This window comes from Megascapheus bottae, chromosome 31 (genome assembly GCF_031878675.1).
Source record: "Megascapheus bottae isolate mThoBot1 chromosome 31, mThoBot2.hap1, whole genome shotgun sequence".
NCBI lineage: Eukaryota > Metazoa > Chordata > Mammalia > Rodentia > Geomyidae > Megascapheus > Megascapheus bottae.
Window position 1 is genome coordinate 1,126,321 of NC_143539.1, and position 67,470 is coordinate 1,193,790.

General features: G+C 60.0%; 4 protein-coding genes across 8 annotated transcripts; all 4 read right to left on the minus strand.

Annotated features, from left to right (window-relative positions):
- Positions 1–210: 210 nt before the first annotated feature.
- On the minus strand, positions 211–11,336 carry Cacng8 (calcium voltage-gated channel auxiliary subunit gamma 8). Its single transcript, XM_090323018.1, has 4 exons — positions 10,986–11,336; positions 3,114–3,197; positions 2,238–2,378; positions 211–977 (listed from the first exon to the last, which is right to left on the minus strand). The coding sequence occupies exons 1-4, from the start codon at positions 11,158–11,160 to the stop codon at positions 211–213; spliced, it is 1,167 nt and encodes a 388-aa protein (XP_090179144.1). The 5' UTR covers positions 11,161–11,336.
- A 12,997-nt stretch (positions 11,337–24,333) lies between these two features.
- On the minus strand, positions 24,334–36,684 carry Cacng7 (calcium voltage-gated channel auxiliary subunit gamma 7). 2 transcript variants are annotated; one of them, XM_090321979.1, is made up of 6 exons: positions 36,556–36,684; positions 33,661–33,885; positions 33,354–33,440; positions 32,733–32,873; positions 25,172–25,317; positions 24,334–24,642 (listed from the first exon to the last, which is right to left on the minus strand). In XM_090321979.1, exons 2-6 carry the CDS (start codon positions 33,854–33,856, stop codon positions 24,385–24,387), a joined length of 828 nt encoding a protein of 275 aa, XP_090178105.1. In that variant the 5' UTR covers positions 33,857–33,885; positions 36,556–36,684; the 3' UTR covers positions 24,334–24,384. The 2 variants fall into 2 exon arrangements, with proteins under 2 accessions (XP_090178105.1, XP_090178104.1); XM_090321978.1 differs by having other exon boundaries at positions 24,334–24,606; positions 36,556–36,634.
- A 1,781-nt stretch (positions 36,685–38,465) lies between these two features.
- Positions 38,466–56,500, minus strand: Prkcg (protein kinase C gamma). Its single transcript, XM_090322793.1, has 18 exons — positions 56,179–56,500; positions 54,972–55,003; positions 54,098–54,180; positions 51,162–51,273; positions 50,911–51,042; positions 50,001–50,157; positions 48,568–48,702; positions 48,143–48,230; positions 47,827–47,856; positions 46,044–46,196; positions 45,685–45,873; positions 44,724–44,815; positions 44,579–44,641; positions 44,310–44,448; positions 42,072–42,152; positions 40,327–40,434; positions 39,598–39,738; positions 38,466–39,447 (listed from the first exon to the last, which is right to left on the minus strand). Exons 1-18 carry the CDS (start codon positions 56,346–56,348, stop codon positions 39,259–39,261), a joined length of 2,094 nt encoding a protein of 697 aa, XP_090178919.1. The 5' UTR covers positions 56,349–56,500; the 3' UTR covers positions 38,466–39,258.
- Positions 56,501–59,749: 3,249 nt separating this feature from the next.
- Myadm (myeloid associated differentiation marker) lies at positions 59,750–64,659 on the minus strand. 4 transcript variants are annotated; one of them, XM_090321994.1, is made up of 3 exons: positions 64,580–64,659; positions 61,786–61,873; positions 59,750–60,646 (listed from the first exon to the last, which is right to left on the minus strand). In XM_090321994.1, exon 3 carries the CDS (start codon positions 60,639–60,641, stop codon positions 59,751–59,753), a length of 891 nt encoding a protein of 296 aa, XP_090178120.1. In that variant the 5' UTR covers positions 60,642–60,646; positions 61,786–61,873; positions 64,580–64,659; the 3' UTR covers position 59,750. The 4 variants fall into 4 exon arrangements, with proteins under 4 accessions (XP_090178120.1, XP_090178118.1, XP_090178121.1 ...); XM_090321992.1 differs by lacking the exon at positions 64,580–64,659 and adding an exon at positions 63,607–63,687; XM_090321995.1 differs by lacking the exon at positions 64,580–64,659 and adding an exon at positions 62,787–62,962.
- Between the last annotated feature and the right edge of the window lie 2,811 nt (positions 64,660–67,470).

Sequence of the window (67,470 nt, forward strand, 5' to 3'; positions counted from 1 at the left end):
GGGGGCGGGGAGGGCGGGCTCCCCAGGCCGGGACTGGGGTCGGGGCGCGCCGGAAGGCCCGCAGCTCCGCAGTCTCCGTCCGGCGCGCTCGAGGAGGGCGCGGGGGGGGGGGGGGGGGGCCCGGGCCCGGCGGCCTCGATGCACGCGCGCCCGCGCACGCGCCCCGGCCGCGCGCGCCCCCGGCCCGCGCGCTCCCGTCACACGCGCGCCCTACACCGGCGTGGTTTTCCTGTTGAGCGTGTTGGTGTTGGAGGCCGCGGCCTCCTTGGACAGGGTCCCCGGCGCGGGCGCGGCGGGCGCGGGCGGCGCGGGCGCGGGAGCGGCGGGCGGCCCGGTGACGGTGACCGTGACGCCGCCGCCCGCCTCCTTGGGGAAGGCGTTGTGCAGCGTGAGGAAGCCCGCCGTCCCCCCGCGGTCCCGCTCCGCGCCGGCCCCGCCGCCGCCGCCGCCGCCCCCGGCGCCCCCCGCCGCGCCGCCGTAGCCCCCCACGCCGCCGCCGCCGCCGCCGCCGGCCCCCGCCAGCCCCGCGGCCACGCTGCCCTTGGACGGGTCGCGGCTGAGCGTGTACATGGAGATGTCCGTGGAGGCGAAGCCCGGGCCCCCGGGGCCCCCGGGAGACGCGTCCCGCGACGGCGACGGCTCGCTGGACCGGGAGCTGGAGCGGGAGCGGCGGCGGTAGCGGAAGCGGTAACTGGGCAGACGGAGGATGGCCGAGGGGCCGCTGCCGCCACTGCCGCCCGCGCCCCCGCCGGCCTTGAGCAGGTCCGAGCGAGACTGGCAGTGCGCCTCGCGGCTGCGCTCGATGTAGATGTTGACGGCCAGCACGCCGATCACCTCGGCCAGGATGAACGACAGCCCGCCGAAGTAGAAGGACCAGCCGTACGAGTAGTGGTTCTTCTTCTCCTCGTCCCGCTTCGGGCCCGGCTCGCCCGCGTTGGCCGAGATGTACACGATCACGCCGATGATGTTGCTCAGGCCTGGGCGGGGACGGTCAGATGGGAGCCCAAGGCCGCAAGGGCCCCCGCCCGCCCCCCGCCCAAACTCCACCCCAGGGCCCGGGCCCCGACCCCAAACCGGCTGCAGTCCTGGCCCCAGCCTACGCTCCACCCCTACCTGCCGAAGGCTCCGCCCATGACTGGCTCAAGTCCGGCCCCCACCGTCTAGGCTCCACCCCGGAAGACTTAGGCCACACCTCTCTCTGGCCCAGGCCCCGCCCCAACTGGCCAATGCCACGCCCCTCGCAGTCTAGGCCTCTGCCCTGCCGGGGAAGCCCCGCCCCTCATTGTCCAGGCCCCGCCCCTAACCGGGCTTGGGTCCCCACAGGTCTAAGTTCTGCTCCTGGTGGTTTGGAACCCACCAACCCATTCGTCTGAGTTCCAGCTCCTACGGGGCTTGGCCCTGCGAAAAGCGGGCCGAAGCCTGGCTGGGGTGGCCCTGGCCACGGCTGGCCATCCCTTCCTGAGGGTCTGAACGCCTGGCCTGGCCCCACCCCAGCTGTGATGGTTCCCCAGCTCCGCCCTGCCGGGTTGCAATATAAACCCTGGCTGCCCCGAGAACTCTTCAAGAAGGACGCCGTGACGGCCCATCCCGAGTGGGCTGTGTCCCCTCGAGGAAGCGCACCCGGGCCCTCCCCTGCGAGACTAGAGCAGGTTCCCCTTCTTCCACTGGGACGCCTCCAGCTTCCCAAACTCCTCCGCCCCTCTAGGGGCTCCGCGCCCGGGGGTTTCCACCCCTACTCATTTAGGCTTAGCTGACGGTCAGACCCCGAGACATTTCTCAACGAGTGGGTCCGGGCCCGGCCCCTGAGGCTCCAGGACTGGGCCACTGCTGGCCTAAGGCGCCCGCTGTGTGCGGGGTGGGGTGTCCTAGGTCTCCAAGACGCTCCCTCCCAGGCCTGGCCAGCCCCGCCTCTCCAGCCTCCGAGATCCCATCTCTTCCCCCCCAGCGCCACCCCTCGGGGCTCCAGGTCCGCGAGCCTCGCAGGCTGGGCTCCCCACCCAGAGGCACCGGAGGGGCTAGGGCGGTGGGGCTGGGACGCGGCCGGGCCCCAGGGGGCGCTCTGGGCCGCGTCGCTCTGCGGGCGGTCGCGCGCGCACACGCCCACCCACGCGCGCAGGCGCAGGAGACACCGCAGCGCCAGCATTGCGACCCTGCGCGCGCACGCGCACGGGCGCACCGACGCCCCCGCGCGCAGTCAGACCCGTGGACGGCCCGGCCCGCCGCCCTCGCCCTCTCACCTGCTGCCACGAACAGGATCCCCGCGCCCAGAATGATGTTCCTCTTGGACTTGTAGACGCGGGAGGCCGCCACGCACACGCCCCCGAGCAGTAGCAGGATGGCGCTGAGGATGGGGAAGATGCTGGAGGCCCGGACCACTCCTGCCAGGAGGACGGAGAGGAGGAGGGGGGCCGTCAGGGGGCGGCTCTCCCCCCCCCCCCGCGCTGCGCTCTCCTCCTCCTCTTTTTCCCCTGGACCGTTTTCTCTCTGCACTTTACATTCTTCTCTCGCTGGGGAGATTCTTCGACTCTTCCTTTCCCTAAATGACTCTCCCTACCTTTTCAACTTCTGTTGGCCCACTCCCACTGCCTTCCTCCATTCCCCTTTCCTCTGCTTTGAAGGTCTCCAGATTCCCATCGAATATCTTAATACCGCCCATCTCTGCTCCCCTTTCTGCGCGTCCCGGGAACCCCAGGCGCCCAGGCTTGGTGATTTCCCAGCCCGGGCAGGACCCGCGGCCAATCATAATCCAAGCCTTGCCGCGTTCTCACGGTGGCAGCCAATCACAGCCCAGGTTTCCCCAGCCCGCCCCCCCCCCCCGTGCGTGGCCGGGCCCCGCCCCACGCCCCGCCCCCCGCGCGGCGGCCAATCACAGCCTTGGACTCTACAACCACTCACAAGGCGGAATTGCCGCCAGCGTCCAAACACAGCTAGGCGACCAATCGGCACTCAGGATCCCCCATCGGCCCGCCCTACACGCGAGGGGAGAGCCAATGGGGAGCCAGAGACCTCAGCATCTGGACTCGGGCTGGCTGCCAGGCTAATCCAGCGAGTGACCGGGCGCCGCCCCTGCGCCCTCCAGCCCCCGCCACCGGCCGCCCACCGCCCGCACGTACGGAGCAGGTACTCGGCGCTGTCATGGTCGTAGTCCGTGTCCTCCGGGAAATGGTTGATCTTCACGCAGACGCCTCTTTTCAACCCTGGAGCGGGGACGGGGCGGTGGAGGCGGGCCTTCAGAGTTGGGGGGACCCCAGCTTCAGAAGCTGCTCCCGCTCCCCCTCCTCCCCCTGAGCACAAGTCCCGGTCCCGGGCTGATGTCGGGCCGGGCAACTCCCAGCCTCTCTGGTCTGTATTCCCACCAGTCCGGAGAGGAGGAGGGGGAGAGGGCGGGGAGTCCCCTGAGGGCGAGGCGCCCTCCGGAGCCTGAGCATTTTGAGGAGTCTGAAAGCTCGTGGGGAAGGATGGGGTGGAAGCCATGTGGAGTGCTTTTGTTGTCAGAAACCCCGGGAGTTCAAGCGCAGGACTGAGCGCTCCCCCCCCCCCGCGTTTATTTCTTCCGTCTCGCCGAGGGCCCCTCCCAAGCGGGCCCTGGGGGTACCCGGCACTTCGGGGCTGCTTCGGCCCGGTATCGGCGGCTCCTGCCTGCGCCTCAGCAGAAGGCTGAGATCTGAGCATTAAAATGGGCTGGACTCCGTTTCCAAAACACACACCAAGACGCAGGACTTGGAGGTGTGACGTCGGTGGGAGAGGGCCCACCTCACTGGACCCACAAAGCCCTGATTCCAACTCCGGAACCACAGCGCGCGCGCGCGCACACACACACACACACACACACACACGCAGCTGCTGGACAGCGTCCTCTGGGGAGCTGCAGCTCCTGGAGCTGCGCCCTCTGGGGACAGCAGGTGGAATTTGTAGCATTCTTCATCCTGACAAGCAGAAAGGACTGGAAGGAATGTGTGGATGTCACTGCCAACAGCTCAACTCTTGTTAGAGCATCGGCTGTGCATTCACACAGGCAATGTGCCCTGGGAACCGGAGAGCGCTGGTGTGCCGGAGGGCTGGGGAGGGGGCGATGCCAGGACTGAAGTCTCCCGCCTCCCTAGGAAGCCAGGCTCTGCCACTTCCTGGTCCTGAGACCTCGTGGGCAGCTTGCTTCCCTCACATCCCTTATGAAAGGTTGAACAGGGGCGGGGAATGTGGCCTAGTGGTAGAGCTCTTGCCTAGCAGGCACAAAGACCCGGGTCCTCGGTACCTGTACATAGAAAAACCTGAAAGTGTTGCTGTGGCTCAAGTGGTAGAGAGCTCTAGCCTTGAGAAAGCCCAAGGACAGTGCTCAGGCCCTGAGTTCAAGCCCCAGGACAAGCATGAGGGCTTATGTGAACACTCACACTCACACACACACACACACACACTCACACACACACACACCACCATCACCAGCACCTGTCCTTTGCAGGCTGATGTGAGAGTATGAAGAGGTTCAAGGCTCCACCTGGAATAGAACCCCACACTCTGCGCTGGGGACTCAGAACTCAAACCCTGGTGAGGCAAGCGGGTGACATTCCCTGTCCTATAACAGCATCCAGAACGTTCCAGCTCAGCACACAGGCCGGGCCTAATGTTGGCACTGAAAGAATGGCGGCACCGGTGTGGCTCATGCCTGTCACCCTAGCTACTCACTGGAGCCACAGCCCCTCTTCCGGATTTGTGGTGGCTCATCGGGGAGAAGAAGAGTCTCACAGACTTTCCTGCCTGCGCTGACTTCGAAGCACCACCCTCAGCTCTGAGCCTCCTGGATACCAAGCATGAGCCGCTCAGAAAAGCACAGCTTTGACGTAGAGAGCGAATGTGTAACCTATCGCGGGGTTCCGGCCCCAGCTCCAGCCACTTCTTTGTTCTTTGCTTTAATATGGCTGTGGGCAAAGGTTGAGTTCTCTCTGCGGCAGGTTTACACTTCCACTGGGCAGGGGCAGGACGGAGGTGGGTGCTCAGGTCTTCAGGGCTTACTGACTTAAATCCCTGAAAACAACAGGGCCAGCAAGAGCTTGTGAGGGGCCAGAGCCGCCCGTGCTCCGTGCCTGGCGGCCTGCACATGGTCGGCCTGCTGGGTGCCCACACATGACCCAAGGTCCCACGCTGGCTGTCCTGCCTCCATCCCTGCACCCCACCCATCTCAGAGGCACATTGCAAACAGGGGGGTGCTGGGGCCCCCATTTCCCAAGCCGCAGCACCAAGTCTGGTTCTCACACCCTGGATCCCCCAGGAAACAGGACAGACCCCGGTCCAGGCCCGCGGCTGCTCTCAGTAAGCCTGTGACATCCACCAAGACTGTTCCTTCCCTGAGCCTTGGCTTTCTCTTCTAGGACAGGGCTGTGGCCACCTCAGCTGGGGACAGGGCTCTCGGGGCCTGCCTTGTCTGCCTGCAGCCCTGAGTTCACTCCCAGTACTACAAGAAAAGGAAGTACTGCGGGCGTGGTGGCTCACCCGTCATCCCAGCTACTCTGGAGGCCAAAATCTGAGGATCGAAGTTCAAAGCCATCCTGGGCAGGAAAGTCCAGGAGACTCTTATCTCCAGTGAACTACTCAGCAAAAGTCAAAAGAATAGCTGTGGCTCAAGTGGTAGGGTGTTAGCTTTGAGTGAAAAAGCTCAGGGGCAGTGCCCATGCCCTGAGTTCAAGTCTCAGGACAAGCATGTGCCCACTTGCATGCGTGCATACACACACACACACACACACACACACACACACACACACACACAGAAAGCACTTCCTTGCAGGGTTATGGTGAGTGATGAATGAGTGGTAGCTATAGGATCTTTCAAGTCAGCCTCCCTCTGCTCCCTTGCCATGCACCTTCTCCAGCTCACAGGATACATACTAAAAGCCTGGTTGTGGGGCTGGGAATGTGACTTTGTGGTAAAGTGCCTGCCTAGCATGCATGAAGCCCTGGGTACCCCATACACAGAGAAAGCTGGACATGGGACTGAGAGTTTGGCATGGTGCTGGAGTGCTTGCCTAGCATGCATGAAGACCTGAGTTCGATTCCTAAGTACCACATACATAGAAAAGCCAGAAGCCAGAAGAGAAGCTGAGAGTGGTGGCTCACACCTGCAATCCTAGCTACTCAGGAGGCTGAGATCTGAGGATCAAGGTTCGAAGCCAGCCTGGGCACAAAAAGTCCTGTGACCCTTATCTCCAATTAACCTCTAGAAAACAGGAAGTGGGGTTTGGCTGAAGGGTAGGGTGGTAGCCTTGAGTTGAATAACTTAGGAACAAGGCACCCAGGCCAAGTTCAAGCCCCCTGCTACAAAAGAAAAGACAGAAGAGGTGCTGTGGCTCAAGTGGTAGAGCCTTGAGGAAAGCTCAAGGACAGTACTCAGGCCCTGAGTTCAAGGCCCAGGACTGGCCAAAAACAAACAAAAAGCTGAAAATGGCTCTGTGGCTCAAGTGGTAGAGTACTAACCTTGAGCAAAAGAAGCTCAGGTACAGGGCTGGGAGTTTGGCCTAGTGGTAGAGCGCTTGCCTAGCATGCAGGAAGACCTGGGTTCAATTCCTTGGTACCACACACATAGAAAGGCCGGAAGTGGTGCTGTGGCTCAAGGACAGTGCTCAGCCCCTGTATTCAAACCTTCCTCAGCTCCCGTGTCTGGCTTCTCAGTCTCTGGAATGTGTGTGTGTGTGTGTGTGTGTGTGTGTGTGTGTGTGCGTGCATGTGCACGCACACATGGGGCCTCAGTGTGCAGGTCCTGGGCTTTGAACTCAAGGCCAGGGTGCTGTCCCTGAGCTTTATTTGCTAGCGTTCCACCACCTGAGGCGCGGTTCCCCCGCCTGGCTTTTTGGTTAGTTAACTGGGCCTTTCCTGCCGGGGCTGGCTTTAAACCGGGATCCTCAGATCTCAGCCTCCTCCGTAGCTAGGGTGACATGCGTGAACTGCGGTGCCTTTTCCTTGTCTAAGCGTCTTTATCCATGACACCCCGGGGCTGACTGCCTGGGGACGCGGGTGGGGGCTCAGAGCCCTGTGTAGAGCAGTCTGGATGAGGAGTGGCTCGCCTCTCCCCTCCCCCCACCCACGGGAACTGGCTCCCCATTGATCAACCGTGGAGGAAAGATCAAAGGGGAACACAGCTTGGTGTCGGGTGAAAAGGAAAAGGAAAAGTTGGATTGGGACACGGCCACATTCGCTCTTGGATATCACAGACATTCGTGGAGGGCCCTGGAGCTTCCCCAGTACCCAAAATACCAGACCATGTGCTCACACCCAGCCCAGCTCAGCCCCGCACTTTACAGCGAGTGACTTACGTTTACTACAACCCAGAAATGCACCTGCCATGCCGTCCTCCAGAAAGAACCAGACGAGAGCAAATAAAGGAAAGAAAATCCAGCAACACCTCTTTTCCAGCTGGCCACTAATTCAACTGGATTCAGGTGCCCTGGTCTAAGTGATTCTCACCCTGGCCGAGCCAGAGGCCATTTCCATCTCCTTCAGGGGACAGCTGGCAATGCTGGAGACGCCGGAAATCTCCGGGAAGAAGACAGCTGTCTCCCAGTGGGTAGAGGACTGGAGCAATGCTCAGTGCAACCCACGCCCCACAGACTTCTCCCCGTGCCCGGCAGCGCGCACCTGTCCTCCTAGCTGCTCTGGAGGCTGAGATCCGAGGATCATGGGTCAAAGCCAGCCCAGACAAGAAAGTCAATGAGGCTTTGATCTCCAAGGAATCACCAAAAAAGCTGGAAGTGGCACTGTGGCTCTAGTGGTAGAGTGCCAGCCATGAGCAAAAGAAGCTCAGTGCCAGGGCCCAGGCCTGGGGCTCAAGCTCTGGGACAAACATCAAGGGAAAAAAAAATATAAAGCAATACAATAAAAGAACTTCAGGGGCCGGGAGTGTGGCCTAGTGGTGGAGTGCTTGCCTGGCATGCACGAAGACCCAGGTTCGATTCCTCGGTACCACATACATAGAAAAAAGCCAGAAGTGGTGCTAAGGCTCAAGTGGTAGAGCTCTAGCCTTGAGAAAGTCCAAAGGACAGTGCTCAGGCCCTGAGCTTAAGCCCAGGACTGGCAAAGAAAAAAAAAAAGAAGAACTTCAGCTGGGCGGTGGCTCACGCCTGTAGTCATAGCAACTCAGGAAGCTGAGAACTAAGAATCATGGTTCAAAGCCAGCCTGGGCAGAATAGCCCACAAGACCCTTATACTGGAAGTAGAGCTGTGGCTCAACATGGTAGAGCACTAGCCTTGAGTAAAATAACTCAGGGACAGCACCCAGGCCCTGAGTTCAAGTCCCATAACCAACAAAAAAAAAAAAGGAAAGAAAAAAGAAAGAAGAACTTGGACGATCTGGACCCTGTTACTCTTCCAGCACATCTCCTACTACGTTTCTCCTCCCTTTCTCCCTCTTCCAGCCTCACTGGCCTTGTGCTTGTGGCCAAGAACGCACCCAGTATTCTCTGACTCCAGGGCCTTTGCAACTGCTGTTTCCAGAGTATTCCCCCCGATTTGTCCATGGCTGCCCCTCACTGTCTAGTCCAGCCCTCCAGTGTCACCTGCTCTGTGAAGCTTCGCCCGACTTCCACCCCTGCTCCCTTTCCATATAACACACTGAGCTCCATGTGTCTCTACCTTCCACCACCACCACGTGAGATATTTAGAGGCGGGAGATTCCTGTCTGTCCTCATTCCCTCTCTATTGCTTAAGAGTCCAACCATTGGGCAAAAGTGGCAGATACCCAGTTCAAATCCCAGGTCTTGGACCCAAAAAGGAAAAAGAGTGAGAGAGAATCAAGGGCAGAGCTTGGCATATGCCACCAAGTCAGTAAAACTTAGTTGATGGATGACTGGAGAATGAACGAATGAATGAATGAATGAATGAATGAATGAATGAGTGGTGGCCCTATTCTTTCTCACAGTACCCAGGGTGTCTGCCCGCCGCTCTTGGGGGGCCCTGACTCTAGGTGGGCATCTCAGGAGAAGGAAGGGAGGAGAGGGCAGGGGATGAGGCCATGGAGAAATGGACTTCTCTCTCCAAGCTGTCAAGACCACGGGGCAGAGCCCTGGCCTCTGCCATCACATCACCCAAGGCTTCAGGGTGAAATCTCCCTCTTCCACTGCTGGCCAGGGATTCAGAGTTGGGGTTCCATTAAAAATCAGACAGACAGGGGCTGGGAGTTTGGCCTAGTGGTTAAAGTGCTTGCCTAGCATGCAAGGACAGTGCTCAGGCCCTGAGCTCAAGCCCAGGACTGGCAAAAAAAAAAAAATCAGACAGACAGAGCCCATCTACCAAGCCCACCATTGCACCGTGGAGCCGCCTGAGGCAAGGTGCTTGACCTCCCAGCCTCGGCTCCCAGCCCCTGACCGAAGGATTAATGAGATCACTGCATTCTCAGCTGGTGGCAGGCGGTTGGCTTGAAGACAGAGGAGATGGCAGAGGGTGAACGAAGGGGACTGCCGTCTCTTGGCACCCGTGGGGGCAGTGGGGTTGCAACAGGAGCTCTAGGGCTCCAGTGAGCACACAGCCAACACTCGAGGCCCCTGTGAAAGCCTGAGGTGAGGGCAGGACAGGGCTGGCCAGGAAGAGGCCATGGGCCAGGCCGAGAGAGAGGCGGCAAGCACAGAAGAGCAACCATGGAGATTTAGCCAGGCACCCAGGCTCACGCCTGTTAGCTACTCAGAAAGCTGGGATCTGAGGATCGAGGTTCAAAGCCAGACTCCCTCTCCTTCTCCTTCTTCTCCCTCTCTCTTGCCAGTCTGAGAGCCTGGGCACTGTCCCTGGGCTTCTTTTGCTCAAGACTAGCACTCTACCATTTGAACCACAGAGCTACTTCTGGCTTCTTGTGTTCATGTGGTTCTAAGGAATCAACCCAGGGCTTCGTGCATGCTAGGCAAGCACTCTACCACATTCCCAGTCAAGTCCATGAGACCCTTATCTCCAGTGAACCGCCAGAAAACTGCAAGTGGAGCTGTGGCTCAAATGGTAGAACACTAGCCTTGAGTGAAAAAGCTCAGGAACAATGCACAGGCCCTGAGTTCAAGCCCCAGGACTGGTACACACATGCACACACACAGGCACACAGGCAAGAGGAAGAAAAGAGGGGCCAGGAGTTTGACCTAGTGGTAGAGTGCTTGCCTAGCATGCACAAAGACCCTGGCTCGAGTCCTCGGTACCACGAACACACACACACACACACACACACACACACACACACACACACACACACAGAGCAAGGGAGCGCCGAGATAGACGATGCGTAAAGAGGCAGCAGTGAGAAGCAAGGCTGTGGAGTGAAGGAAGAGGCTCGGCTGAAGGAAGGATGCGGGGCAGGAAGGTAGAGCCAGAGTGCCAGGAGGACCAGAATGGCTGGGAGGGGGAGGGTCCTGATGGGAGACGGGCTGAGGGGCTGCAGACTTGGGGGGTCTGGGGGGGAAGTGGAGTGAGGTCACCCGTCATCTCCTGTCATCAGAGACCTCACTGAGCCAGGCAGGAAAGTCCGGGAGGCTCTTACCTCTAATACACTACTCAGAAAAAGCCCGAGGTGGTGCTGTAGCTCCAGTGGTAGAGCTCCAGCCTTGAACAAAAAGACTCAGGGACAGTGCCCAGGCCCTGAGTTCAAGCCCCACAGCCACCATCATCACCACGGCCACTACCACTAACAAAAACTGGTGAAATACACAAAAAAAGAAGGTAAACTGAGCCAGGCGCTGGTGGCTCACACCTGTAATCCTAGCTACTCAGGAGGCTGAGATGTGAGGACGGCGACCAGAAGCCAGCAGGAACAGAAAATCCACCGTGGGATCCTCGTCTCGTTAGCCACTCAAAACCAGACGCAGTGCTAGAGCACTGGCCTTGGGCACAAAGAGCCGAGGGACAGCGGCCAGGCCCTGAGTTCAAGTCCAAGGAAGAAAGGGAGGGCACGAAAAATGGAGCAGACCCAGTGGAGCTGGAGTCCTGGGGGAGGCCGGGGAGGGGAGGCCCGGGAGGGGAGGCCCGGATCCTACCTTCCAGACAGCAGATCCGCCAGAGGCCGGAGTGCGTGAGCCCCCCAGGGTCCCTCTTCTCGGGGGCGCCGCCCGCGCGGTGGGGCTGCGCGTCCTCGCCGGCCGTCAGGTTGGTGGTGTTGCAGATGAGCGCGCGCGTGTACAGCCAGTAGTCCGTGCTGATGGCGATGGTCATGAGGCCGAAGGCGGCGAAGGCGCCCACGGCGGTCAGCACGCCCTGCGCCCCCTTCTCGCACCACAGCCCCCTCTCCTCGTTCCAGCGCTTCAGCGACTCCAGCTTGACCGTGGGCAGCCGGGGGGCCGCGGGCCACCACCGGGGCAGCGGGGGCGGGGCCGTGCCTGCGGCTGGGGGGGGTCACGGCCAGGCAGAAGAGGGGGCCCCCAGGGCCAGAAGGGTGGGGAGGGGGCGGCGAGCAGGAGGCTGCGGCTGGCGGGGCGTCAGGGGGCCGCCATGGCGCCTGGCTGGAGGAGGCAGGGGCGGGAGGAAGAATTAGATGGGGGCCCCTGATCTCCTTGGAGGGCAGCACCCCACCCTCCCCCAGCCTGCCTGGCCCCCCATCCCCGTCCCCCCAGGTTGGGGGGGCAGCTCTTCTGCCTCCTCACAGGGAGAGCCCTTCTCCTCAGAACCCCTCAAGTTTTTCCTTTTCCTTTTCTTTTGGAGGAGGCAGTCCCCCGACTTGAGCTCAGGGCCTGGGCGCTGCCCGAGCTCTTTCACTCAAGACTGGACCTCTACTACTAGAGACACAGCTCCACTTCTGGCTTCTTTGGTGATTAATGGGAAATAAGAGCCTCATGGACTTTCCTGTCCGGGCTAGCTTTGAACCAGGATCCTCAGATCTCAGCCTCTGAGCTGCTGGGATGACAGGCTTAGGCCACACCAGTGCTCACGAGCCCCTTTTGTCTTTCCAGCATGCCTGCTGCTTCTCACAGCTTCCTCTATGTAGGAAAAATAAATCTCTCAATGTCTTCTTCGCTTAGAGGAAAACCTTCCCCAGTGGCCCTCACCGCTTGCTCAGGCAGCCATGCAGCGTCCACACAGGCCTCCCTCCCCGCTTCACCCCTGTAAAACACCTCCAAGTTCCCACAGAACCCACAAATCCACATGCCGCCCGGAGCCAGTGCCACAGGCCTGCCTTTCCAACTGCTGAGGAGTCTGAGATCTGAGGATCACGGTTTAAAGCCAGTCGGGGCATTAAAGTCCGGGAGACTCTTACCTCCAATTACCTACCAAGAAGTTGGAAGTGACGCAGAGGCTCAAGTGGTAGAGTGCTGACCTTGAGCAGAAAAGCTCAGGGACAGCACCCAGGCCCTGAGTTCAAGCCCCAAGACCAGCACACACACACACACACACACACACACACACACACACATGCACACACGCACACACACACACGCACACACACAATTCACATGCTGGAGTCCTTCCTGAGAATTCTGGCATTGCTGGTCTGGCATGCAGTCAAATATCTTGGTTTTTAACTGCTTCCTAGGGGGTGCCTGTGTTCAGCCAGCTGCTTCTCCCCCTACCCCAAACCCTACTATGCATTTGACTCAGGAAAATGGCTTGGATAAAAAAGCAAACAAACAACAACAACAAAAAAAAAACCTTCCAGCCAGGGACAGTAGCTCACATTTATCATCCCAGCTATTCAGAAGGCTGAGATCTGAGGATCCAAGTTCAAAGTCAGCCTGGGCAGAAAAATCCACCAGACTCTTATTTCCAATGAACCACCTAAAAACCCCAAATGGCTCAAAGTGGTAGAGTGCAAGCCTTGAGCAAAAAAAGCTCAGGGACGGCGCCCAGGCCCAGTTCAAGCCCCACAAACCGGAGGGGGGAAGAAAAGAGCCGAGGGACAGCGCCCAAGCCTGAGTTCAAGCCCCACAAATTGAAGGGGGGAAGCAAAGTCTCCTAGCCAGGAGCCAGGGGCTCATGGTGGCCCTACCTACTCAGGAGGCTGAGGACGGACATTCAAGGCCCGCCGTGGCCAGGAGGCGCTCTGAGACTCTTATCCCCAATGAAGCACCAAAAAGGCTGGTTGTGGTGCGGTGGCTCAAATGCACAACGCCAGCCTTGGGCAAAAAAGCTCACGCACAGAGCCCAGGCCCTGAGTCCCAGCTTCAAGGAAGAAAAGAAAAGTCTTTGACACCTGGCCCCTGCTGAGCCCAACTTCCACCAACACCTCCTCCATTCAGAAAATCTCGTGCACCTGGCCCCGGGCTCTTCCAGACCAGGCGCCTGGCCCTCCTTCAGAAATACTCCCCACACGCCCGCGGGGGACCCCCGCACCCCCAATTCTGGGTCTCTCCCGCTCGCTTTGAACCCCTGATCTCTCCCGGACATTTACAGAGCGCCCCTCTTTTCCTCTCCCCCTGCATCCCTCGCTCTTGGGGCTCTGAGAACCCCAAGCCCTCACCCCCACTCCCCACGACCACCTCACCTGTGTGGGGATGGAGACGGCAGCCACCCCCATCTTGACAAACACCCCCATCACCTGCGCCCTCCAAAAACCGAGGCGAAGCGGGGAGACCACAAGTCTTCCCCGGGGAGCCGGGGACCAGGCCGGGGACCGTGCGCGCCCCGCCGCCCGCCGGCCTCCGCTCCTCCGCGGCCACCCCGGGACCCCGCGGGGTGACCTTGGCCTCCAGCTCCTCCCGGTCTCCACCGCCCCCGGCTGGCCCCCCGGGGCTGCTCCCGGGGGGGGGCTCTGGAGGAGGGCGGTGGGTGTCTCCATGGAAACCGGGCCTGCGCCCCTCCCCTCCCCGCGCTCGGCGTCCCCCTCCCGGGCGGCCGCCGCCTCCGCCGTGCCCGGGCCCCTGCGCCGCCTGCGGCCCGGCCGCCTCCCCCGGGCAGGGCTGGCTCCCCGCCGGGGGCGCCCGGGCGCGGGGAGCCCCGGCCCCGCCGTGGCCCCGTGGCCCGCTGGACCCGTGGCCCGGTGGCGGCCGGAGGAGCCGGCTGGGCGGACAGGGGCGGCAGGGTCGCCGCGCCCGGGGATGTGGCTCCAGGTTCCCCAGCCCGACCCCCCGACCTCCCTGGTGCTCCCCGGACCCCCCGACCTTCCCGGATCCCAGGACCTCCCCGGACCCCCGACCTCCCCGGTGCTCCCCGGACCCCCCGACCTTCCCGGATCCCAGGACCTCCCCGGACCCCCGACCTCCCCGGTGCTCCCCGGACCCCGACCTCCCCTGTGCTCCCCGGACCCCCCGACCTTCCCGGATCCCAGGACCTCCCCGGACCCCCGACCTCCCCAGTGCTCCCCGGACCCCCGACCTCCCCGATCCTCCCCGGACCCCCGACCTTCCCGGACCCCAGGTCCTCCCCGAACCCCGCCCTCCCCGGTCCTCCCCGGACCCCCCCCGACCTTCCCGGACCCCAGGTCCTCCCCGGATCCCGGACCCCCCGCCCTCCCCGGACCTCCCCGGACCCCGACCCCGGGCCCCCCGCGCGAAGCCCCGGCCGCTCACCTCCGCGGCCGCGCGGTCCGCTCCTCCCGAGCCCGGGACGGCGCCCCCGCCCCGGCTCGCTGCGCCCGCGGCCGGGATCCCCGCGTCCGGCCGGGCCGGGACGGAGCCGAGGGGGCGGCGGAGGAGGAGCGCGGGCGCGGGCGCGGGCGCAGCGAGGGGCGGCGGGGGAGAGAACTCGGCTCCGGTGTCGCCGGGTAAAGTGCGGAGCTGGAGGACGCGAGGGGGGAGGGGAGGCGGAGGGAGGGGGAGGGGAGGGAGGGCAGGGGGAGGGGCGGGGTCTGGGCGGCGGGGGGAGCCGTGGAAGGGGAGGGAGGCCGGGAGAGATCCGGAGGGGGGGAGGCCGAGCGCGGGGAGGGGACGCGGAGGGGGGGCGAGCGGGGCCGGAGCGCGGCCAGCGGGGAGGGGGCTGGGGCGGGGAGAGGCGGACGGACGGGCGGACGGACCGGGAGAGGGGGAGGGGGAGGGAGGGAGGGGGCCGAGCCGGGGAGAGGAGCCCGGAGGTGAGGGGGCTGGGGCGGGGGGGGGGCTCGGTTCTGGATCGCAGAAGGGACCGGGGGAGAGGCAGATGGGGACAGACAGACCGCGAGCAGCCGGGAGGCTCTGGCGGGGGGAGGGGGAGGGGCGGGGGCGGGGGCCGGGACGGGGGGGAGCGGGGAGCAGATGGAGGGAGGCGGGGCGGGAGCGGCGCGGACCCGCGGGCCTGGCCGGACTCTCGGGCCGCGCGCCCCCTCCCCTCCCCTCCCCCCGCGCCCCCTCCCCCGCCCCCACCCGCCTCCCGGCTCCGCGTCGCTCGCCGCCGCCACCGCCTCTTCCCGTCGCCATAGCAACGGGAGCCAGGCGCCCAGCCGGGCTGGCGGCGGGGCCGGAAGCGAGGGGGGCTCCTGCCCAGGACCCCGGGGGCGCCCCGACCCCGCCCCGGCCCCTGAGGACCCCGAGGACCCCGACCCCCGAGGACCCCGACCCCCGAGGACCCCGAGGACCCCGACCCCGGCCCCCGAGGACCCCGAGGACCCCGACCCCGGCCCCTGAGGACCCCGAGGACCCCGACCCCCGAGGACCCCGACCCCGGCCCCCGAGGACCCCGACCCCGGCCCCCGAGGACCCCGACCCCCGAGGACCCCGACCCCCGAGGACCCCGACCCCGGCCCCCGAGGACCCCGAGTACCCCGACCCCGGCCCCTGAGGACCCCGAGGACCCCGACCCCCGAGGACCCCGAGGACCCCGACCCCCGAGGACCCCGACCCCGGCCCCCGAGGACCCCGACCCCGTCCCCTGAGGACCCCGAGGACCCCAAGGACCCCGACCCAGGGACGCGCCCGGCCCCCGAGGACCCCGACCCGGGGACGCGCCCGGCCCCCCCACGCCTACCCCGGCCCAGCCCTCCGGGGTGGGGTCCCCGCCAGGATTGCCCGGCCCAGGAGGGCGCGGGCCGGGTGGAGAGGCTCCCGGGCCCGGACCCCTGGAGGGCGCGCGGCGGCCCGTCTAGAACCGGCCGTGCCGCGGTGGCCGAGCCCGGAGAAGGGCCAGCCCGGGCTCGTCCCCTGGGCCACGCTGCGACCTTGACGGGAGCACTGCTGACCTCCGAGCCCCTCGCCCTCCGCTCGAGGAGGAGGAAAGCCGGCTCTCCCGAGGCCGCACCGCGCGAGCTGGCTTCCCTGCCCTGCTTCTTCCTGCAAATGTAATTTTAAAACAGCAGCATCTTTAATAAAAATCTTTTAATTACAGAAAAAACCCCAGCATCTGAGCTGGACGCCGCCCCTGGCCTGTGATCACAGCCACTCAGGAGCCTGAGATCCCAGGATCGCAGCTCAAAGCCGGCCCAGGCAGCAGAGTCCCTGGGTCTCTTTTCTCCATTAACCACCCCAAAAAAACAGAAGTGGAGCTGTGGCTCAAACTGGTAGAATGCTATCCCTGAGCAAACGAAGTCAGGACGGCACCCAGGCCCTGAGTTCAGGCCCACGACCAACAACAGAACAACAAAACCAGAGCTGGGCACACCATTGACTCACACCTGTCGATCCTAGCTACTCAGGAGGCTCCGATCTGATGATCTGGGTTCAAAGCCAGCCAGCCAGTCTTCAAAAAAAAGCTGGGAGTGCAGGCGTGATTCCCATCAGCCTTGAAGAACTAAGCTCAGGCAGGGACAGAATCCAGGCCTTGATATCAAGACACAGGACTGCCGCGCTCACATTTACACACACACACACACACACACACACACACACACACACACAAAGCCAGGGTTTCTCAGCCTCCACACAAATGACATCTGAGACAGGCAAAGCCTTGTTCAGGGACAGTCCTGTGCTACGTCCCCGGTCACAACCCACAAGAAACTAGAAGCTGCCCCTTCCCCCCAGCTGATGCCCACCAAAAATATCTCCAGCCCCACTCAGTGCCCCTGGAGAGACCATAACGCCTCCGACAGGAGCCATTCAAACAAACTAGTCAGCGCCAGGCACTTGCGTTTATTTTCCTCTTCAATTAAAATGTATTTTATTCACAGTGAAACTTCGGTAAAATTAATATATGCTGATGAAAAGGTTTTTTAAATTTTTTAAATGTGTTTCTGAAGCAAATTAATATGGTTTAAAAAATAGAATCAGTGGCATAGATGAAATTATATGAAAAAGAATTCAGTTCTGTAGGGAAAAAGATTTCTGAACAATTAGTTATTTCATCTGGTCACAGGCAGGCTTTGTCATCTGTCAATGAGAATTGTTTTCTGGGGGCCAGGAGCATGGCCTAGTGGTAGAGTCCTTGCCTAGCATGCATGAAGACCTGGATTTGATTCCTGGGTACCACATACATAGAAAAAACCAGAAGTGTTGCTGTGGTTCAAGTGGCAGAGCTGTAGCCTTGAGAAAGCCCAAGGACAGTGCTCAGGCCCTGAGTTCAAACTCCAGGACTGGCAAAAGGAAAAGAAAAAAAAAAAAGAAAGAAAAAAAAATTGTCTTCTGGGGTCCAGGAGTTTGGCCTAGTGGTAGAGTACTCACCAAGCATTCACAAAGCCCTGGGTTCGATTCCTTGGTACTACATACATAGAAAATGCAAAAGTGGTGCTGTGGCTCAAGTGATAGAGCTCTAGCCTTGAGAAAGCCCAAGGACAGTGCTCAGGCCCTGCGTTCAAGCCATAGAACTGCCCCCCCAAAAAAAGGATTGTCTTCTAGGCCCGGTGGGGGGGGAGGGGTCACACCTGTAATCCCAGCTACTCAGGAGGATGAGATTTTAGGATTGAAGTTCAAAGCCAGCCCAGGCAGGAGAGTCACTGAGACTCTTATCTCTAATCACACATGCTCACACAATCTGGAAGTGGAGCTGTGGTTCAAATGGTAGAGTGAGCAAAAAAGCTGAGGGACAGGGCCCAGGTCCTGAGTTTAAGCTACAAAATGTCTAGCATAAAATAAGATAAATTGTAATTGTTTCCCGGATGTATCCATGTCATACTTTGGTTATTGTTGTCTGTCTTGAGGTAGATACAATGTAACCCATGGGTTCTGGCTTTTCTCTGCCTTCCATCTAATTCTTTGTATTTTTAATTTGCTGGCTTTTTGTCAGTAACTAAAAGGAAGGCATTGCTGCTGCTGCCTCTGCTGCCTCTGCTGCCTCTGCTGCCTCTGCCGCCTCTGCTACAGCTCCTCCTCCTGCTCCTTCTTCCCAGCCCCGGACCTTGAACTCAGAGTCTGAGCACTGTCCTTGCTAGAACTCTACCACTTGAGCCTCAGCACCACTTCTGGCTTTTTCTATGCATGTGGTACCAAGGAATCGAACCCAGATCTTCATGCATGCTACACAAGCAGTCTATCACTAGGCCAAACTCCTGGCCCCTCCTCCTCCTCTTCTTCCTCCTTTTTTCTTCCTTCCTTTTTCTTCCTTCTATTCAATCCTAAGGCTTGAACTCAAGGCCTGGGCTTTATCCCTGAGCTTTTTTTTTCACTCAAGACTAGCACTCTACCACTTGAATCACAGCTCCACTTCTGGCTTTTTGGTGGTTAATTAGAAATAAGAGTCTTGGGACTGGGAGTTTGGCCTAGTGGTAGAGTGCTTGCCTAGCATGCATGAAGACCCGGGTTTGATTCCTCGGTATCACATACATACAAAAAAATCTGGAAAGGTGCTAAGGCCCAATGGTAGAGCTCTAGCCTTGACAAAGTCCAAGGACAGTGCTCAGGCCCTGAGCTCAAGCCCAAGATTGGCAAACAACAACAACAACAACAACAACAGCAAACAAGCAAGCAAGTCTCATGGACATTTCTGCCCTGGGCTGGCTTTGAACCTCAACCCTCAGATTTTAGCCTCCTGAGTAGCTAAGGTTGTAGATGTGCTCCTCTGGCACTCAGGAGAAGACTAATTTGTTTTAGGGAGCCTCCAAATCTCACTGCAGCACACCCCTCCCCTGGGTATGGGAAAGGCCTGGGCGCAGAGTGAAACATGGCTGCATGGTTAGGCAAGAGCTGGCACAGACCCAGTCAGAAGGAGAGAGAGCTGCTGGGGGGGCCAGACTCGAACAGCTCATGAGTTCGACAGAGCCCAAGCAGGGGAGATGCCCGCATGCCTCCTGAGGACCAGACTTTGAGGGGGAGAGGGGGCAGGCTGGGACCGGGAACGGAGGATGGCAGAAAGGGGATTGTGATTGCAGGGAACACACGCTACCACCACCAGAGCTTCAGAGGCAAAGCAACCACATTGCTACATGGCTTTAGAGCGGGGAAGCCTGGGACTGAGCCCTGCGTTCACACACACACACACACACACACACACACACACACGACGACGACCGCCGCGATGCACTGTGGAGGGCATGCAAGAGTAGCACTGGACGCTGTCCCTGAGGTTTGGCTCAAGGCTGGTGCTCTACCACTTGAGCCACACACCCCACGGTTCCCTAGCTTGTGACAGGAGTCTCATGAATTTTCCTGCCTGGGCTGGCTTTGAACTTTGGTCTTCAGATCTCAGTCTTCTGAACCGCTGGCTCCAGTCCCAGGCCCTTCTTTGTCCGTCTCTTTGCCCCCTCCCACACACAGGATCCATTTTTCTACCTCCATCTGATCTTAAGAAGATGACTGAGCCCCTTCCTCTGGAGTGCCCACCAGGCCTGCGCCGGCCGCCCTGGGGCTTTGTGGTGCACATTGATTGCCCAGATTGGTGCACAGATACCCCACTGGGTGGCTGGTGGGGTGGCTGGGTCTGTCTCACCCACCAGAGTAGGAGCTTGTCAATAACAGCTCCCCCCCATTTTTTTTTTTTTTTGCCGGTCCTGGGGCTTGGACTCAGGACTGAGCACTGCCCTTGGACTTTGTCAAGGCTAGCACTCTGCCACTTGAGCCACAGTACCACTTGCATTTTTCTCTGTGTATGTGGTACTGAGGAATCGAACCCGAGGCAAGCACTCTACCACTAGGCCACGCTCCAGGCCAACAGGCCTCAATTTTATCCCTTCAGTGCCCCCTGCAGTCCCCCTGTCAGACTGGACACCTCTGGCCATAGCCTCGGAATGGATGCACAAATGGATGAATGAGTGAATGAATGCATGAATGATTGAGTTCGTGAATGGATACATGAATGGATGAATGGATGAATGACTGAATGAGTGGGTGCACAGGTCTGGGAGTCTGTGGACGCGTTTTCTGAGGCCCCTAGCCTCCAGCACCCAGTCCCATGGCCCATCCTCCCTCGGGCCCCCCTCTCCGGTTGGTTGGCTGGCAGGTGTGGCTGCGGGCCCAGCTGGGCCTTTGTGTTTCCCCGGAGGCTGGGGCGGCGGTGGCCGCTCTTCCGGCTGGCTGCGTGGAGAAGGGGATCAGCATTTCTAGATCGTCCTCATTCCGGGTGAAGTGGAAATCTCCCAGCTCTGGAGGCAAGGTGGCCCCAGCCGCAGCCCCCGCCCGCCGGCGCTGCCCAGGGCTCCGCGCCCCTGGCGCCCAGGCCCGGGAGGGGAGGGCGCTCTCCGGGGTGCTGACACACCTCGCAGCCCAGCCGCTGGGCCGTCCACGGAAAACCCAGGGGTGGTGCTGTGGCTCAAGTGGTAGAGGGCCAGCCTTGAAGAAAAACAGTAAGGGACAGCACCCAGGCCTTGAGTTCAAGCCCCAATAGAAAAGCGACGTGGGAGCCGGGTGTGGTGGCTCACGCCCGTCACCCCAACTACCCAGGAGACTGAGACCTGAGGAGCACGGTTCAAAGCCAGCCTGGGCACTGAAGGCCCAGAGAAGTTTGTCTCCAGTGAACCACTAGAAAAACGGGAAGTGGGGTTGTGGGTCATGGGCTAAGGCGATAGCCTTGAGCTGAAGACCTCTGGGACAGCGCTTAGGACCAGAGTTCAAGTCCTAGGACGCACAAGAAAAAAAAAAAGTGTTGTGGGCAGTGGAGGCGAGAACTGGATGGGACTTCACTGAGCACGGGACTTCCTCCTGAGCTGCTTAGCAACACAAACCCTGGAGGCCTCCAGCTGGGTGACCACGGAAAAGTGAGTCGGCCTCTCTGTGCAAAGGCTCAAGGATGTCACTTATGAGTGGAAGGCCCTGGACATAAAGGACCGGGATTTAATGCAAAGTGGCCTGCACTTGATAAATGATGTCATGAATTTTTGAACTGTTGTTCACAAGAAGCTTTGAGAAGCAGCCACAAAGCCTTACGTAATGGACACTCAAGATCTCCCTGATACCCGGGCAGGCAGGCACATGGAATCATTGGAAGGAAAGGAATTATTTGCATTATGTGTTGGATAAAATAAGCATTTACTCATCACCCCATCCATTGTCTCTGTGTGGATTTAACCCCTGAAGAAAGGCATTCATGTGCACAGAATATGCCTGAAATCCTGTGTATCTTGAAGGGAAGAGACTTGGAGGTGACAGCCTTTCCAGACTTATTTCAGACAGCTACGTGAGTTATTCCTTCAAAACAAATGTGTCTGGGATCATAGCCCAGTGGTAGAATCCTTGCCTAGCATGCACGAAGCCCTGGGTTCCATTCCTCGGTGCTATGACTCAAGTGGCAGAGCGCTAGCCTTGAGCAATAAGGGTCCAAAGACAGTGCTCAGGCCCTGGTCCCCCCTCCCAGAAAAAGAAAGCTAGGCATGGTGGGTCACACCTATAATCCTAGCTAATCAAGGACGCTGAGATCTGAGGATCACAGTTCAAAGCCAGCCCAGGCACTGAAGACTGTGAGACTCTTACCTCCAATTAACTACTAGAAAATGGGAAGTGGGGCTTGGCTCAAGGGTAGGGCAGTAGCCTTGAGCTGGAGAGCTTGGGGACAGCACCCAGGCCCAAAGTTCAAGCCCCATGACAAAAAAGAAAGAAAGAAAGAAAGAAAAATAAAAAAATAAAAGAGAGAAAAGAAAAATTAGTCCTTTCAGATGAAGTCAGCCAACATGGAGCATTTACTACTCCCCGTGCTGCAGGCAGGGCAGGCAGAACAGACAGCACCAATTGATGGGGATTCACTCCCACCGGGCAGGCCTTTGTGGTACCCTGCTCTGGGCAGGCAGCCGCTGTGAGTCCTTTGGTCTTAACAAAGATGCTGAAACCTTTTGGCCACGGCAAATCTCAAGCATGACCTTCAGACATTCCTGGAATCATGGAAAATGACTCAGAATATTTCTCTGGGGAGTCAGATCCTGCTGAATATGAATTATTCCAACCTACCAGCACAGCCCTTCCTGTTCTAAAGGGATTTGGAATCATTCTGGGCCATTTCCAGATTCTAACCAAAAAATAAAATAAAAAAGGGAAACAAGCCCTGGCAATTAAAAGACTTTGCTCAAGGTCACCGACTGAGTTTGCATGGAATCTGTAGTGGTAAAACACAACCCCTAAAAAACAGTTATCCAGACGCTGGTGGCTCACTCCTGTCATCCTAGCAAGTCCAGAGGCCACGACTCAAGGATCATGGTTCAAAACTAGGCAGGAAAGCCTGTGAGACTCTTATTTCCAATGAACCACCAAAAAGCCAGAGGTAGGTAGAGCTGTGTGGCTCATGAGGCAGAGCAACAGGCTTGACTGGAAAGCTCGGGGTCAATGTCTAGGCCCTGAGTTCAAACCCCAGGACTGGTACAAATAATGAATAAACTTAAAGGGGCTGGGAGCGTAGCTCGGTGGTGGAGTGCTTGCTTGGTATATATAAAGTCCACATGCATGAACGCACACACACACACACACACACACACACACACACACACGCACAGCGCCTGAAGTACCAGCTCGTCAGCTAGCTGGGCTGTTCTCCATTCTCAGTATAGAGTGGCTTCCAGCCTAGATTTTGGAATCGTTTTCTGCGCTCCCTCCCCTGCAGAAGCAGAGCACTAATTCCTACACACGAGCTGCTCCAGAGGCTGGTGGGCGGTGTGCAGGAGGAAGGGGTCTGGCTCGAGGTGGGGATGCAACAAGTGTTGGCAGTTGTGTCTGAACCGAGCAGCAGCGGAGTCTTCAGGAAGCCTGCTGTTCCGGGGTGCACTGGAGGAAGCCGGGCTGTGGGGATCGAATGGATCGAGGGGCCCCCTCTGGCGTGAACTTGGGTGAACTCTGACTTCTTACGCAGGATCTTTGTGTCCAGGAGGCCAGTAAGTTCAACATGGTGGTCTGGGTGGAAGATAACAAGAGGGAGCTGGGGAGGAGGAAGGGAAGCTGCTGCAGAATCCAGGAACAGGTCTGCCCAGGGCGGCAGTGCCCGGAGTCTTGCAGAGCCCGACTGCCCGGTGTGCAGCTGGAATCTCAGCGTGGACTGATCATCTCCCCCCTGGCACTGGGCCTTGAGCTCAAGGCCCAGGCCTGGCTTCTCTCTCTCTCTCAAGGTAGGCCCTCCACCACCCGAGCCACAGCGGCCAGCGGGAGGTAAGAGGCAGGGGGCTGGCTTTGAACCCCTCTCCTCAGACCTCAGCCTCAGGGCGGGCAGAGACGTGTTTGAAATAGAGTTTATTGAAGTTTCTGTCGGTATTTACATATGATACACGGTAAATAACAGAGCCAGGCCCCCCACCGCCCCGCCCCTCCCAGCCTCGTTAAAAATCGCTGCGTGAAGACAGGTTAACTGCGGCGCCCCCCAGATGCAAACTAAAAGCCCCGCCCGCCCCCCCCCCCCCCGTCCTGGTTCCGTGTCCCTCGCCCACCGCGCCCTCCCCTCTCCCCCCATCTGTCCAAGGGGGGCCGGGCCTTCAGAGGCCAGGGTCGGGGGCTCTGAGGTGCGGAGAAGGTCATCAATGAGGAGGAGTGCCAGAAAATGGAAGACAGAAGTTTGGGGGGGCCTTGACCCCCGCTACTGCCCCTCCCTCCCCCGACGGGGCCTCGAGGGGGGAGAGGCGGGCACAGGCGTGGAGATGGCCTTGGGGTCCCCGTCCTGGTCTGGTGTGTGGGTTGGGGTGCACCTGGGGGCCTCGGATGAGAGATGGAAGAGAGTGGGAGGGGGAGGAGGAGGAGGAGGAAGAGGGGAGGGAAAGGAGGAGGAGGAGGAGGAGGAGGAGGAAGAACAAGCCTGGGGAGCGTGGAGCCTAAGAAGACAGGTCACATTCCAGGGGAGGAAAAGGCCTAGCCAGAGAGAGAGAGAAGGGGATGGGGAGGAGCCGGGCTGATCCCATCCCCGGACCCCGCCCCTCGCCCCCTGCGCCGCCCCGGGGACCGGAGGCGGGGAGCAGAGCGGAGAAGGCGACCGGCATTCCGTTCCGGGAGGCTGCCGGCCCCACTCTCCGGCCTCAGTCCCGAGGTGAGGGGTGGGGGCGGGGCTGGGAGGGGAGGGGCGAGTTACGGGAAGGGGCGGGGCCACGGGAGCGGGCGTGGACACGGCGGGGAGGGGCCATCTGGAAGGGGGCGGGACCCAGGAGGGAGCGGAGGTGGGCGAGGGGCGGGGCCTCTAAAGGACGAGAACGCGGGAAGGGGCGTGGCCAGCCGCGCGGAGGGGCGTGGCCTGGGCGTGTCCGCGGGACCCCCGCCCCGCCCCCGCCGGGTCTCAGCAGGGCGAGGTGGAGATGTGCAGGTGGTCGGGGTACTTGATGGCCGGCGGGTAGTTCTGGGTCATCTGGATGGACACGTCGCTGGAGATGTCCGAGGGGCTGCGGCCGCGGCGCCAGGCCTCGGGCTGCAGGAACTGGCCCGAGTAGTCGGAGCAGTCGCTGAGGCGCGGGCGGTAGAAGGCGGGGTGCGGGCGGTACATCTCCTCCTCGGCATAGCGCTTGGTGAACAGGTACACCGACATCACGCCGGCCCCCTGCGGCGGGGCAGCGTCAGAGCCCGCCCAGAGGACCGGGGACCCCGCCGAGGGGACCCGAGCTCCCCTTCACGGGGCCGGGGCGCCCTGTCTCAGCACCCCCGCGTTGGACCTCCCCAGGGTCTCCCTCCAGGACCCCAGGAGCGGGACAGCCGCCCCCCCTCGGGACCTCCCTTCCCTCCCAATCCGTAGCCCAACCCTCAGCCTGCTCCGGTGGCGCCGGCCCCCTCCCCAGCCGCGGCCCCGCCTCCGGCCGAGGCCCCGCCCAGCGCCCCCCTCCACTGAGGCCCCGCCCCTAACCCCGCCCCAGCCGAAGCCCCGCCCAGCGCTCCCCCTTCCGCCGAGGCCCCGCCCCCGGCCGAGACCCTGCCCAGCAACCCCGCCCCGACCGAAGTCCCGCCCAGCGCCCCCTCCCCAGCCGCGGCCCCGCCCCCTCTGCCGAGGCCCCACCCCTGGCCGAGCGGCCCCGCCCCCTCCGCCGAGGCCCCGCCCAGCGCTCCCCCCCTCCGCCGAGGCCCCGCCGCGTCACCTCTTTGAGCAGGAAGGAGGAGGCGGCGAAGGCGAAGGACCACCCGTAGCGGTAGTGGAAGTACTGCTCGGAGCTGCTGGGCCTGTTCATGACCTCGTCGTTGATGCTGGAGATGTAGAGAACCAAGCCCACCACGAGGGAGAGGCCTGGGCGGGGCGGAGGGGTCAGCACGCGCACGCGCACTCACGCGCCTGCCCTCCTCCTCCCCCCGGCCCGCGTCCTGTCCGGGGCCCTCGGCCTCAGCCTCCAGTGGCTGGGAGGACAGGGTGGGCCTCGGGCTGGGAGCGGAGCCCAGAGATGAACCAGCACCCTCCCCCTCAGGTGGGCTCCAGATCTGCCATTCGCCAGGCAGCGGGAGGAGGCCCGCGTGGTGGAGCCTCCACCCTGAGCGAGGAATCCAGAGGACAGGACCTGCATCTGCTCAAGTCCGGGACCCCAAAACCAAACAGGCCAGAACCAATGGGGAAAACTCCTTGGCTGTTTGGGTGTCACATAAATTCCTGTTATCTAAATCTATGCTAGGTAGACGGGTAAATGGATGTATGGATGGATGGATAGATAGATAGGTAGATAGATAGGTAGATAGATAGATAGATAGATAGGCATGTGGCTTAGTGGTAGAATGATTACCTAGCATGCATGAAGCCTCAGTACCACATACTCAGCAGAAGTAGTGCTAGGGCTCAAATGGTGGAGTGCTGGCCTTGAGCAAAAGAAGCTTAGAGACAGTACCCAAGCCCTGAGTTCGAGCCCCAGGACTGACATACATACATACATACATACATACATACATACATACATACATACATATATACATACGTGTATATACATAATTTTCCAGCTGAAAATATGTTTTCTGTTTGTTTAAGAAGCAACAGTCCTGGTCGGGAGTTTGGCCTCGTGGTTGAGTGCTTGCCTGGCATGCACAAAGACCTGGGTTTAATTCCTCAGTGCCACATACATAGAAAAAGCCAAAAGTGATGCTGTGGTTCAAGTGGTAGAGCTCTAGCCTTGAGAAAGCCCAAGGACAGTACCCAGGCCTTGAGTTCAAGTCCAGGACTGGCAAAAAAAAAAAAAAAAAAGCGTCCTGCTAGATGCCAGGCTGGCCTTGAAGTCTGTGAGCCTCCTTCCTCGGCCTCTGAGGACTCTACTGATTTCCTAAAGACAAGAGCAAGCAAGTTTGCTTGTACATGTAGGCAGAACAACCAAAGAAAAAAAATCACGTGGCAACCCTACCAGCAATGTTGGAAGCAGGCAGCAGGGTCCTGAGTTCAAACCCCAGTACTGCCAAAGGAACACAAAAGAAGAAAGAGTTTCCTTTGCTGTGAAGAAACCTGGCTGGGGCCGCCAGATGCGGCTAAGAACACTGATGGAGGTTAAGAGGGTAGACAGTCCATGGGGAGACGGAGGGACCCCTGCACCCCACCAAACCAGCCCCAGCTTTCTTCCTCGAGTGCCCCACTGGGCTGTGTAACCCTCATCCACTGGTCAGGTCACCGTGGGACTCTCTGCAGAACACCCAGCCACACGCTTCAAACACAGAGAACATCAAACTACAGCCGAGATGGAAGCGGAGCACACAGGACGCCCCCGCCCACTGCGCAAATGAGGACAGCCAGTGACTCGGACTCCGGAGCAGAATGGCCTGGCCAGGACAGAGCAGATGCTGAGAAGCCAAGAGGCTGGGCCTGGGGCTCCTGCCTGTCATCCACCCACTCAGGAGGTGAGACCCAGAGGACCTTCAAAGCTGGCCACACCCGACATCCAGGCTACAAAGGGCGCCCTCCCCAGCTCAGACACAAACACAACACCTGGTCAAGGAGCATGAAGGACTGGAAGCATGGCTCGAAGGGTAGAACACCTGCATACCAACCACAAGGCCCTGAGTTCAAATCCAGTACTGCAAAAAAAAAAAAAAAAGAAACCAACCCAAAACCTGAGAGGCAATAGGCAATATGTCCTCATAGGTAGGTGTGTGTGTGTGTGTGTGTGTGTGTGTGTGTGTGTGCGTGTGTGTGTTCTACATATGTGTGAAAACTATGTGCTGGTTAGAGGATACAATGAGGTGGAACAAAAAATGAAAACCTAAGCTGTGCACTGGTGGCTCAGGCCTGTAATTCTGGCCAATTCAGGAGGCTGGATCTGAGTATTGTGGTTCAAAACCAGCCTGGCCAGTAAAGTCCATGAGACTCTTATCTCCAAGTAACCACCAGAAAACTGGAAGTGGTGCTGTGGCTCAAATGGTAGAGTGATAGCCTTGAGCTGAAGAGCTCAGGGACAGCGCCCAGGCCCAGAGTTCAAGCCCCATGACCACCACTACCAACAACAACAAAAACAAAGGAGGCTGAAAAAACAAGAAAAGGGGGAGGGGAGGAGGGCAGGGAAGAAGGAGAGGGAGGAGGAGGGGAAGAAGTTAGAAGAGGAGGGGACAAGTCCATCCTCCCTCCTTTCCTTCCTTCCTGCCGGTCTGTCTTTCTTTCCAAGAACTCTTGTCAGCTGAGAAGGCTGGCTCACACCTGTCATCCCAGCTACTCAGGAGGCAGAAATCTGAGGACTGCAGTTTGAAGCCAGCCAAGGGAAAAATAGTCCCCAATTAACCACTCAAAACCTAGAAGTGCGGCTGTGGCTCAAGGTGGAAAAGCACTAGCTAGACCAAAAGAGCTCAGGGACAGGGTGCCGCTCCACTGTCAAAACTAGGACTGGCACGCGTGCACACACGCACGCGTGCGCGCGCGCGCACACACGCACACGCACACACACACACACACACACAATAAAATAAAAGAGGAGGGGGCCAGTCCGACATAAAGAGGGCCTTGGGTCCTGGGGACTCAGCGGCATGTAGGGTTTAGATACCGATTGTTCAGGAAACCGAAGGGGAGAATGGAGCCATGAGTGGATATTGTAGAGGACATCAGGAAATGTCGCCCGCTTTGTTTGGGTTTGATGGGGACACAGCGGCGGCTGGAGTAAACACAGGAGTAGTTTTAAGTCACAGACATACGGAAATACTTGTGGACGCCACGCGCTGGTGTCGGAGGCTGGCCTTAAAATAAGGCAGGGATGCTGGGAGAGGGGCCGGGGCAACGCGCCACTAAAAACAGATTCTCCATATGTTGGTGATTGTGGGAGCCAGGCAGGGCGCACGGGTGTTCCTTGCATTATTCCTTCTATGTTTCCACACTGAAATGTATTTTAAAAGTCCATGTGGTAAAGAGACATTGCGACAGAAGGAATCTGGACCAAAAGAGACTCAGTTACAAAATGTCACGCTTGAGCCTGGGTTGAATTTTGGCTCTCGGAAGAAACCTAAAAAAGACATTCCTCTCTCCCTCCCCCCGTCTCTCTTTCTCTGCCTCTCTCTGTCTCTCTCCTCTCTCTCCCTCATTTCTTACTGTGTTGAGAATCAAGCCTGCAATCTCACACAAACTAGGCAAAGTTCATCCACGAAACTACATCCTCATGCCTTAAAAAAAGAAAAATTAGTCTTGGGCTGAAGCGTGGCCTAGTGGTAGAGTGCTTGCCTAGCATGCATGAAGCCCTGGGTTTGAGTCCTTGGTAGCACATACATAGAAGAAGCCAGAAGTGGTGCTGTGGCTCAAGTGGTAGAGCGCTAGCCTTGAGAAAGTCCAAGGACAGTGCTCAGGCCCTGAGTTCAAGCCCAGGACTGGCAACAAAACAAAACAATACAAAACAAAAAAACCAAAACCAGCCAATCCTCCCCCTTGCCCCTGGTTGGGTCTCCCTGCCATCTTTGTTTCTCCCTTCCCCACCTGGCTTGAGTGGCGCTGGCCCCTGGCATTCCTGGGGCTCTGGATGTCAGCACTAGCCCAGCTTCTACCCCCCTACGCCGAAGCTGGACACACATCAGACCCCAGCTGACTGGATGCTAGGCCGCCCAGGGCTCTGCAGAAATCTGATCTTTGCAGTCCACTTGAGACTCCTTCTCTTCTCAAAGCAAACCCCTCTCTGGGCGGCACTCGTGAACACTGGCCATGTCTAGCATTCTCAAAATTCCTACACAGGGGAATCAAGTGCCCAAGAAGGGCCAGCGGGGGTGGGGGGAGGGCACCTCGATTCCTGGGCCCCTCATCTGCCAGAGATGGCCGGGGTAAAGGGCCCGGGTTTCCCGCCGTGGTTGTAACCACCCAGCCTCCTCCACAGGCGGGGTCAGGGCAGGATTCCGGCTGGACAGAATACATGTTCTTAACCAGGAAGAGACTAGGGTTCTTCCTAGCAAGTCATTCACTTTCATTCATGGCCATTTCACAAGATTTTCCAAAGAATAAATAGCTTTTCTTTTCTTCCCCCCTCCCCTTATTTCCTATCTCTGAAAGCCAACTGGAGTTTCTTCAGCTCCCTCTCAGATGACAGAGGGCAAGAGCCGCCCACAGCCCAAGCAGAATGGAAATCAACCTGGCTTTCCAACAACAGCATTTCAGGACCACGGACAGCTCAACTGACCCACCCCAGCCAGCGGGACTCAGAGAGTCTCAGGCCTATAATCCTAGCAGAGATGGGGGACTCACAGTTCAGACAAAAAGAAATTCTTGAGACTTCATCTCAACCATGGCCAGACACAGGCGCACATGCCTGCCATCCCAGCTACTGAGGAAGCACAAACAGGAGGACTGCAGTCCAGGCTGAGCCAGGGCATCAAGTGAGACCTGATCACAGAAGTAAGCAACACTTGGGCCAGGAGTTTGGCCTAATGGTAGAGTGCTTGCCTAGCATGCACCAAGACCCAGGTTCAAATCCCCCGTACCACCTACATAGAAAAAAAAAAAGTCAGAAGTGGTGCTGAGGCTCAAGTGGTAGAGCTCTATCTAACCTTGAGAAAGTTCAAGGACAGTGTTCCTGCCCCGAGCTCAAGCCCAGGACAAGAAGAAGAGGAAGAAAGAAGAAGAGAAGGAGGAAGAATGCAAAGGGGCTGAAGGAGCTGCTCAGGTGACAGGAATGGTAACTTTGCAAGCAGAAAGCCATGATTTCAGAACCCAGTACCACGGAAAGGGAGAGAAGGACAAAAAATGAAGAGATGACACCCACAGACTCATGTGCTTGAAGCTTGGTCCCAAAATTGGAGTGCCATTTGAGCGGAGAGTTTGGACACAGGACTCCCCTGAAGGACATGGATCTCTGGAATCTCCATCTCAACCGGACACACCTCCCTGACTCTCTGACTCTGCTCCCTGGCCCCCACGAGGCGAAGGAAGCCCAGACTTCCTGCACAGGTCCTTCAGGTTCATTGGGCACTGTGGGAAAGGCCCGTAAGTTACAGACGAAGACGAGAGTCTAAACTGCAGCACTGGGCGGCACGGTGGCTCACGCCAGTCATCCCAGCTACTCAGGAGGCTGAGATCTGAGGATCAAGGTTCAAAGCCAGCCTGGGCACAAAAGGACCTGAGATTCTTATCTCCAATTAACCTCTAGAAAATGGGAAGTGGGGCTTGGCTCAAGGATGGGGCGGGAGCTTTGAGCTGAAGAGCTCAGGGACAGCGCCCAGGCCACGTTCAAGCCCCATGACCCACAAAATAAACAAACATAAAATCAAACTGCAGCACAGGGGCTGCACACGTAGGCAGGTCAGCAGGATTCTAAGCACTTGAGCTACAACCTGGAGCCCACCCCCCCCCCCCACACAGCCCACAGCTATTTTTCCCTCAATCCCAGCTTGAGCTCAGGGCCTGAGCACTGTCCTTGGGCTTTCTCAAGGCTACAGCTCTACCACTTGAGCCTCAGCACCACTTACAGCTTTTTTCTACGTATGTGGTACCAAGGAATCAAACCTGGGTCTTTCTGCATGCTAGGAGAGCACTCTACCACTAGGCCAAAGTCCTGGCCCCCAACACACAGCCCTTCCTTCCTTCCTTCTTTCCTTCCTTCCTTCCTTCCTTCCTTCCTTCCTTCCTTCCTTTCTTCCTTCCTTCCTTCCTTCCTCTCTCTCCCTTCCTTCCTTTCTCTCTTTTTTTTGCTTATCCTGGGACTTGAACTCAGGGCCTGGGCGCTGTCACTGAGCCTCTTTGTGCTCAAGGCCAGTACTCTACCACTTATGCTATGTCTGGCTTTTTCTGAGTAGTTTATTGGAGATAAAGAGTCTCCCAGGCTTTCCTGGTGTAGCTAGCTTTGAACCTCGATCCTCAGGTCTCAGGCTCCTGAATCAGGAGGCTCACAGCTACTGGCACCTAGCTCCTTTTGTTGCTAACAATGGTTATTAATAATATTAACATCAATATTACTGCTAATACGATCATTACTAACATTAACAGTAGCTGTAGAAAGAGGTAACAATTCCCCACGTCAGGTTACGATGACTCAGGAATACTGCCTGAGCTGGTTTCACATTCACAATCCTCTTGCCTCTACTTCTGCCGTAGCTGGAATTACAGGCGTGTGTTACTACGCCTGGCCCTAGTGCAGTGTTTTGAACACGTGACTTGGAATCAGAATACCCTCCCCTAGCTGGATGGCCTCTTCCACTCACTTCTCTTTCCATGAACTGCACACACTGGAACTGCTCTCGTGGCATGTGGGGTAGGTTCAATCAAAGTCCCTACGCTACCTACACTCTTGCCCCACTTTTCTCTGACTAGGCCACTATTTTTCCATGTGGAGGGAACATGATGAGAGAGACCTTACCGCTCTGACACCCTCAGATCACGACATCTTACATGTCTTATTTTAGCTCAGCGTCTGGCTCCACACGCCAGGATTCAGGTCTGCACAGAGGTTGTGCCCTGCTTTTCCTGGAAAGGTCTCCTCAGGGTAGGATGGAGGTCTGGGGGAGGCGAGCTGTGGAGTAAGAGGGCTGAGGAAGATTCTGCCCTCTCCTCACACAGCCAGCCGCAAGCAGGAAGCCCAGCACCAGCCACAGTGAGACCTCCAGTGGGTTGTTTTTGTTTTTAATTAAAAAACCCAAAAGAACCCAACTCAGCTGCCAGGACCTGGTCTGAGTTTGGTTATTTTCTCGCAAATTGATTGGAATTTGAGGTGCCTGTCAGGTGATTGGACGTCAGGTGGGCTGGCTGGGCAGCTGAAGTAATTGGAAGCTGCACGGACTGGAAAGAATTCTGGACTTGCATCTGGTACTGGTTCATACCCGTATCTTGAGTAGGTCTGTGAATGTCACTACCCGAACTTTAGCAGGTAAGTGCTAATAATAACTCCACAGTGAGATCACTGCCAAAGAGCTTTGCACGAAGAAAGGGTGAAGAAAGGGCTGAAAGCAGAATCTGAACTCCAGCTGGCTGCATCCACGGACAAGTGTTTTGGTGGAACCCCCAAAACAGGAGAGATGGAGGGACGGACAGATGGATGGGAACACAGATAAGCAAGGCACGTGTGGCTCATGCCTGTAATCCTAGCTATTCAGGAGGCTGAGATCTGAGGATTGAAGTTAGAAGTCAGGGCGGAGCCAGGCACCTGGCAGGGCGCAGCCTGGAGCCCGGCAGGGCAGAGCCTGGCTGGCTACCCCTGGGCGCCCGCCGTGGCCCGCCACGGTCAGGCCCTGGGCACAGAGAGGTCCTGCGACGGCCGCCCCACCCCGTGCGCCCCTGGGGCTCACCGGAGAGGATGAAGAAGATGCCAGAGACGAAGGCCAGGATGGTTCTCTGGGGACGGATGTGGCCGATGTTGCTGATGACGAAGGCCGTGAACACCAGGAACAGACTGACCATGGGGAAGGGCGTGGCCGTGCGCACCGTCTCTGCGGGGCAGAGGGGCGGGTGGGGCCGGAGGACACGCCTCCTGCCCGCTGGCCCCGCCCCTTTCCACCGGCTTTTCCTCGATTGACTCCACCCCTTCAGCGGGCCACGCCCTTTCACACTGGCCCCTCCCCTTCCTCATTAGCCCTCATTTCCCTTGACACGCCTCAACTTTCCCTGACTCCGCCCCTCTCGGCCACACCCCTGACTCGATCCTGTCCCTTCCCAAGGACTCTTCCCTGGCCACGCCCCCTCCGGTGGACTCCTACCTGGCCACGCCCCTTCCCAAGGACTCTTTCCCTGACCACGCCCATTCCGGTGGATTCCCACGCCCTGGCCCCGCCCCGTCCACTATGCGGCCCTCTCGCGTCCCCTCCTCCTCCTCCTCCTCCTCCTCCTCCTCCTCCTCCTCCTCCTCCTCCTCCTCCTCTGCAGGACCCCTGCCCTTCCTTCCGCCCAGGCCCTGCTCCGCTCCCCCTCACTCAGGATATTCTCCGTGTTCTCCGTCACCAAGTTGATCTCGGGCTCCAGGAAGTACTCGGAGGCCACGCAGCGTCCCTTCTCCCGGCCTGGCAGGGGGAAGGCGGGAGGCAGGGCTGGAAGGAGGCCCTCCTCCCCGGAGAGGGAGACCCGGGGTGGCCCCAAGACCCTGAGGGGGCCTCCCGGGCATGGAGGACGAGGATGGGCGCGCAGGCTCCAGGATTACCGTGGAACCCAAAGATGGGAGCGCAGGGCACGGACCCCCCCCCAGCCCGGGGCCCCCGAAGGGAGGGCCGGTGAGGGGGTCACCTGCAAAGAAGCAGACCCGCCAGAGGCCGGCGTGCAGCGCCATCTTGACCTCGGTGGTCTGGTTCTGCGGCGACACGGTCCCCTCCTCCATGTAGAGCCAGTAGTCCGTGCTGACGGCGACGCCCACGAGGAGCAGGCCGCAGGCCCCGAACACGCTGCTCAGCAAGGTGAGGGCGCGGCTGCTGCAGTGACTCATCCTGGGCGGCGGGGGGCGCCCTGCGGGGCCTGCGGGGCGGCCGGGGGTGAGGGCCCGGGAGGGGGGCAGCGCCCCGCGCCCCGGGCACGCAGCACCCTGACATCTGACCGCTGTGCCCCGAACTCCAGGCCGAGACACCGACGGGGGGGCGGGAAACCTTAGCTCTGCGCACCGTGCAGCGGCCCGGGCGCCGAGAGGCATCCCCAGCTGCAGGGTAAGATGTCTCACCGTAACCTTCAGATCAGATCCGGAGACTGAAATCTGGTATTCCCTTCTGGGTCCCCGCATAGGACGCTGACAAGAAACGGGAGTCCAGATTCTTGAACCCAGAACCAAGATCTGGTTCCTGGGGCCAAGACTCAACTTCCTCCCCCTGCCCTGCCAGCCATCACCTGGCACACGAGACCCCAGCAGTCTCCCTAACCTCCAGCCAGAGGCACACATGCGTCCCGGGCTCCTCACTGGAGAGTCCATCCTGTGTCCCCGTTCCAGCACCTAGCACTCAGCTTGGCCTCCCGAGCCAGGGTTAGATGCTGGGTCACTGCACTGCTTAACCAGCTGGGAAATTCTACTCGGAGCCAGCTGACTTAATTCCTGCCATAGAACCTTGACACCTTTCCTTCATGCACTGTCGCTAGTGCCTCAAAAAGTGGGTCACAAATCGAAGATCACTAACCCCACACCCTAGCCTTACAGGGCTGGCCTCAGACCTTCCTAAAACTCAGCAGAGTCCTCCAGGGCATCTTCTTTCTTTCTTTCTTTCTTTCTTTCTTTTTTTCTTTCTTTCTTCCTTCCTTCCTTCCTTCCTTCCTTCCTTCCTTCCTTCCTTCCATCCTTCCTTTCCGTCAGTCCTGGGACTTGAACTCAGGGCCTGGGCACTGTCCTTGGGCATTCTCAAGGCCTAGTGCTGTGCCCATTGAGCCAGAGCACCACTTGGGACTTTTTTTTCCCCTTATGTATGTGGTACTGAGGAATCGAACCCTGGTCTTCATGCATGCTAGGCAAGCACTCTAGTTCTAGGCCAAACTCCTGGCTCCTCCATGGAATCTTAAACTCTTCGACCTTAACCTTGATCCCAATACACACTTCGAACACCAGGATCTCCACTCAGGACCTTCCAACGCTTGTTCTACGCTTTGACCTTGATTCAGTATGCCAGCCTGAGATCACAGCCCACACCTACAGCCCAGACTCGCCCTGGGGACCCAGACAGGCCCTGGAACCCGAGCCGGGTCCCAGAACACTGGAAACCAGAGCACTGGGGTCACTGTGCTCTTGAACAGCAACCCCAGAATATCAACTCCCTGAGTGGGGGCCACCGACCACAGCGATCCACCACGAGAGGAAACAAAGGGGCCTCGGCCTGGGAAGTGGAACTTGGGGTGCTGAACTCTTCCTGATCTCAGCACCCTGTGCCACAGGGCTCCCAGATCCCCCCACCCCCAAGCTCGGGACCCCAGCTTCCCATGCTGTGACTTCCAGTCACCGAACTTCCTCGACCTCCCACAAACAACCAGGACCCCCCCCCATACCGGGGCCCTAGATGGGAAACTCCCCTGCTCCCCTCACAGCTGTAGCCACCGGGCTTTGTGTTAGTGCCCGGCAACCCAAGAGGCGGGGCTGGGCCCCCCCCAGGCCCGGAGCCTCCCCAGGAGAACTGCCTGGGTCCTCGGCTGTCGTGCCTCGCTGGGACCCCAGTAACGGGGGACAGAGAACCCGAGCACCAGCCCGCCATGCACAAGGCCCTGGTTTAGATCAGGAGCTGGGACAATGACTCCATTATGGGTGCTGGTGGCCAGGAGGCCACGGTGGAGGAGCACGATCTGAAGGCACCCTGTGTGTGTGTGTGTGTGTGTGTGTGTGTGTGTGTGTGCACGCGTGTGTGTATGTGTGCAGGCGTGTGTGCACGCTCGCGTGTGTGTGTGTGTGAGTGCACGCGCGGGGGGGAGGGATGTCTGATCACCAATTGACCCGTTTTAATCTGAGAAGTGGAGCTGTGGCCGAGTGGTAGAAAGCCAAGCGAGAGCCCACGTCCCTGAGTTCAAGCAGCCCAGCGGTAATGATGATAATGATGACAATGGCGGCGAGGCCGCCGTTATCCTAGAGCGGGGAAGTTGGCGCCCTCCCCCGCCCCAGCGTTTCCCTCCAGAATGAATCGAGGCCGGGACGCCGGCGTCCCCCCCCCCTGTCTCCCCCCGTCCGCCCCCCGCCAGCCTCTCCCCCACCCCGCCTCCCGCAGGACTCCGGGCTCCGGACCCGCAGGACGCCGCCGCGCTCCCTCCCATCCCCCGCCGCGGCCGCCGGCGCCGCTTCCGGGGCTCCCGGCTCGGACTCGGGTGGGGTGGACGGCGGCCCCGGCCCGCGCCGTCCCGGCCCCCGTCGCCCCACTCTGCCGGGCTGCGGCCCCCTCGGGGACGCCTCCCCCCTTCCCCCCTCTCCCGGGGGTCCCCTCCAAACTCCCTGCCGCTTGTCACCGGGTGCTGACCCCGCGGCCGGCGCCCCCCCCCCAGCGCCCCCTGCACCTCCCCCGGCGGCCGTCGCCGGGACTCAGTTTCCCGCCCGGGCCCCTCGGACCCCGTCCTCCGGGACTCGCCGGGCCTGGGCGGCTCCCCGCCGGCCCCGGCCCGCCTCCCGCCCCGCCGGCCCCGGGACCCTGGCGGCGCGCCCGACCCCCCGGGCCTCCCGCCGCCGCCGCTCACCTCGCTCAGGGCTGGGCGCACGCTCCGGGCCGCGGGCCCCGCAGCCGCATGACCGGCCCCGCGGCTTCCCCCGGCCGCCGCCGCCGCCCCCGGGGTCGCCGCAGCCCGCGCCCCCCGCCCCCGGCCCGGAGCCCGGCGTCCCGGCCCCTCCCGGCCGCCCGCCCCCCACCCCCCGCGCCCGCGGCCTCACTCGGCGCTCCGAGCCAGCGGCAGGGGCCGGCGGCCGCTCATTGGCTGCGGCGGAGGAGGGGAGGGGCGGGAGGGGAGGACGGGGGGGGCGGGTCTGGAGGAGGGGGGAGGCCGGGAGGAAGAGCGGAGAGAGACGGAGCCCGAGAGGGGCAGAGGCTGGGGGGGGAGAGGGAGAGAGTAAAAGCGAGAGACAGCGGAGCGAGAGGGAGGGAGACAGAGTCACGCAGAGACCTTGAGGCTGTAGCTTCAGAGGCTGGCGGTCCCGAGAGGGGAGGAGACCGACAGACACACAGACAGGCCGGCAGGCAGACAGACAGACAGACAGACAGACACACAGACAGGTAGGCAGGCAGACAGACAGACAGACCGACAGACAGACAGGCAGACACACAGACAGGCAGACAGACAGGCAGGCAGGCAGACAGACAGGCCGGCCGGCTGGCCGGCCGACAGACAGACAGACAGACAGACAGGCAGGCAGGCAGACACACAGACAGGCAGACAGACAGACAGACAGGTAGGCAGGCAGACAGACAGACAGGCCGGCAGGCAGGCAGACAGACAGACAGAGACAGACAGACCGGCCGAGCCGGAGTTCAAGCCGCCCCCACCCCGCTCTGCCCCCCGCCCCAGGCTCAGAGATTGGAAGAAGAGGAGGTCAGAGACCCAGAAAGAGACGGGGAGGGCGCGGGGGGGGGAGAGAAAGAGGGAGGGAGGGCGGGAGGCTGAAACCCGGAGACCTTGAGCTGGGGGGGGGAGGGAGCGCCTGGGCTGCCGGCGGGCGGGCGCGGGGTCCGGCGCGGGGCCGGGGCGGCGCGCGGGGCGGCCCGGGCCGGGGTCCCCAGCGGCGGCGGCGGCGGGCGGGCGCAGCGCGGAGCGGGTCCTGCAGCCACCGCGGAGCCCTGCCGGGCCAGCCCCCCCGCCGTGATGTCAGCGGGGCCACTCTTAAAGGGGCAGGCCTCCCGCCGAGGGTCGGGGCCCGGGCTGGGGCCCTGGGGCACGAGGCGGGCGCGCGGCCCAGGGCATGCAGAAGACGGTGGGCCCTGGGAGCCTCGGCCCCTCCAGATGGACGGGCGCTCAGAAAGGCAGGAGCCTGCGAGGAGAGACGCCGGGCCCTCGAGTAGGCCTGAGAAGAGTTGGGGCTCGGTCCTCCCTGAACACACCGACAGGCACACCACGCCGCGGGCCTGTCCCATCCAGGGACTACACTCCCCACAAGCCCTAGCGGCCAGGAGCCGCACCTGGAAGGGAGGGTATTTCGCGGTGTCCTTTGGGAAATGTAGTCCACCTGGTCGAGCCCCTCCTCCGCCTCTAAGTGGGTCAGGGGGGCGAGGCCGCAGGACCAGCCGGCCGGCTCGCCGCGCGTGGCTGGGCTCCCAGATTGGGCTCGGAGTCCGGCTTGTTCCGCCCTCTGTGCCCTGGGGTCCCTTCCTCACATGGTCCCCGCCTCGCCTTCGGAAGCCATCCTTTCTTCTCCCTCTGGGATGGCTCCGGGTGCGGGGCCTCGGTGGGGGCGGAGGGCGGGCGGCCTTGGGGGGTGGGGGTTCTGCCTCTGATACCCCCGTCCCGGGAACACGGCGCCGCGCGCACACCCACCCGGCCCCTGCGGCCCCGTGCCTGCCGCGTGCCCACAGCTGTGTCCCCCGCTGTGTGCATAGGCGCCACCCCACCTCCGCACCCCTCCAGACTCCGAGCTCAGAAGAAAACATCCAAACACTGGAGCATTAGCATCCCAAGTTTATTCTCCAGCGACGGTGGCGGCGGGGAGAGAGGGGGAGTCCCGGGAGGAGGGCGCTGGGAGGGGGCTCCGAGCAGGACTGTGGCCATGCGCGGGCGTGGGGGGCAGGGGGAAGCTATGGCAGGGGTCGGGGGAGCCCCTGGCAGGAGGCGGGAGTCCGTGGTGGCGGTGACGGGAGCTGTGGCAGAGGTGAGGGCCGGGGGAGGGGTGAGGGGGTCTGGAGCGAGGCCTGAGGGAGACCCCTCCCGCTGGGAAGGCGTCGGCCTGGAGGAGGGGCTCTGCCCCGCTTGACCCCCAAGGGGGTGGGGCCTCGGGATGGGGCGGGGCCTCGTGGGCTGGGCGTCCGGTTGGGGGCTGGGCTCGGGGGGGTTGGTGCGTGATGGGCGGGGCTCTACGCGGGGCGGGGCCTCGTGGGCTGGGCGTCCAGGTGGGAGCGTGGCTCGAGGGTGGTGCATGGTGGGCGGGGCGGGGCCTTGCGGGCGGGGCGTCCATGTGGTGCGTGGTGGGCGGGGCTCTGCGCGGGGCGGGGCCTAGGGAGGGGCGGGGCCTGGCCTGGCCTCACAGGGAGGAGGCGGGGACTGGGACTGGGACCGGGACCAGGGCCTGGCACTGGACTACAGAGCTGGGCAGGGCAGAGCCTGAACCCGGCGACTCCAGGCCGCGTGCAGTGTGCAGTGCCAGAAGCGCTCGGGGTGGGGGCGCCCCGAACCCCGGGGCGGCGACCGAGCGTGAGGCGCGGGGAGGAGAACGGGGGCGGCGGGGCGGCGGCGGGGCGGTTACATGACGGGCACGGGCACCGGGCTCGTGGGGCTGCGGGCATCGGGGTGCACGAAGTCGGGGTTGACGTAGGTGAAACCCTGGAAATCCGCCTGGTCGATGCTGGCCAGCACCAGGCGGTCTGGGGGCGTCAGCGCCGGCGCCGCCCGCGTGAAGAACTTGTCGAAGTTCTCCCCGCTCCGGCCACACTGCGGGGAGGGAGGGGGGGTTACCTGGGCGGGGCCCTGGGCCGGGGCTGTCCTCCCGCTGCCCCGCCGCCCGCCCGTCCCGGGGCCTCCCCCAGACCCCTGGGCCCCGCCGCCCCTACCCGGCCCCCGGCCGAGCCCCGGGAGACTGACCGGGCGCGGCCTGAACGGGGGCGCGATCTCCAGCCGCTCCAGACGCTCCCAGTCGATCCAGCGGAAGAAGCCGTGCGCGCGGACCGTGGGCTCCCCGTCCGGCCCGGAGCCCAGGCGCTTGCCCGGGTGCTTAGTCAGGAACTGCAGGGAACGAGGAGGACGGAGGACGGGGGCTGAGAGTCAGCACGGGCTGGGGAGGGGAGGGGCCGGGAGAGCGGAGATCCCGGAGGGAGAGGCCAAGACGGGGAGAAAGAGCGAGTGGAAAACAGACCGGAGTAAAGGCCGCGGGGTGGCAACGGAGGAAACCCACAGACCAGGATGAAGAAGAGAGGAAAAAACCCAGGATGTGAGGGTGTGAGATGCCCGGGAAAGAGAGGAGACAGGAGGAAGCCCCAGGGGGGAGGGGAAGAGGGAGAGGGGGTAGACAGCGATGACCAGCAGCCGAACCCGGGACGGGAATCCAGAGGGAGCCAGGCTCTGGAAACAGGGGGTGCTGCCATGCCCTGGCCCCCAAGCCCGCCTCTGGGCCAGCCCCTGTTTCCTCAGCTAGGTCTCTCCCTGGGGAAGAGGACACCCGGACTTTTCAGTGAACAGGAGCCCAGTGTTCTGAGGGGCCCAGCTCTGGAGAGAGACACGCAGACCCACCACGGTTCTAACGAAACCTGTGTGTGTTCCATGGGCTTCTTGGGAGAGTGGGAGCAAAGCAAGCTGAAGCACCAGAGCCCTCACCCCCTTGCAGATGGCCACGGCTTCCCGGGAAAGGGACTTGGGGTAGGTGACAGTTTGCTCCATGATGGCCTGAAACAGCTCCTCTTCATCCTCTCCATCAAAGGGTGGCTGTGGAGGACAGAGTCAGAGTCAGGCTTGTCAGGCCTTCCATGACCCCCCCTCCCCAGGACCTCCCAGCAGTGACGACTGGACACCCACCAGCTGACCTCCCTGCGTCCCTCCCCCACTGCCTCTCCTCCCATTTTCACATCATCAAAGCCATACATAGGTCATCTACACGGAGCAGAGGAAAAGCCAGTGAAGCCTGGAAATGCATTCTGGTTGGAGGAGGGGACCGACTCTTTTGGGGTGAGGAAACACAATACAGACAGGGGTCTTAACTGAGCATCTAAATGGACTACGCACAGAAGAGAAAAAGTGCATAGTGCATGAATTAAACCAGATTGGGGGGGGATCTGGCAACTTTATTCCCCCCCCAGCCATTAGTAGAAATGCATTTCCTCCAATTATGCATATAGGCAAATGAAAGCTGCAGAACCAACCAATCACAGACTCCTGTTGTTATGAGAGTTGCAGATATTTTTAGCGCATCTACCTGTCGCTCCTACCTCAGAATTACTGTTGGGCCTTCCTTTTTCCTTCCTACTCCTGTGAGAACTTACTATTTTATAGGCAGCCAAGAAGCCACAACTATGTCTGTGTCCCAGTGTGAAACATCTTAAACAACTGTCTACGTTTCAGTGACTTTACTTAGGGAAAAGCAATGAAATCTTGAGAGATAGCTGGTGATGGCGGCTCACGCCTTGTAATCCCAGCTACTGAAGAGGCTGAGGCTGAGATCTGAGGATTGTGGTTTGAAACCAGCTGGGGAAGAAAAGTCTGAGAATTTTTTTTTGCCAGTCCTGGGGCTTGAACTCAGGGTGTGAGAGCACTGTCCTTGGGCTTTCTCAAGGGTAGGGATTGTCTGCTTGAGACATAGTACCACTTATGGCTTTTTTTTTTTGGAACCCCGGTATTTATGCATGCTAGGTAAGTACTGTACCACTAGGCCAAACTCCCAGCTTCAAAAGTCTGAGAATCTTATTTTCATTAAACTACTCAGAAAAAAGCCATAAGCGGTGATGTGGCTCAAGTGGTAGAATGCTGGCTTTGAGCACAAAGTGACTCAGGGACAGCAGTCAGGCCAAGAGTTCAAGACACAGGAAGATGGGCAAGCAAAATAATAATAACAATAATAACGTTTTCAAGGAATAACACTTTCAAGGAGATTGATTTCTTTTGTTATTTGAGTGTCAAGGAAGGCCCTGGTCGGAGTTTTTTTCTCTTTTTTTTTTGCCAGTCCTGGGGTTTGAACTCAGGGCCTGAGCACTGTCCTTAGGCTTTCTCAAGGCTAGCACTCTACCACTTAAAGCCACAGCATCACTTTCAGTCTTTTCTGTATATATGGTACCAAGGAGTCGAACCCAGGACTTTATCTGTGCTAGGTAAGCACTCTACCACTAGGGCACACTCCTGGCCCCAAAGAAGGGTTCATAGATTTCATCAAAACCCCTAAAAGCACTAAATAAAACCCAAAGTAAAGCAGCAAACGCTAAGAACACAGAAATAATGGGAAGCTAGCGTTTCAGGACCATGGACAGCTGCCCTGGCCTCCTCTCCCTTCCACCCTTTACCAGAGGAAAGGAGGCCAGCGGGAAGGGTGCCCTGCCCTGTGTGGCCTGGAGTGACGCCAGCGCCATCCTTACCTGTCCCGCCAGCATCTCGTACAGCAAAACCCCGAATGACCACCAGTCAACAGACTTGCCGTAGGGTTGGTAGGCAATGATCTGAAGGGGTAAGAGGCCAGCGGTCGTGGTTTTCCTTTAAGAAGCCCAGCATCCCTCTGGCCTTGCTCCCTGCGTCAAGTGCTTTGGGCCCAAATACTTCCCACTCTGTGAATGTTTTGGCTACAGCTCCATCCTCCCTTGGAAAGATTCAGGAAAGGAAGTTTACCTGCGTACAACATTCCTTTTACGCACAAACACAGACTACATGAGAGTCAAGTCACCAGCTGCACCTGCTCAGAGTTCTTGCTCAGCCTCCCCATTATGGGTCAGAGTCCCAGGCATGGGTGGGGATGGCAGGAAGCCACAGAAAAGGCAGTGATGCTCTCTAACTTAGATGAATGGCTGGGTTTGGGGACCATTGCCATGGATTACTTAGCCCATAACATCAACCAGTTGAAAAAAAAATATATATATCGGGAGACGAAATCCCCAATACCACCTCAGCTTAGAAAAGCCAGGTCTCAGCACACGTCACTGAGTATGCCCATGTCCACATCACCCACAGGCACCCACATTCACATCACCAGTGTGCACCACATCACACCAGCCATGTGCATGCATGTTCACACTACCAAGTACAGCTACATCCACACCACCTGCACGCAATGTTGAGAACATGAGAGCTTCACTCCTTGACAAGGGCTGGGCAATGTCCCATCCACTGAAGATACTCAGGGCTGGCATCTGCCCTCCTGGGACTCCTAGGATGTCCACTTCAGCCTTTGAAAATGGTAGAAGATGCCAGGCACCAGTGCTCATCCTGGTAACCCTAACACTCAGAAGGCTGGGGTCTCAGGATGGCGGTTCAGAGCTAGCCCGGGCAGAAAAGTCCATAAGACTTTTTTGTTGTTGTTCATAGGGCTTGAACTCGGCTTGGATGCTGTCCTTGAGCTCTTCAGCTCAAGGCTTCCGCCCTACCCTGAGCCAAGCCCCACTTCCCATTTTCTAGAGGTTAATTGGAGATAAGAGTCTCAGGTCCTTTTGTGCCCCAGCTGGCTTTGAACCTTAATCCTCAGATCTCAGCCTCCTGAGTAGATAGGATTATAGGCGTGAGCCACCATGCCTGGCTTCCATAAGACTATCTCCAATTAACCACCAGAAAACCAGAAGTAGCCCTGTGGCTCAAAGTGGTAGAGTGATAGCCTTGAGCTGAAGAGCTCAGGGACAGAGATCAGGCCCAGAGTTCAAGCCCCAGGATTGACAACAACAACTGGTACAAGGGTAACCTACTTAGATCAAGACCCTGAGCTTGAGCCAGACACCATGGCTCGTGACTGTAATCCTAGCTACTCAGGAGGCTGAGATCTGAGGATTGCCGTTCAAAGCCCTTCTGAGCAGGAAACCCCTGAGACTCTTACTCCAATACACTACTCAAAAAACCTGGAAGTGGTGCTGTGGCTCAAGTGGCAGAGCACTTACCTTGAGCAAAAAGAAGCTCAGGGACAGTGCCCAGGCCCAGAGCTCAAGCCCCATGAGCAGAAAAAAAACGAAAAACCAAAAACCAGCACTTGTTCAAAACCCTGGCTCCAATCTCTGACGAGGCGCTTGCACGCGCGGGCACACACGCACGCACACACACACACACACACACACACACAACTAGGTGCAAGACTTGCCTTGAACTTTCACCCAAGGAGAATGCTGCAGGGCCCGCCCCGCTCAGTGCGGCAGCCCCAGAGCCCTGCCCACTGAGCAGACTGAAATCTCTGCCTTCTCAGAATGCCACAAGCTCCACTCAGAACCCCTCAGAATCCCTGCAAGAACCCCCCCACCCCCGCAGCGCGTGGCCTGCAGGTTCTACTCGCTTAATCTATTCGAGTTCCCTGAGTTGGAGCCCATCCACGGCCTTCCCACGCAGGACGCTGGAGGAATGCCTCACCTGGTTGTGAGGCCTGCCTGGGAAACAGGCCCCGCCCACTACAAATACTACATGGCCCCGCCCACCGACTGGCCACACCCACCACCACCAACACTTCCGGCCCCGTCCACCAGCAGGCCACACCCACCAACAACACTGCCAGGCTACGCCCACCGACAGGCCACACCCACCACCAACACTGCCAGCTCCGCCCACCGACAGGCCACACCCCCGCGACTACCCGGCCCCGCCCGAGGACGGGGCGGGGCGGGGCGGGGCGGGGCTGAGGGCTGCGGTACCTCCGGGGCTATGTAGTCCGGAGTCCCGCAGAAGGTGCGGGTTGTGGTCCCAGGGAAGACGTTCTCTTTGCACATGCCGAAGTCGGTAATCTTGATGTGCCCCTCGGCATCCAACATCACGTTGTCCAACTTCAGGTCCCTGGAGGACGGGGGTGCCGGAAGGCCTTGTGGGAAGGGGGGGCTGAGCCGGGCAGGCCTGGCCCTGGGCTCCCACTGCTTCCCCTGGGAGGGGCCCCGCTCCCCTCCATGAGGGTCCTGGGCATGCTCACCTGTAGATAATGCCCTGGTTGTGAAGGAAAAACAGGCCGATGGCGATCTCTGCGGCGTAGAACCTGGAGGGGCCGTGGGAGGCGCGGGGTCAGGGGCGTGGCGGGACCCACCCCTCCGCCCCACCTCCGTCCCTGGCTGACTCACGCCGCGTGCGGCTCCTTAAACTTGCCCAGCTGCTGAATGTGGTACATCAAGTCGCCGCCGGTCACGTACTCCATCACGAAGTACAGGCGATCCTGGAGAGGAGGCCGGGCTTAGCGGCAGAGGCCCGCCCTCCATGCGTGCTCGGGGCCCTCGTGGGGCAGCCGGCCACACCCGAGGACGCGCCCTGGTCCTCTCCCCCTGCCGCCGCGGAAGCCACCCTCGCTTCTCAAAACTGAAATACTGAGGTCCACCGTGCCACTGAATCCGGGCGAGCCGGAGCCCTCCGCACATCCTGTCACACGCGTGTGCCCACACGCACGTGTGCCCCTCGCTACCTGGGCCCGAAGACCGCCAGCCTGCTACCGTGACCGCTTTTAGCCCTGGAGGCTGCCCGGCCCACTCGAGCCAGTCGCCTCCCCAAACGCTGAGGGCTCTGAATCCCTGCCAGCCGTGGGGAAACCCTTCCCCACGCGGCCCTCAGCCAGAATCCAAACGTGACACCCTTTCTCAGAGTCCAAAGTTCAGGTCTCCCCCACAGACAACTCCGCCCGTGGCCGGCGGCGAGACCCGGGCTCCGGCCACGCCCACTGCGAGCACACCCGGCCACGCCCACCGAAGAGCCCCTCCTTCCGGCCACGCCTTCGATCTAGGCAAATCCTGGCCACGCCCACTTCAGGCTCAGTCCCAGCCCTGCTTCCATCAGGCAAACCTGGCCACGCCCACAGAGGAGCCCATCCTCTGGGCCCGCCCACCTCCCTAACCCTAGCCACGCCCACCGAGCGCCCCATCCCGGCCACGCCCCCGTCTTGTAGTCCTGGCCCCGCCCCCAGAGCAGCTCATCCCGGCCCCGCCCACTTGACGTGCAGGGTGCTTTTGCTGAGCCAGCCCGACCCCCAGAAGCGCCCAGCCCAGCCCCAGGGAGGAGCGGGGCGGCGCGGTCCTCCTTCCCCGCCGGCCTCACCGGCGTCTGGAAGGTGGAGTGCAGCTGGGTGAGGAAGTGAGGCCGGCCGCCGGGACCGCGGCCGCCCAGGGCCAGCACGCGCTTCTCCACCAGGGTGCAGTCCACGTCGTCGTCCTGGACGATCACGTCCTTCTTCAGGATCTTGATGGCGTAGAGCTCGTCGGAGCCCCTGCGCTCGGCCAGCATCACCTGGGGACGGGGGACCGGGTCGAAGGCGCAGAGAACAGGACCCCAGGGCCTCCCCTCTCTCCAGGGACCCTCTCAAGGAACCTGCTGGCGTCTTTGCAGCCCAGGTTCCCTCCACTTCTGCTCGGAGCAGAAAGGCGCCCGCCCCTTCACCGAAACCCCAGGCATCCAACCTTCCCAAAACTGCCTTTTCCTAGGACCATGAGGAAGCTGAAGTCGGAGATGTGCAGACGTCCAGGGCCGGCCCCGAAGAAGCAGCGCTTGGAGTCGGTGGGACTGGGGGACGGGGAAGGGACGGGGGAGGAGGAGGGGCCCATGCGCACTCGCTGTGGAGAAGCAGACAATCCAGCTGGGGTCCGGAGATGGTAGCTTCCAGCCGGGAGGGGGATGCACCCCCACTCCTGGCCGGGCTTGAGAACTTTCTCTGAACCCCCACCCCCACGCCCAGCCGGAAGAATGCTTCATTTGACACTTAGCCTACTAATCGCCATCTCTGGACAGCCTTGCTATCCGACCCACTTTCCAGAAGAGGAAACTGGCACAGAGAGGTCAGCCAGTGGCCCCCAAGTCACACCGTGGCTGAAACCAAAGTCAAACAGTTCAGGCTTTGCCAAACTTAGTCTCCAAGTCGGATCCCCTGGAGGAACAGGCAAGACAGATGTGGGGGGCTTTCTGATTCTACCAAGGGGGTCCAGGAGGGCTGTAGTTTTTACACTTCTAAAGGGGTCCTGGGCAGAGATGCTGCCGCCTCCTCGGGATGCCTGGGGCGCACACTAGCCTAGCCACTTTTTCCTTCAGTGGTTTGTGCAACGTTCACCACTGCCCTTTCCAATGCGTTCTCAGCTCAGCAGGCAAAGGGACCAATTTAAAAATAAATAAACCATGCTATGTGTCCCCTATGCTTTTGAACCCTCTACTGGCCTCTTCCTGTATTAAGATTTCATTTCCTGTGGCTTCAGGAGCAGGTGCTAATGGAGCCTACTGTTCTCTCCCCAACCCATTCCACGGTCTCGCCTCCCTGGACTCAAACACTCTGCTCCATTTTCAACCTCAGGGCTTTGGGACATGCCATTCAGCCAGCTCTGAGCGAATCGCTCCCCTGCCATTGTCCAGTCATTTCTCAGGCCTCCCTTACTCATTTTAACGGCACCAGTCACCACTCTCTTGAGCCACGGCTCCTTCATAACTGTAACTACCAGGGGTCAGTTCTGTTCTCCAACAAGAAGTAGTGATGCCCAAGGAATTGTTAAAGCTCAAGAAATACTGTTTTCTTTTCTTTTTTGGTGCCAGTACTGGGGCTTGAACTCAGAGCCTGGGCACTTTTGCTCAAGACTGGTATTCTACCACTTTGAGCCATAGCTTGACTTCTGGGTTTTTGCTGGTCACTTAGAGATAAAAAGTCCCACGGACTTCCCTGCTCAGGCTGGCTCAGGCGGGCTCAGATTTCAGCCTCCCAAGTGGCTGGGATTATAGCCACCAGTGCTGTGCTCAAGAAACATTTGTGAACAAGATGCTATATTGTGGAGAAGGACAGTCTGGCCATTTGGATTCAGACCCTAGCTATTGCTGGGGTATCTCCATAACTGTGTCTACAATGGTCAGGTAACAGAACTTCCAGTGGGGTTGTCAGGAGTGGACAGCACTCAGTACAACACCTCCCACGCAGGTAGTAGACTTCCCTTTCCCCCAGGACCTAGCCCGGGGTCTGGCACGTAGTAGCTGGGCATTAATGACATTCATTGGTGCCTGTTGAGTTGGGAGAGACACAGAACAAAATCTCAGACATAGCCCTGCCCCCCATGGCTACTGGTGGATTATGAAATGAATCAATGGAGACCAAGGCACTGCAATTACCCACACGGTGCACGATGTGTCAACCATGCATTCAACTCATATATAGAGTTGAAGACAGATGGACAGACAGTTTGAACACCATGATGTCTCAACTCTACTCACCTCATACAATTCCAAGGGATAGTTACAGGCCTGGAGGAGAAAACAGCCAGAGTCAGGACCTCAAAGGGGGTAGGAGATTGCCTCAGAGTAGTCTCTAGGGTCTCTATTACCTCCAAGCCATGGGGACTGAAAAGAACTACAATTCCCATTAGACACTGGAGCTAGAGCCCCCAAGAAGAGTAAAGACAGGAGGCTTGGGGTCTTCTGGGAATTGTAGTCCCAGGACCAGTGGACCTTCAGAGAGGGTAGAGGGGAAGGCCAGCTCTGAAGTGGGGGCGGCTGGGCTGGGCTCCCCTGGGGAAGCCAGTCCGGGTACCTCGAACTTCTGGAGGAGGCTGCAGTTGTCAGCATCGGCCACCGGCACATTGTAATATTCACCCTCCTCCTGGTTCAGTAACTTGTACCTGACATACAGACGGAGACCAGGGCCGGGCAGGGGTGGGGGAGCAAGGCACCCGAGGAAGAGGCAGAGACATCCAAAGGGAGGAAAGAGACACAGAGAGACAGACACAGAGATGGAGAGAGAGAGAGTGAGATAAGGAGAGGGGGAGAGAGCAGAGGCTGGCAGCGTCTAGAGAAAAAGAAGAAGAGAGAGGAGGAAGAAGAGAAGGAGGTGGAGGAGGAGCAGGGGGAGGGGAAGGAAGCTGGGGAAGAAGGAGAGGCAGGATGGTGGTCCAGGAGGAGACCACACACAGAAGGAGATAAGTGGTCCACCACCAGCCGGGGGGTCCCGCTCCTCACCAGCCGTGCACGGACGCCTTGAGCAGTTCCGAGACACCAAAGGACATGGCGCCCATGAAATCGTTCCGGGATGTCCGGTCCCAGTCCCACACCTCCACGCTGAGCCTGCGCTCCACGTCCCCGGGCTTCAGGTTGCTGCAGAGGGTGGGGCATAGGGAGGATATGGAGCTCACAGACCCCTGTCCGAGGGCTGGGGAATGGGGGCCGGGTCCACCGTGGTCAGGAGGCAGCCTCCCATCCTGGCCCTCCCAAACACAGCTCCGCCATCCTGGCCAGGAGGGAATTTGCGTTCGGCTGGATAGCACTCCCAGTCTCTCTTCCCTCCTTCCCACTCATCTCCTGGCCTTTCCCCAGCTCTGAGTCACCAGTGTCACCTCCCTTCTCCTGCAGTTGGCCCTATCATCCTGGCTTCTCTTTTGGTCCTTGCTACTTTCCTATCATCTGCTACTCTCTCACCTCCTTTTCTTGTGTGTGTGAGTTCTTTCTTCTCTTTAAATCTTCGTCCCTCTCTCTGCTATTTTTTTTTGGGGGGGGGTCAGTCATGAGACTTGAACTCTGGGCTGGGCGCTGTCCCTGAGCTCTTCAGCTCAAGGTTACCACCCTACCCCTGGAGCCACAGCACCACTTCTGGTTTTCTAGTAGTTAATTGGAGATAAGAGTCTCACAGTCTTTAGTGTCCGAGCTGGCTTTGAACCGCAGTCCTCCTGAGTAGCTGGGATGACAGACATGAGCCACCATACCTGGCTTCTTTTTTTTTTTTTGCCAGTCTTGGGCTTAAGCTCAGGGCCTGAGCACTGTCCTTGGATTTTTCTCAAGGCTAGAGCTCTACCACTTGAGCCTCAGCACCACTTCTGGCTTTTTCTAAGTATGTGGTACCAAGGAATAGAACCCGGGTCTTTGTGCATGCTAGGCAAGCACTCTACCACTAGGCCAAACTCCCAGCCCCATCCTGGCTTCTTTTTTGTTTGGCTGTTTTCTGAAACAAGGTTTAGCTACATAGCTCTAGCTGGCCTTGAACTCACAGTCCTCCTGCCTCAGTCTCCCCAGTTCTGAGATTACTTGTGTATGCCACCACACCCAGTCTCTCTCTGATCTTTCCTCCCTACGAAATTGCTTCCATCTGTCCCTCTGGCTCTCTTCTCATCCCATTTCAGTCCTCCTCTAGACTCTCCTGTTCATCGGCCTGTCTCTCCTTTAGTCTGGATCTCTCTGACAGAGGGCTCAGGGAGATTAAATGCACTGAGATCTGTGTCTGTGATCCTCTTGACTTGCCACACCCCTCTCCTTCAATCATTCTGGTCCTTTCTCTGATGGCCTTCTGCCCCCATTAAGATCTCCCTCTATCCTGAGGCCTCCCACCAGCCTCTGTCTAGGTGGTATGGGCCACTGGCACCCTCTGACCATCCTCCATCTGTCAAAGCACCCCAGCTCACAACACAAAGGTCTCGTTCCACACAGGGTTGAGTGTAGCTTTCACAGTCCGGGTCTTCTGCTTTGTCAGGTTCCGAGGGTCTGGGATGAGCTTCAGCTTCACATAGGGATCCGACAGACCATTGGGGTCCATGGGAATGAGGTTACGGGCCTCGCCAACTGAAAGGGGAAAGCAAGGAGAGAGGCTTAGAGATGGAGGAAGGGGCTTGCAGGTCTGCCCCAGGCAGCAATCAGCAAGCTCGGGGCCGGGACTTTGGCCTAGCATGCAGGAAGACCAGGGTTTGATTCCTCAGTGCCACATATATAGAAAAAGCGGGAAGTGGTGCTGTGGCTCAAGTGGCAGAGTGCTAACCTTGAGGAAAGCCCGAGGACAGTGCTCAGGGCTCAGAGCCTGAGTTCAAACCCAGAACTGGCAAAAAAATAAAAATAAAAAAGAAGTGCAAGCTCGGTCTGGGAACGGGCTTAGTGGTGGAGCGCTCGCCTCGCCTAGCGTGCATGAAGCCCTGGGTTCAATTCCTCAGTCCCACATACACAGAATAGGCCGGAAGTGGCTCAAGTGGTAGAGCGCTAGCCTTGAGCAAAAGCAGCTCAGGGACAGAACTCGGGCCCTGAGTTCAAGACCCAGGACTGAGGAAAAAAAAACAACAGTCCTTTGAAGTTGCAAGCCAGGGCTGGAGGTGGGGCTTGGAACTGGAGGGGCATGGTCACGGAGGAGCCCAATCTGCGGGCGGATTGTGGGTGTGGCTTAGCAAAGGCGTGGCCTCCTGGTTCGGGTGGGTTCTGCCAATCAGCATCATGTCGGGCTAAGGGGGCGTGGCTAGGTGAAGCCAACCAGAAGCCAGGCTCCGGGCTAATGCGGTGGGCGTGGCCCGGGAGGGCGTGGCCAGGCCTGAGTGCGGGGCGGTGTCGCACCAGTGATGTGGATCTCGTCCGAGGTGGGAGCCCGGATCTCCAGCTGCAGGCGGCCACGGCGCTCCGTGTGGTCCACCCCGCACAGAGAGGGCACGCTGCGCACGCAGCGCCGGTGCACATTCATCTCGCAACCTGGACAGGGAGAAAAGCCGCGAGGGGGTGGGGGGTGAGTGGGTGTCCCTGCGAGTCCGGCCCGCGGCCCGGCTCCTCCCGTCCTCCCCAGCCGCAGCCCTGCCCGCCCCGGCACTCACAGGAGCACTTCATGCCCTGGTGCACCAGCCCGTAGAGGAGGGAGCCGCAGTGGTCGCAGAACGTGGGGCTGCTGTAGCTGTGCAGGCGGAACTTGTGTTTGTTCCGGGGGTCCTGGGGACAGACGGGACACTCACGGAGGCCGGCGTGGCAGGGCACACCTGCCACCCCGGCGACTGGGGGGGGGGGGTGAGGGAGAGGCCGGGGGTTCGAGGCCAGCCTGGGCTACATCGTGAGACCTGGCTCGAAAAAAAAGCACTTAGGCAGAGAGTGGGAAGGAGGGGGGTCCCTAAACATGGGGCTTTAATGGAGGGGAACAAGGTAAAAACTCACGCCTGTCATCCTAGCTACTCAGGAGGCCGGGATCTGAGGATCACGATTCGAACCCAGATTCTTATCTCCAATAAACCACTCAAAAACCAGAAGTGGTGCCATGGCTCAGTGGTAGGGTACGAGCCATGAGCATAAAAAGGTTCAGGGACAGCGTCCAGACCTTGAGTTTAAGCCCCACACAGATCAAATAAAGAAAAATAAATAAAAAAAGATAAAAACAGGGCCAGGAGTTTGGCGTGGTGGTAGAGTGCTTCCCTAACATGCACAAAAACCTGGGTTTGATTCCTCAGTACCATATACATAGAAAAAGCTGGAAGTGGTGCTGTGGCTCAAGTGTTAAAGCACTCGCCTCGAGAAAGCCCAAGGACAGTGTTTAGGCTCTGAGTTCAAGCCCCAGGACTGGCAAAAAAAATAGATTAAAATAAACACAGTAAGTAAATAAAATATATGGCATGGCAGATGGTAACGGATGCTCTGGGGGAATGAGGCAAAGTACTAAAAGAATTTGGGAGCTTGAACTTTGAATATAGTGTGCAGGCAGAGGCTAACGAAGCATGTTTTGGGGCAGATCACCGAGGAGGGGGTTTCCAACATCTTGTTTCTCTACCCTCCTGCTCTTTATCTTCTCGAAAGTTGTTCTCTGAGGACTTGTGGGGATCCCTGAACCCAGGACTATGCACAGAGCTGTTCCCACCTCGGCCAGTACAAAGTCGCCACCCATGTCTACCTAGACACCCAGCCCTGACGTGCCGAGCTAGACTGTGTCCCTGCTCTGCGATTTAGAACAAGTTCATTTCCAGTACTGAGTCCTCCTCTGCCAAAAAGCAAGACCTAATCGGTATCCTAAGGCAATGCTAGGTTTCTGTGTCTTCTTGCCAAAGAATTTGACATTTGCCATCTAAGAACCACTGATGGTGGACACGAGTAGCTCAGAACTGTCACCCTAGCCAACTCAAGAGGCTGAGATCCGAGGACTTCGGACAGTAAAGTCCGTGAGACTCTTGTGTCCAAATGACCACTTAAAAAGCCAGAAGTGGAACTGTGGCTCAAGTGGTAGAGTGCTAGCCTTGAGCACAAAGAAGCTCAGGGACAGCACACCGGGGCCCCTGAGTTCAAAGTTCAAGCCCTAGTACTAGCACGTGGGCGCGCGCACGCACACACGCGCACACACACACACACGCATATTTGTGAATAAATTCGAATGGCAAATTGGCAGAGTCTGAAGATTTCTCCTCACTTTTTTGGGGTGGGGTGGGGCGCCGAGGCCTTACTACATAACCCACACTGGTCTCAAACTCCTGATCTCTGGCCACAGCCTCTCGAGTGCTGTCTTGTCTCTTCCCTTCTCTCTCTTCTTTTTTTTTTGGGGGGGGGGCTTTGGTCACAGAGCTTGGGCACTGTCCCTGAGCTTCTTTGGGTTCAAGGCTAGCACTCTACCAGCCGAGCTTGTGTGCTTCAGGTGGGCATTCTACCACTTCGAGCCACAGCTCTACTTCCAGCTTTTTTCGGTGGCTTAGTTGGAGATCAAAGTCTCATGGACTTTCCTTCCTGGACTGATTTTGAACTTCCATTCTCAGATCTGCTTCCTGAGTAGCTGGGATTACAGATGTAAGACATTGGTGCCCAACTTTCCTCTTCCTGTCTATCTACTTTTCTACAACAGTCTCCCACCTGTATCAAACCCCTCATCTGGGTCTGTCTAGGTTTTGTCCCATTTCCTTCAGTAGCCACTAACCCCAAGTGACTGTTTAAACTTAAAATGGACTTGAATGAAACAGAATTTAGATTTATGGCCCTCTGTCTGTCTTGTTTCATCACCAGCTATGTATGGCTGACAGCCATATGTCCCTTGCTGTGGTGAATTCTGTGAGTGGTCACTCCCATTTTACAGTGGAGGCAACTGACATTTAGTGAGAAACAGAAGGAAGGGGCGGGACCAGCAGCTGGAGCTGGCTGCATTGTCAGTGTCTGATGTGCAGAGTCAGGGTAAGGGGGGCCATAGTTCTGAGCCAGAGCGTGTGCAGGGTCTGGGCGTGTGTGTGCACCCATACATTGCGGCGTCTCCGGGGACCCCTCTTCCCTGCATCTCCAAAGCGTACACCATACCTACCATCTCCTATTTTTGCCTCTGGAGCGTTCCTCTGCTGGCCTCTCTCAGTGCCTCGGAACTCCCTCTCCCTGGCTGCGCTTTCTCTGTTTTATTTCTCTCTCTGATCTTGTCCGGGATCTTGCTCCTCTCTGTTCTCTGTCCATGTTCTAGAGTCTCTCTGCATCTCAGTTCTGTACCCATCTCTCGCTCTGTTCTTCAGGCCTCGGTTTCCTGGACTCTCTTTACCCCCAGAGAGCACCCATCCCTCCTGTTCTGCTCTTGTCCCTCTCCCTGCCTCCCATCTGGTCCCACCTGTGTATCCAGCTTGTCCCAGGCCCCCTGGCACTCCCCCTTTTCAGGCCAAGGGCAAAGAATCTGGGCCAGGCTAGCTCCCCCTATCTCTCCAGCCCCCCTCTCCGCCCAGCCTTAAAAATAGCAGGAGAAATTGGGCCGGTCGCTGAGGGGGTGAGGGCGGGGCAGGGCCGGGAAGGAGGAGCCGGGCGTCCGGGCACTCACGTCCGTCTGGGGCCCCTTCCCAGCTCCTGGACACTCGAAGGTCACAAATTCGTGGCATCGGCGATGCACCACAAAGCTGCAGACTGAAGATGGAAACCGGATGGTCACAGAGGTTCCCCAGCACAGGCAAACTCGGAGAGAAAAATCCAGACAAACAGACAGACAGACAGACAGACAGAAAACCAAAGGCAAGCGGCTCTCCACATGCACAGCCCCCACGGTGTGTGCGCGTGTGAAAGCTGCGGAGACACAGAGAGGGCAGGACACGGACCACCGGGAGACCAACGGAAAGAAAGAAGGAAGGGAGCCCGACACAGCGACCACAGAGCGCGCGCGCATGCTGGGTCCAAAGGAGATGGACAGACAGACAGACATAAAACAAGAACCAATCGGGTCCGGTGGACACACACCCCCAGGCCCACAGGGGAAGACGAGGCAGAGGCAGGGGAGACGGACAGATTTCCAGGACACAGCCCGTCCTCAGACATTGCAGGGAGGCACTCGACAGAGGGGCTGGGGCGCCGCCCTCGGGTGCCCGGGGAGTCGCCCCTGGGGCCCCGGCCCAGGGCGAAGGCGTTGCCGTGGTGACGAGGGCTGGGGGGGGGGCTCTGACTTCGCCTCTCCAGCCCCTGCCCCCTTGGGCTCCCCCTTTCTTCCAATCGCCCTGTTGCCATGGCAACGGATTCTCCAAATATCTGTCCCCACCTGGAGCCGGCCGAGGGCGGGGCCGGCGCCACCTCCGCGGAGGGAGGGAGGCCCGGCGCCCAGCCCGGCTCCGCGAGCCCCCCTTGCCCCCCGCCGCCTCTGCCACACCCCCCGCCCGGCTCCCCCGCGCCTCCCGGCCGCCGCACGTGCGCCCCGGGCCCCAGCTCACCTTGACACTGCAGGCCCTGCTTTCCAATTCCCCTGGAAGAGCCAAGGAGCGCGGTCAGCGGGCGGCGGACAGCGGGGCCCCGCCACCCCCAGTGCCCTGCCCACCCCCCCCCCCCCGGGTCCCCGACCCCGGGGCGGGGCCCGGCCTCCTCCTCCCCAGACCCAGCCTCCTTCTCCGCAGACCCGGGGTCCAGACCCAGCCTCCTCCTCCCCAGACCCGGGGTCCAGACCCAGCCTCCCCCTCCCCAGACCCGGAGTCCGGACCCAGCCTCCTCCTCCTCCCCAGACCCGGGGTCCGGACCCAGCCTCCTCCTCCTCCTCAGACCCCGGTTCAGACCCAGCCTCCTCCTCCCTTAGACCCGGGGTCCAGACCCAGCCTCCTCCTCCTCCCCAGACCCGGAGTCCGGACCCAGCCTCCTCCTCCCCAGACCCGGAGTCCGGACCCAGCCTCCTCCTCCTCCCCAGACCCGGGGTCCGGACCCAGCCTCCTCTTCCTCCCCAGACCCCGGTTCAGACCCAGCCTCCTCCTCCCTTAGACCCGGGGTCCAGACCCAGCCTCCTCCTCCTCCCCAGACCCGGGTTCAAACCCAGCCTCCTCCTCCTCCCCAGACCTGGGTTCAGACCCAGCCTCCTCCTCCTCCCCAGACCCGGGGTCCAGACCCAGCCTCCTCCTCCTCCCCAGACCCCGGTTCAGACCCAGCCTCCTCCTCCTCCCCAGACCCCGGTTCAGACCCAGCCTCCTCCTCCCTTAGACCCAGGGTCCAGACTCAACCTTCTCCTCCCTCCCAGACCGGGGGTCCTGACCCAGCCTCCTCCTCCTCCTCCCTTAGACCCGGGGTCCAGACCCAGCCTCCTCCTCCCCAGACCCGGGTTCAGACCCAGCCTCCTCCTCCCCAGACCCGGGGTCCAGACTCAACCTCCTCCTCCCTCCCAGACCGGGGGTCCTGACCCAGCCTCCTCCTCCTCCTCCCTTAGACCCGGGGTCCGGACCCAGCCTCCCCCTCCTCCCCAGACCCGGGGTTCAGACCCAGCCTCCTCCTTCTCCGCAGATCCGGAGTCCGGACCCAGCCTCCTCCTCCCCAGACCCGGTTCAGACCCAGCCTCCCCCTCCTCCCCAGACCCGGGGTCCGGACCCAGCCTCCCCCTCCTCCCCAGACCCGGGGTCCCCTGCCCATCCCGGTGGCGGTCCGGCCCCGGCCTCCCCTCACCAGATGAAGTCGGTGCAGTGGCTGCAGAAGGTCGGCTGCTTGAAGAAGCGGGCGGTGAACTTGTGGCTCTTGACCTCGTGGACCACCTTCTGCCTCAGAGCCCCCTTTCTGCAGAACAGGGGCCGGGGCCCCCCCTCCGCGTCGCCTCCGCCGGGGCCCAGACCCGCCATGGCCCCGACTGCGCCGCGGGGACCGGGCTGCGGGGGTCCCGGGGACACAGGTGGACGGGCGGCCGGGCGGAGCGGGGCGCGGCGGGGGCGGAGGCCCGGCGGGGGCGAGGCCGCGGCGGGCGCGGGGTGGGGTCGGGGCCGCGCCCCGGTGGGCTCCGCCGGGGCGGGGCGGCGCGGGGCGCGGGGCGCCGGCGGCTCGGGCGGCTCGGGCGGCGGGCGCTGCGGCTCCGGCGCCGGCTGAAATGTGGGAGCCCGGGGTGGGGGGAGGCGTCGCCATGACGACCGCGGGGCGGGGTTTCGGCTTAAAGGCGCCCCCTCCCCCCGCGGGCGCGGGACGGGCGCCCTCCCCGCGCGCACACCCCCACCCCGGGGGAGGGCGGCCTGGGGGCTCCGCGGGGCGCCCCGGCGCGGGCCCCCGCCCCGCCTCTCTGCTCCCCGACCCTGGGGCTCTAGGGCGCGGGGAGATCGGTGGACCCCCGCCCTACCCCCGCCTTTATCTTCTTGGGCACCTCCGGGTCAGGGGCGTCAGCCTCCCCCCGGCGCGCCGCCCCCCGGCCGGGCCCCCGAGGCCCCGGGCTTCCCTGCGCCCGCCCGCCCGCCCGTCCGTCTCCCTGTCGTCCATCCCCGTCCTGGGAAATGCGGCTCCACGGCTCCGCTTTCCCGGTGCTGTCAGTGCCGCCGTCTGTCGCCAGGGGGCCTCCTCTCTCTCTCCCGCCTCGTCGCTCCGTCCGTCCCTCCCTGCCCCGGCCTCTGCCCCTCCCGCTCCCTCGAGGCGTCCCCCCGACGGCTCTGACGCGGGGCCCCCTCTCCCTCCACGCCTCCCCATCCCTCGGGCAGCCCTGCCTGGAGCGCGCGGCCCCGTGGCTCGCTCCGCCGGCCGGGCCTCGCGGGTCGCACGCCCGCCCCTCTCTACGGGGGTGGTGGTGGGGGAGCTGTTGCCAGGGACAACCAGGTTCCGTGTGTGTCTTGCGCGCAGTGCACTCTGGGAATTGTAGTCTTGGTCCCCTCGTAAGCCACGCTCGGGGTCCGACCCAGAACTGCCTCTCCCGGCGTGCCCCGCGGGGGGGCGGGGTTTTTTTTTCCTTCTTGGACAGCTTGGGCTGGGGTTCCGGAAACCCACGAGGGAGTTGGGGGGAGTGCGAGCCCGCCCTTCACCCCCCACCTACGCAAGCGCGGGGCGCAGGGGCCCCGGGCCCCCTCCTGGCGTCCGAGGCGCCCCGGGGCCCTGGAAACTAGTGGGGGTCTAGGACCCCGACTTGGAGCTTCCAGGGCCAGGGGAGGCTGACACCCACCGAGGAGCGTCAAGCAGGCCCTGGAGGGCGGCAGAGGGAAAGGGCCTCTGCGCTCCCCCGGAGGGAAAAGCAAGTGCCGGTGTCTCAGAGGCTAGGCTGAGAGGGGCAACCGCGGAAGAAGCCTTGACCTGGGAGAAAAGGGGCCAAGATTGTCCTCCCCCCCCCAAGACTGAGGATTCTGAGTCCATTTGTAAAGAAAGCACAAGTCTTCCTTTTATCTTTACATTGAGATTTACAAAAAAGAACATTATTTGATGTGCTGGGGGGATGGAGCCAGGCTTCTACCTACAAATGACAGCAGAGCTAAACCAGAGAATTAAAATATATATATAGATATATAGATATATATTTATACACACACACACATATATATGTTATATAGGTGTGTCAGGCTATGCATGTGAGTCCCAGAGCAGCAGAAAGCAGCAGCAAGAAGCAACTAGTACACACTGACTCACACGCCTGTGTGGCACACTCAAGCAAGGCCAAGACTGCAACGACCTGTGTCCCCCACCTACCCGCCCCCCCAAAAAAATTAAAAGTTTTTTTTTTTTTTTTTGGCCAGTCCTGGAGGCTTGAACTCAGGGCCTGAGCATTGTCCTTGGACACTTTTACTCAAGGCTAGCATCTGCCACTTGAGCCACAACCACTTCTGGCTTTTTCTATGTAGGTGGTACTGAGGAATCAAACCAAGAGCCTTGTGCATGCTAGGCAAGCACTCTACCATTAGGCCAAACTCCCGGCCCCAAGAAGCTTTCTTCTTGAAAGCTAGGGCTAGTCAGTGATTTTAATCCTCCTGATCAAGGAGAAAAAATAAATTTCTGGTACTACCTTTAAGGCCAACAGAAGCCATTTTGTACTCATCCCTGCCAAGGCTATTTCTTCTCACTGAACTGGAGAGGACATCACCTACCCTCACAAATACAGGACCCTGGGTTCTTTGCGGGGCTGTTTGCCCAGCTTCCTTTTATTTCCTTGGTGGTACTGGGGTTTGAACTTGGGGTAGGAGTTCTACCATTGAGCCACATCTCTAACCAGGCTTTTTAAAATAGCACGGAGAAGAGTTGGGATAGAAGGTACCCATTTAGGATGGCCTTCAGGCAGTATGTTTTTAGTAAGCCTGACAAAAATTCCAGGCAAAGCCCAGGGCCAGGCCGGGGCTAACCGCCAAGTCTGTGCTTAAAGCCTCCCACCCCTGAGAATTATTGTTTTAAAGCCTCCCGACCTCTGAGAATTATTGTTTTTCTTTTCTTTTTTTTTTTTTCCCAGTCCTGGGCTTGGGCTCAGGGCCTGGGCACTGTCTTTGGACTTTCTCAAAGCTAGAGCTCTACCACTTGAGCCTCAGCACCACTTCCGGCTTTTTTCTATGAACGTGGTACTGAGGAATCGAACCCGGGTCTTCGTGCATGCTAGGCAAGCACTCTACCACTAGGCCAAACTCCCAGCCCCTTGTTTTTCTTTTTTTAACTTAAAAGGGGAGGTGCACTGTAACCCTCCTCCACGGGGAGAAAAGGCACATGTCCCTAGTGGGCCCCCCCACCCAAGTACACGCACACAAATACACACAAACTTAGGCACAGCTAGGGCGGGCAGGCATGCTTTGGCAATGAGGGAGGCCCCTGGCATGAGGAGCTTGAAAAGCTTGTGGGATGTGTGAAGCCAGCACCTTTGAGGTGGGGTTGGGAGACAGCAGATGGGGAAGACCCACGGCTCCAAGGAGAAAAAGTGGTGTTGTCAGCAAAGAGTGGGTGAGAAAAATACAAGGAAGGAGAAGGAGGAGGAGGAAGAGGAGGAGGACGAGGAGGAGGAGGGGGAGGTGGGGGAAAAGTATGTGAAACAAGATGTAAATAAGTAGAAAAGAGGAGAAAGAGAGAGAGAGAGAGAGAGAGAGAGAGAGAGAGAGAGAGAGAGAGAAAGAGAGAGAGAGAGACACCCCAGGGAGAAAATTAAGAAGGAAAGGAAGGGAAAATAAAGACTCAGTGCTCAGTACCGGAGTGGAAGGGAGCGGGAGAGAGGAAAAAAACAAAAAAAAAAAACAAAATCAAAGCAAGGTGAGCAGAGAACAGAGAGGCTGGGCAAAGCCGTGGGATGGACGCCTGCTGCCTGACCCTCAATGCTTGATGGAAATCAGGTTGGTGGACTGCACCAAGTCAGCCAGATAGGCCAGCAGGTTGACCCCGGTGAGAACGGCCACGGCCAGCCGGCGGTCCCAGTCACAGACAGAGTGGGGGTGCCGGTAGGCGCAGTACGAGTCCTTCAGTCGCCGGCTCTGGCCGCCATACTGCTCGTTGAACTGGTAGAGGGGCCAGATGACCACAGCTGTGGCATACATGAGCACGGACAGGACAGCCACGCCGGTGAGGAAGTTGGGGAAGGAGATGGGGAGCACGTTGGTCCAGTTTCCCAGGTTCAGAATGATGATGATGGCCGCCAGGATGAAGCAGATAGCATATACGGCCACGCACCACTCCAGGGCCGGCCGGTGCTCGTATAGATGGCGGCCACTGATGAAGGTGAAGATGACGCAGGCCACGTATGTCTCTAGCACCTTGAGTAGCCCGGGCACCGTGGCCATGTAGCCCGTGGTCTTGTTCCGGGTCCAGGACACTTCTGTGGCATAGGCCAGGAAGGCGACGCAGGAGAAGACGGTGGCGACGATGGCGTGGGTCCGGGAGCTGCCGTGGGACATGTACTGCACGTAGGTGGTGGGGTAGATGATGGTGGAGGTCAGGCAGAAGAGGGTGGCGTACAAGGCGAAGGTGATCGGGAAGTTATTCCAGGCCAGCGGGAAGTGGGCCTGGCAGTTGCACAGCTCCACCAGGATGATGATGAAGGTCACGGCGAAGCAGAAGCACCAGGAGAACATGGACCAGTTGCCCATGGGCCCTATCCAGGCTCCCACATGGGCCACGCAGGCAAATGCCACACAGGTGGATACCAGCTGGAGCAGGTGAAGGAGGCCTAGGGGCTGGGTCAGGGTCTGAGGGGTCACCTGCACCATGGCTGCTGAAAAGGAAAAAAAAAAAAACAAAAGAGCACAGTCAGAGGAACCTGAGGCAGTCTTCACCTGGCGCAGAACTTACCACCTGAGGCTCTAGGACCTTGTGGCAGGGTTGCCAGGGACAAGCAGGGATGGGAGGCCCCCTGGGGCCCAAAGCCTCCCCCCCCATTCCTGCCACACCCACCAGGCAGGACTAGAGCCCGGGTCAACCACAGACCATTTCCTCCTCAGGCTCTCAGTACACTTCCTCATTTGGCCCAAAGTGACCTACATATTTCCAGCTTCCCCACACGCTGGAGTCTCAAGTCTTTGTGCTATGGTATTGCATCTGCTCAGAGCTGTGGATCTCTCCGCTGGAACATTCCCGAAAACCAAATGTTTGCTCTCTCTCTCCACTACCTCCTGGAAAGTGATCCAAATACTATCCCCTGGTGCTCTCCCACTCTTGCTCGAGGTGGGGAAGCTGTGCTTCCAGCCAAGATTTAGGTCTAAAAATGGCCAGAGAATTCCTGCCCACCCCATCCCAGAATAATGTAGACACACACACAAATAGGGGTTTCCCCAATTTCTGGGCAACTCAGTGCCTCAAGTTGCCCCTAATCCAGAAAATTCTCCTTTTCCCCCAGTTCAGGCCTCTACCATAAATAAATTCATCTCTTCATTTCCAGAGCCTGACCTCCTGGACAGCCGCCTATCAAGTCATCTCCCTCAGCTCCCAGGAAAGCTACCTTCTTCCCACTCCCAAATCCCACAGCTTCCCCACACCAGGCTCCAGGCCTTAAGAACTGTGCCCAGACATCAGGCCCCTTCCTTAGCCAGAATGTCTAATATCTCGTGGACACGCCTCCTGGACAGGCCTGGGGGGGGGGCGGTTCTTCTCAGCGCCAGTGAAACTTCCTGCTTCCCCAGGCATCACAGGGGCACCCACGCCCAAATCAACCTCCAGCAACTCCAGCAGCACAGGACCCAGATGGCCTCCCAAGGACACAATAGCCAGGTCCTAAACGCTTCCTCCAACTGCTTGGGCAGGCAGGACTTCCAGGGAAAGCTCCCCATTCCTCTTCCCTCGGAACCTCAGTCCAGGCCCCAGCGTTCTCCCTCCGAACCCAAAGTCTGGAGCGCCCAGCCTCCCCAGCACACTCACCTGCGGTGTCAGCTTTAGGCCTGAAGGTGGACGGCCCGTCGGGAGGTGGATGTAGTCAGTCACCCTGGGGACAGAGCTGGTCGAGCCCCTAGGGGGAAGAGAGGCAGTCAGCGTCCAGCTCCCAACTGCCTTTTCTTTTGGAACCCTGGCGGCCTGTGGCCTCCACGAGGGGCTCCGCAGACCAGTGAACCTCCAGGCTGGGCCTGGACTTGGCGCCGAGACCTGGAGAGGTGGTGATCCCCAGGCAGCGCCACCCCTCTCCTCCCCTCGGACCACCGGGCAGGGGCGCGGAGCAGCTGACAGGCCACGCCCACATGGGCGGGCTGGATAAGGCTATGCCCACAAGGGAGGCAGTGATTCGACAATACCCTCCAGGGAAACTAGCCACGCCCCTTAGGGAGGGGGAGCGCGCGCCTGTCCCGCCCACCAGGCCCCGCCCCGCGGGGGAAGCCAGGAGGCCGTGGAGGGGAGGCCCCGGGCTGGGGCTGCCGGGCGGCGCCCGGGCCCGGCTGGGCACAGAAGCGCCTTATAAGGACGTGGAGTCGGCACAGCCGTCTGGAATGAGTCGGGACGCACAGGCGGTGCGGGGAGCCCCCCACCCTGCGCTCGCTGCGGAAACCGCTGGGCCTCGGCCCAGTAGAGGTGGGGCGGGAAGGAGGACGGACGCCCCCACCCCACATCTTAGGAGTGAGGGCGGGAACCTGGAATCTCTGGGTCGGCTTCCGGAGGGTCTGGACTTTCGGGCATGGTCCCCAGGGCAGGGAGGGAAAAGCTATGGGTGGGGGACACGCTACAGTTTAATCACCCCAGCGTTTGGGAGGGGGGAGGAGCTGAGGCCCGAGGTTCGAGGCCGGCCTGGGCAGACACGTGTGAGAGACTGATCTCCACACACACACCGCCAGAAGCGGAGCCGGGGCTCCAAAACTCGAGGTCCGGACCCGGGCCCCGCGGAGTGGAGGCCGCCGTACATAAAAAAATGAATCCACCGCTTATTGACTGACCTGGGAGCCCGGACGGCCTCCAGAAATCCAGGGCTCCGGGGTTTGACTCGGGGAAGAGCCCCCGACCCCCCAGCCCGGAAACGGAGCCCCGGGCCCCAGGAACAGCAGCCACGCCGCCCTCAACTCAGGTTCCCGGGGCCCAGGCCGTTTCCTCGAGACCCGTTAGCCGACGGCAGCCGCCTGAGATCAGAGCTCAGGAATGCAGGGCCGCGGCCCAGCAGCCGAGGAAACTCCCCAGCCCGCGCGGCCGGCCCCGCCCCGGCCGCCCGCCCCGCCCCGGCCCCGGCGCGCCGCCACGCCCGAACCCACCCATCACTCCGCGGCTCGGGCTCGGACCCCGGCCGCGGCCCACACCGGAGCCACAGCCAGCGGGGCCGAGCCCGGACTCCACCCTCCTAAACACCTCTGCAAGCCAGATCACAGCCCCGGAAGCCCGGGGCGTCCCCACCTCTCCAGGCCTCAGCCTCCACCGTCGGACGCGGAGGTCCAGGCCCAGCCTCCTCCCCCAGACCCGGGGTCCAGGCCCTGCCTCTTCCCTCAGACCCGAGGTCCAGGCCCTGCCTCCTCCCTCAGACCCGGGGTCCAGGCCCAGCCTCCTCCCTCAGATCCAGTGATCCAAGCCCCAGCTTCTTCCCTCAGACTCGGGGGTCCCATCTCTCTGTCCTGTGTGAGTTCAGGGGCTCCGCCTCTCCTGGAACCCCGTCCAGTGCCAGTCTTTCTCCTGGAGGAGCCAGAGGTTCGGACCTCAGCCCGTTCCTCCCCGGAGACCAGGGTATCCCCCGCCCCCGCTCCTGTCGCGGTCTGGGGACCCCATCCTCACCTCTCCAGCCAGCGGCAGAGGCGACTGAGCCAAGGGCGACAGCTGCAGACCAGAAGGGTCTGCGGGCTGGGTGGGGTTAGCGGACCCGAAAGCGCGCGCGGGCGGGGCCTCTGAGGGGCGGGGCCTCTGGGGGCGGGGTCTACGGTGGGGCGGAGGGCGGGGCCTGCGCCCACTGCGCGCTGAGCCTAGAGAGGGACTTCCCCAAGGCGGGCTGTCCCCGCCCACGGGGCGTGGTCGCGGCGCATGCCACGCCCACCAGGGGAATCCGAGCGTCATTCATCTCTCCCGGTGAGGGGGTAGAAGGCTGAGGTCACCGTTACCTTGGTGACAAAACAGGAAGACACAACAGCTGGCGGAGCGGGGGCCGGGGGGCTCCCTCGCCACGCCGAGCCCTCCCCGGGGCGGGCCGACCCGGCCGTTGCCCTGGAAACCCGCTTGTTGACGGCGTGTTTACACACGGGGAGACCCCGAGCTCGGGGCCCCACCCCCGGGTTCTCCCCCCTCCCCGCGGCCGCCCGGGTCTCCGCTCGGGACACGGGGTCCCGCTCCGGATCGGGGCTGGGTCTGCTCCCGGGCCCAAGGTGACCTCGGGGTTCCGGGCGAGCATGCGGAGCCCCCAGGTTCCCCGCCCCCTCCATTAAAAACCCCGCGGAAACGGGAGCCCTGGTCCGAGAGGCGGAGGACCCCGGGCCGGGCTTCGCGGGGCCGGGGCGGGACGGTGGCGTGCCCGGGGCCCGGGGAGCGGCGCCAGCGCCGAGGCGCGGCCGGGTCTGCAACGGTGTCTTTGGCCTGCGTCCCTGGCTTCCCGCCAGCGAGGCGGCCGGGGCCGGGGCTTGGACTCCCGATGGTGGGGGTGGGGGACCGGGGCGGGGGCACATTTTAAATTTAAGGGCGGCCTCGCGGGCGCTGCAGGAAGCAGCAAAGGCGGTGAGGGTGGGGGCGCGGGGGCCCGGCGCTGGCGGGGCTCACTCACCGCGCTCCGCAGACGTCCGGGGCGCAGCCCTGGTCCGCAGCCGCGGGGCGGGGCCCGGGGGCGGCGGCGGCGGCGGCGGGGCGACGCGGGCCGGCGCGGGGCGTCTCCGGGCACCTTCCGGCCGCACCACGCCGAGGCTTCCAGGCCGAGCCTGGGCGCGCACCCCACGGCGGCGGGCGGGCGGGCGGGAGCCGGGCCCGGAGCCGGGTCCGCGGGAGCGCAGGCGGGGCGCTGCGGAGCGGGGCCCGGAGCGGGGTGCCGCAGCGCGGGCGGAGCGGGGCGACCCCGGGCGGCGCCCAGCGGAGGAGGGGCTGTTAAAGGGCCCCTGTTTAAAAGAAATAAGCACAGAATCGGCGGAGGCTGCCCCGGGGAGCGGCCCCGCGTCGTCCCTGCCCCTGGCGGGCCGGAAGACCCCCAGGGCCCTTCCGCGGGTCCCCTCCGGTGCCTGCCCTGCGGGAAGCGCCCCCAGCCGCGCCCCACCGCGGGGTCTTCTCCCATTTCTTTATTAAGTAAGGGCTGGGGATGGCGCCTCGGGCTTCAGATCTGGTCCCTCGGCCCCCAGGGACGGCAGACCTGCCCCAGCCCAAGACGCAAACATTTGAAGAGTGATTCATCGGGTGTGGTGTGTGTGTGATGGACCTGGGCATGAACTCAGGGCCTCACACTGGCCCCTGCCTTTGTGTGTGTGTGTGTGTGTGTGTGTGTGTGTGTGTGTGTGTGTGTGTGTGTGTGTGTGTGTGTGTGTGTGTGTGTGTGTGTGTGCCAGTCCTGGGGCTTGAACCCAGGGTTTGGATGCGGTCCTGGACTTTGGTACACAAAGCTGGCGGCCAGCGCTCCACCACCTTGGGCAATCTGGTGTTTCATCCATGATCAGAGCTCAAGTGGTAGAGCACTGGCCTTGAGATAGCACACGCACAGAGCCGGGCCCCTGAGTTCAAGACCCGGGACGGCACAAAGTCTCACAGCCTCCTGAGTGGCTGAGATCCCAGACATGGGGCAGCACAGACGCCCCCCCTCTGGCTGTGACCTTGGGAAATGGCACCGAAGACCCCAGGTCTGTGTGATCAGGCTCAGGCAGGAAGGTGAGCCGGGGCACCGCCCATGGGATGGCTCCGGGACAGCTCGCTGTGGCGTGGTACCCCAATTTCCGACCGGGCTAGGCCTCTGTTGTTAGGTTGGTGGGGCTTGGGGGCACCTCCCTCCCTGATTTCCTGAGGCTCGGTGAATAGGTCCATTCATTGCCCACACACTTGCTGCCTTTTGCTGAAGGCCAAAGGGTGAAGAAAGCAAACAACAAGCTCACGATTATGTATTCTGGGGAAGAAAAACTAACTCACCACCCAATCCCCGATGGAAAAGTTCCAAAGCAATCTGAAACTGACCTCCCCCGTGGGGCCAGCAGTCCCTGCAGCCAGCCAGGTGACATAGCTGGCCCAGGTGGAGGATTCCAGGCCAGGGTGGTTGTCTAACACCACGGTGGTTCATGAACCCCACTCCAGAGCAAGCCAGGCAGGAGAAGAGCCGAGGGCCACTTCCACCCCCACCCCAAATCATAAAAAGCTTGCTGCTGGTGGCACAGGTGATAGCCTGTTCCAGGAATTATTTTCTTAGGCCTTGGGGTAAGCCAAGTGGTTGAGCACCTGCCTAGGGTGAGAACATAGACCCTGAGTTCAAACATAAGTAGTAAGATTTTCCATTTCTGTGGGGTTTCTGTTGATCCTGCTACTTGAACTCAGGGCTTGGGTGCTGTCGTGAGCTTTCTCTGCTCAAGGCTAGTGCTCTACCACTTTAAGCCACAGTGCCACTTCCAACTTTATGGTAGTTCATTGGAGATAAGAATCTAATGCCAGGCGGAGAGTTTGGCCTAGTGGTAGAGTGCTCGCCTAACATGAACGAAGACCTGGGTTTGATTCCTCAGTGGCATATACATAGAAAAAGCCAGAAGTGGGCCGGGAGTTTGGCTTAGTGGTTAAAGTGCTTGCCTAGCATGCATGAAGACCCGGGTTCGATTCCTCGGTACCACATACATAGAAAAAAGCCGGAAGTGGTGCTGAGGCTCAAGTGGTAGAGCTCTAGCCTTGAGAAAGTCCAAGGACAGTGCTCAGGCCCTGAGCTCAAGCCCAGGACTGGTAAAAAAAAAAAAAAGAAAAAAAAGAAAAAGCCAGAAGTGGTGCTGTGGCTCGAGTGGTAAAACTCTAACCTTAAGAAAGCTTCAAGGACAGTGCTTAGGACTGGCAAAAAACAAAAAACAAAAAAAAAAAAACCTTATGGATTTTCTTGTCCTGGCTGGCTTTGAAAGTGATCCTCAGATCTCAGCCACCTGAGTATCTAGGATTATAGGTATGAGCCACTGGCACCATTTTTTTTTGGGGGGGGAGGGTATCTGGATCAGAGAATTGGCCTGAGGGGGCCGGGAGTTTGGCCTAGTGGTTAAAGTGCTTGCCTAGCATGCATGAAGACCAGGGTTCTATTCCTCGGTACCACATACATAGAAAAAAGCCGGAAGTGGTTCTGAGGCTCAAGTGGTAGAGCTCTAACCTTGAGAAAGTCCAAGGACAGTGCTCAGGCCCTGAGCTCAAGCCCAAGACTGGCAAAAAAAAAAAAAAAAAGAGAGAGAGAGAATTGGCTTGAGAAAGAGGGCATTGGGAGAAACAGCAGTTGATGCAAAAAGTAAAGTGCACTGTGGGCCTGTGTAGGAGACCTGAGGGCCACGTCAGGTCCTCTCTTATTCTCTGAAGAGGGTGTTTTGAGGACAACCCCTAATGGGAGGGATTGAACAAAAGCAAAAAGGACTGGAAATGTGGTTCAAGTGGTAGAACACCAGTCTTGATGCAAAAGGCCAAATGGGAACTATGCTCAAGGCCCTGAGTCCAAGCCTTGCTACCAGCACA

Bases quoted from the DNA above. Each gene is read 5' to 3' on its own strand.
- Cacng8 (XM_090323018.1), bottom strand. From the start codon at position 11,160: ATGACCATCGCCATCAGCACGGACTACTGGCTGTACACGCGCGCGCTC. The intron at 3,198-10,985 runs GTAGGATCCGGG...TCCCCGCTCCAG, and splicing joins GCGGATCTGCTGTCTGGAAG to GGTTGAAAAGAGGCGTCTGC. The intron at 978-2,237 runs GTGAGAGGGCGA...GTCCCCGCCCAG, and splicing joins GATCCTGTTCGTGGCAGCAG to GCCTGAGCAACATCATCGGC.
- Cacng7 (XM_090321979.1), bottom strand. From the start codon at position 33,856: ATGAGTCACTGCAGCAGCCGCGCCCTCACCTTGCTGAGCAGCGTGTTC. The intron at 32,874-33,353 runs GTGAGGGGGAGC...TCTGCCCCGCAG, and splicing joins GAACACGGAGAATATCCTGA to AGACGGTGCGCACGGCCACG. The intron at 24,643-25,171 runs GTGACGCGGCGG...GCCCCGCCGCAG, and splicing joins CCTCCTTCCTGCTCAAAGAG to GGGGCCGGCGTGATGTCGGT.
- Prkcg (XM_090322793.1), bottom strand. From the start codon at position 56,348: ATGGCGGGTCTGGGCCCCGGCGGAGGCGACGCGGAGGGGGGGCCCCGG. The intron at 51,043-51,161 runs GTGAGTGCCGGG...CTCCCTGTCCAG, and splicing joins CCAGGGCATGAAGTGCTCCT to GTTGCGAGATGAATGTGCAC. The intron at 39,739-40,326 runs GTGAGGGCTCTG...CGTTCCCTGCAG, and splicing joins CCGTGGCCATCTGCAAGGGG to TTCCTGACTAAGCACCCGGG.
- Myadm (XM_090321994.1), bottom strand. From the start codon at position 60,641: ATGGTGCAGGTGACCCCTCAGACCCTGACCCAGCCCCTAGGCCTCCTT.